Genomic DNA, 72,089 nt, shown 5'->3' with positions numbered 1-72,089 from the left:
GGTTATTATTGAGAAGCATCAATGAGCTTGTTACTACATTAAGTAATTTACATATATTATTTTACATTTTTACAACAACCTTACCAAACAGATATTAGTCAATTACTGGTAAAGAATCCGTCTGCAATACAGGAGACCTGGTTTCGATCTCTGGGTTAGGAAGATCCTCTGGAGAAAGCAAAGGCTACCCACTCCAGTATTCTTGCCTGAATTCAGTAAAAGAATGATTAGAATTAGGTCTGATTGTTTCAAAAGCTTGTGTATTTCTTCTTCTAGAACTGTCCACTCCACCTGGCTGGTTGGTCAAACAGATACTTGACACTATTTTTGGACACACTGAGGTGCCATGACCTTCTCAGCTTGACTACACAGGTGAACAAAACCAGCTCGAATGTCAGCTCTCGGTCCTAGAGTGGGATATTCTCATAGTGATAAAAAGCATGGTGACTCTTGAAATATTATTTTGGGAAAGCCACGGCTGCCAGTAGGAGTAGCACAGGGGCTTTAAGAACACCATGCCTGTACACACTTGTCTTTGCAATGAAAGACAGAGGGACGCAATAAAAAGTAAGAAGGTAGCTCACTCCATCTTCTTCCCAGTGCTGGAAAGAGGGTAGGAGAGAATGATTCATTTCTCTCTTGACCATTTTGACCTTGCCTGGACTATAGTTGCAGGATTGTCGACTCCAGAATAGTCTCAGTCTACTACTCAAGCATGCAAAAAGAATATTTTTGTTATTTTTATATAATTCAACCTATGTATTATTTTGACCTCCTCCTAATCAGCGGTAGTCATGGAAACTGGATGGTAGTTATTTTAAGAATTCTGATCTCACGTCCACCCTTCTCTTGGGCTTGTGTCTCAGTTTCTGGGACATAAACTGTACTGACATGACATTGGGGTTGGGCAGCTTTGTGGTTTATCCCTGTGTGTGTGTCAGTCTTTCAGTTTTGTCTGACTCTTGCAACCCCATGGACTGTATCCCACCAGGCTCCCCTGTCCATGGAATTCTCCAAGCAAGAATACGAGAGTGGGTTGCCATTTCCTTCTCCAGGGGATCTTCCTGACCCAGGGATCGAACCCAGGTCACCTGCATTTCAGGTAGATTCTTTACCATCTGAGCCACCAGGGAATATCTCTTCCTCTTTATTTTTTGACCACATCAGCCCATGGTGACATGTTTATCTCTCGTCTTGTCCTCTGTCAGCAGTGACAGCACAGAAAGACCCATGGATTCCTTCAAGGGTACAGGTCTTTCTTTTTTAATTAATTAATCAATTTATTTTTGCTGTACTGGGTCTTCGTTGTTACACATGGGCTTTCTCTAGTTAGGGTGAGCAGTGGCTACTCTCCAGTTGCGGTGCACAGCCTTCTCATTATGGTGGCTTCTTTTGTGAAACACATGCTCTAGACATATGGCCTCTAGAGCTCAGACTCAGTAGTTGTGCTGCACTGACTTAATTGCTCCATGGCAGGTGAAAGATTCCCGGACCAGTGATCAAATCCATGTACCCTGCACTGGCAGGTGGATTCTAAACTACTGAACCAACAGGGAAGTCCTGGGATAACTTCTGCTGCTCTTGAGCATTTGTGACCTTTTCTGCTGTTCACATACCATGCTTCAGGAAACTTCACAAGGCTTGATATATCAGGCAACTACTTCTCCTCTGGAAGCTTGTTATTTCCCCCAGGCCATACCTCATGCAAAGGGTTGACTCATTGGAAAAGACGCTGATGCTGGGAAGGATTGGGGGCAGGAGGAGAAGGGGATGACAGAGGATGAGATGGCTGGATGGCATCACTGACTCGATGGACATGGGTTTGGGTAGACTCTGGGAGTTGGTGATGGACAGGGAGGCCTGAGTGCTGTGATTCATGGGGTCGCAAAGAGTCGGACACGACTGAGCGACTGAACTGAACTGAACTGAACTGAACTGATACCTGGGAAATAGGCACAAAATCTCTCTGCTTTTAAACAAAAATTTTATTAGACAGAGTGTTTTCGGAGGGCTCAGCCTGGAAGAAGAGCTCCCTGGGGAACCCACCAGTGCCTGCATCTTTCTAGTCTACTCCAACTTTTCCCACCAGCCCAAGAAATACTTTCTTTTTTTTTTTTTTGGTTTTAAGGCAGGTATAGTCCTCTTTCCCAAATCTTTATCTTCTCCATTACCCTAAGTACTCAGGTTTTTGAAACTCACAATTCAAGACAAATATTGCTTTTTTTCCTCTGTTCTCTGCCTTCCCATTTATCTCCAAAGGTAATAAATCCAGAATGGATGACCTGACTGCATGGCTAGGAGACAAGGCTAAATGGAAAATGAAAAGACCTTGGGGTGAGGAGGAGATAGATGAATGTTTTCAAAATGATCCTCCCTGTTGCCCTTCCTGTATCTGTTATGGGGCTGCAGAGCTGAGGGTAGAACTTTATTAACTAGCCCTGGATAGCCTCAACAAGAAGAGTGAGGAGAGCAGTGTCTGCTCCAGTTCTGGCAAACCGGGCAACAAGATGGAAGGGGCCTGGAGGAGGGAAAATTCACCCCATGCCTATCTTGCATCAAGCTTGGGACTGGCTGCTGCAATGTTTTATTGTCTCTGATTGTCATGGGGTAGGTAGACCACACCTCCTTTCCTGTATCAAGTATACACACTGAGTGCATGCTTGGTTCTCAGTTGTGCTCCACTCTTTGCAACCCCATGGATGGTAGCCCACTAGGCTCCTCTGTCCATGGGATTTTCCAGGCAAGAATACTGGAGTGGGTTGCAATTTCCTTCTTCAGGGGACTTTCCCAACCCAGGGATCAAGCCTGCATTGCTAGGAGGGTTCTTTACTGCTGAGCCACCTGGGAAGCCCTCCTTTAGTTTACTTGCTTACAATGCTGCTACTAGAAAAGCTGCATTCTGTTTCACATCTTCTTGCTTCTTTTTGCTTCTGTAAATATATTGTATATGCACTAGGATATATAAAATGGGTTTCTCTGGTGGCTTAGCTGGTAAAGAATCCACCTACAAAGCAGGAAAACCCAGTTTGATTCCTGAGTGGGGAAGTTCCCCTGGAGAAGGGATAGGCTACCCCCTCCAGTATTCTTGGGCTTCCCTGGTGGCTCAGAGGGTAAAGAATCTGCCTGCCATGCGGGAAACCTGGGTTCAAAGGCTGGGTTGGGAAGATCGACTGGAGGAGGGCATGGCAACCCACCGCAATATTCTTGCCTGGAGAATCCCATGGACAGACGAGCCTGGGGGCTATAGTCCATAGAGTTGCAAAGAGTCAGATACGAGTGAGCAATTAATCACAGCACAGCATATATAAAATAGGTAACTAACGAGAACATACTGTATAGCACAGGGAACTCTACTCAATACTCTGTAATAACCTATATGGGGAAAGAATATGCATATGTACAACTGATTCACTTTGCTATATGGCAGAAACTGACACAACATTGTAAATAAACTATCAATACAAATTAATTTTTAAAAATCCTTGGGACTTCCCTGGCAGTCCGGTAAATGGTTAAGACTCTGTGCTTCCAGTGCAAGGGGCATGGGTTTGATCCCTGTTGTAGAAGATCCCACATATCACAGTGGTGTGGCTAAGTAAATAAATGCATAAACTGGAAGTTCATAGTTTTTGAAAACTAACCATTTAAAATGCCAAATGCACATTTTCAATCGTTGAGTATTGTGTGCAAAGCACAGTAGGTACTCAGTCCTCAATGGATGTGGGGGAGGACAGAGGAAGGTTACCCTCTGCACACTGCAGGCCAGGCTCACAGTAGGGGAGTGGGGAGGGGCAACAGGGGTGGAGGTCAGACCTGCTCTGTGAATGCAGAGATCAAGGAGGAGAGGGGCCCAGATGAATCTGATGTGTGTAGAGACAGAGCAGATAGGCCACAAGGAGGTTTATGGTCAAAGGATAATGAAAACCACCTAATGGCTTTAAGCCTAGACTCATCTGTTCTGTTGCAGATTTCTAAAACTTCCCTCTAGCTGCCTGCAGAAAATGGTCTGGAACACAGCAAGTGTTCAGAGGAAGATAAGACCAGTCAGGAGGTCAGTATAATCATCCAAGCAGGAGTGAGGGTCTATTAAAGAGCAGGGAGATGATCAGGATATTTAGGAGATGAAATATGCAGGATGGATATTGAGGGATGTGGAGGAGGCTGGTGAGGGAGGAGGAGGAGACCCTTTGTGAATCATTCCTTTATTGTGTTCTTTTCTTTTCTGCAAGTCATGCCCAGGGCTGTGCACAACAAACAAACAAGCACAGGAAGCTAGTAGTTTACTAACGTGTATTGACACTTGTGGCTCAGCTGGTAAAGAATCAGCTCGCAATGTGGGAGACTGGGTTCGATCCTTGGGTTGGAAAGGTCCCCTGGAGAAGGGAAAGGCTACTCACTCCAGTATTCTGGCATGGAGAATACTGTATAGTCCATGTATAGGGACCATATGTGCAGGGACTATACTGTATAGTCCCTGTATAGTCCATGGGGTCACAAAGAGTCATACACGATTGAGCAACTTTCACTTTCTCTTTCACATTGACACTTGAGTTCTAAAAACTTTGCATGTGTTAACTCATTTGATTCTTAAAATGATCCTAGAAAGACCATGCTAGGAAAAGACATGGTACTCATTTCATAAACAAGGAAACTGAGTCACAAGGAAGTGAGGTAATCCAGACAGATCTCACTTGAGATTTCAGACTCTTTCATTGTTATGATGCATGTTGAGATTGAGGTGGTAAAAAACAGGAAAGAATTAATTCCAACCAGAGCAAGAGGCTGAGGGACAATGAGAAAATCCTTCATAGGAAAAGATGCACTCAAGTCCACTCTCATAAGACAAAACGAGAGAGTGAGTGTTTCACGGGCCAGCACCAGGGCATATGAGCTAAAGAAATCACTGTTTTATTTCTCAGAACTATTGGTCTAAGCAACATTTTTGAGCAGAACAACTAGAACGGGTGAAAGGCCAAGTGGTATGAGACAGGTCCCAATTCAACCTACCTCTGATTGCACTGTGTGTCTGTATGAGTCACAGAGTCTTTGGTAAATGAAAGCCTTCTCAAAGATTAATGAGGCTGACTCCAGTCACAGTGAATCAGGAGCTAAACGTCTAATCATCTCCTTCAGCAGAGTTTAATATCGGGGGAAGGATGAGAAGAGGGAAGTTATTTAGGCAAATGTGACATGAGATAGAGACTGTCACATTAGCTCATTCTAAGGAGATACAGGTTTGATTCCTGGATCAGGAAGATGCCCTGGAGAAGGAAATGGCAACTCACTCCAGTATCCTTGCCTGGAGAATTCCATGGACAGAGGTCCCTGGCAGGCTATACAGTTCATGGGGTCACAAGGAGTCAGACACCAATTACTGACTAAATAAAAACAACAACAAGGACTGGAAAAGTCCAAAAGAGGAGGTAACAGTTTGCACATTCATTTCATTAGACCGTCTATTAATTCACTGTTTCTCTTGAAACATAGCAGCCATGAGCTTTGATCTATAGGGACCAATGAATACCAAAGTTCCATTTGGACAGGATTCAATTGTTTGTTAAGTTTCACAAATTTCTCCCTTGACAATGTGAATGGAATTTAGTGATGTGGAAATCATAGTGAACAAAAGAAGATAATTTGAAAGTATTAACACTGAAGATATTCAACACCGTTTCCTCTTCCATTGACTACCCCATCAATCTCTTCCCAATATTGTATTTTTAAGGAAGCCACCTAGTCTTTCCTTCTATTCTTTCAATTGTCTAGTTCTTAATACTCTACTATTGTCATAATTGAAGGATATCAGGAACCTTCTAACTGCCGATAGGAGAACCGCTCTCAGACAAGGCTCATTGAACTTGACTTCTACTTCTATCCTTATGTTAGACTTATTCTAGACTCCTCTTCTGTTCTCCAGCTTGCTGTTTCTTCAAATTCAAGGCATCTCCTCAAGAGATGGTCCCTGACTTTCACCCTAAACAACTGTCAAGCTCTGGTCCCTGTCTGTATAATGGTCCCTGAGCACTTCTGCCTTTGTGATCCTCTTTCCACATAAAAGTATACTTAAAAATTTTATTAAAGACCAACATATATTAATCATTGTCTTTGATCTAAAAGTGTATGCCTTTCTTCTGATTTCAAAATGAATTAAAGCACTAGATGGGCAGTCCCAGGACGTCAGGGAAACTTATTCACTGCTCTGCTCCCAGCATGAAGAATGCTTGGTATATTATAAAGCCTAATTAACTTTTATTGGAGGAATCAGTGAATGAATGACTTTTCTGAGTTCCTTTCCTAGGACTCCTGTGACTACTTGTTTTCAGTCTTTTCTTTTTCTCCTTTTTTTTTTTTGTTTTTGCCCCCCTTCTTCCATCTTCCCTTTAAATATATCCTGGATTTCTTTCCAGAGTTCCAGGCTAACATTGCAGTTACATTGTTCTCTCCACTGTACCCTCCTCTCAATGTTTACACAACAAAATTCACCAGCTTATCTCATTCTCCTTCATACTATCATAATATTATCAATATTATCATCATCATTTTCATTATTACCAGGATTAGCATCTCCATAATGGTAATGTCATTTTTATCTTTTGAGTTTCTCATGCCTGGTAGACACACATAATAAATGGATATTTCCTGCCATATCAGTCAACAAGGATGTCACAATCATCAGCAATTGCAGTCGCCACTGACGGTGAGTCGGTGAGCCCTAAGGGAACTTAGGAAGGAAAGAATACCTTCTCTAGCAGCCATCAGACTTCAGCCATTCCCCAAGGTGAGTTCTGAGGAAACTCAGGATGTGAAAACACAGGATACTGGCCCCAGATAACAGAGGTGCATATCAAAGGAATAATTTTATCGAGCCCAACTCTTGCATCCTCCCATACACAGAAAAGCGCTAAATTCCTTAACTTGGGATATCTGGTTTTCTTAAACTACCTGCCTTTTGTTGCAGGTAGTTTCGACTACTTGCCCTTTGTTGCAAAATTCCATATAACCTGGTTCCTCTCCTCACCTCCTTGAGTAGTTCTCTGAGGGCTACTTGAGATGTTGTCTCTTGGGCTTGAAGTTCTCAGCATGTTGTTCAGTTGCCAAGTCATGTCCAACTCTTCGCGACCCCATGGACTGTGGCACGCCAGGCCTTCCTGTCCCCCACCATCTCCTGGAGTTTGCCCAAGTTCATGTCTATTTCATCAGTGATGTCATTCAACCATCTCATCCTCTGCCACCCTCTTTTCCTCCTGCCTTCAATCTTTCCCAGCATCAAGGTCTTTTCCAATGCCCAGAGAATAAGACATAACTCTCAACTTTTAGGTTATGAATATTTCTTTTTAAGTCTACAGACATCATCTTTAGATTCCCTTTCTGCTTTAGGCAGATCCAATTTGTGCTCAAATTTGGCTGATCCCATCCTTGCCCCTCCAGGCATATTTGTTTCACCTTCAGTTGGCATCTACGCTAGCCTAGACCTTCACTAAGTCTTGCTGGTATAAACACACTAGCCTCCCAACCAGTTTCTGCATCTCTTCTCTATCCCTTCCTCATTCCAGTCACCACATTTCTTCCTAAAACATCCCTTTGGCTAAAGTATGTAATTGATGCCCACTGGTGACAAAGTAAATTCCAAATTCTTTCCTTTGATATTCAGTGTCCTGACCACAACTTAAATGTCTAGCTTTCTGTCCACCACTCACACAGAACCTGAGGTCCGACCATACCTCTCTACTTAATAGTTCCTGGAAATAATACTCTAGTTTTCTGTGTTGACTGAAAAGCTGAAAGTTAAGAGTTATGTTTTTAGCCCAGGAGGCAGCATTTAAAGCAACCCTGAGAAAACTGCTCTGAGGAGGCAAGGGGGGAGCTAAGATATTTAAGAGTTTTGCAATAAAGGACAGGTATTAGGAACAAAAGATTACTGTTAATAAAAGAAAACTAGATATCTCAAGTTAAGGAATTTAGCACTTTTCTATGTATGGGAAGATTTAAGAGTCTGGACTCACTGAAGTCATTCCTTTGATATGCACCTCAACTGTCCGTGGTCAGTATCCGGTGGGTTCTCGTCCTGAGTTGCCCCCAGGGCTCACCGTGGGGAGTGGCTGCAGTCTGATGGCTGCTAGATGGCAGGTATTCTCTGTTTCCTTCCAGAGTTCCCTCCCTGAGTTCCCTTTGGGCTCATCAGTTCTCTAACGTCTGTGGCTGCAATGGCTGATTACAGTGACATCCTTTGTCTACTGATATGGCAGGAAATATTCCATTTCTTAACTATATCTTTTTTTCAAACAACCCTTTCTGCCTAGAAGGCCACCCTTCTCTCCTATTATATGTGCATCTGAATGCACTGCTGGAGCACAGAGCACCGACAGGTAGCAATTTGATCTTGACTCCTTGCCTGCCTCTGGTACTCACAGGGCTATATATGAAGGAAGACATTAGTAGATGTTTATTCGGTTGAACTTAAAATGAACAAAAAGAAAGTGAACATTAAGGACATTCACTTCTACTATGGTATCATATCTTATGTCAAAAGATTACAATTTTAACTTCAGAAGAGTAAAAGCATTAACCAAACAGCAGTAGTCAATTTAGATAAATCTACTTAGGTAAGAATAATTCTAAGCTTTACAACCATAGAGCACAACAAACTCAGGCAAAGCTAATTTCAACCTGGATGAATATTTCCATTTCAGAGTTTTAATCTAATTGAACAGAGTAAATTAGTCAGGAATGTCTGCCTTGTCTCCAGAAATGCCTTGATCACTAAACCAAGCTTTAATGAGACGAGCAACTAATTATATTATCCCTCTAATATAACACAGTGAAAAGGTTAGGGTAGAGGAGGAATAATGTGCATTCTCATAAGAAAACACAGATAATGCAATGATAATTCAACCTTCTAAGGATTCAGAGATGACCTTTATAATAAAAGGTGTTCCTCTTTTTCTTAAACTTGAGTTTTTCTGATTTTATAAAAAAAGAAAAGAAAAGCCCTTATAGTTACCAAGAGGGAAAAATAGGGAGAGGGATAAATTGGAAGATTAAGATAGATATACACACACTATTATATATAAAATAGATAACTAATAAGGAAATACTGTGGGGTTTCCCGGGTGGGGCTAGTGGTAAAGAACCTGCCTGCCAATGGAGGAGACATAAGAGACATGAGTTTGATCCCTGGGTCAGGAAGATCCCCCGGAGGAGGGCATGGCAACCAGCTTTTTCAGTAGAAATTCTATATAGCTCAAGAAAATTAAACTATAAAAATGAAACTAACAATAATGACACATCCCAAAGAAAATCACTGTTTACATTTTGTTATGGACATTTCCAGTCATGGTTTTTCTTTGCCCTTTGTGTGTCTGTGTGTGTGTGTGTGTGTGTGTGTAAGGTCATATATTTTCCTGTGTGTATAATTAAATTTCGATCACAGTGTACATAATATTTTAACTTTATGTTTGAAACTATGCCAAACAGATCTTCCCATGTCTTTAAATGTTCTTCTGTTACATTATTTTTAATAGCTGAGTTATCCATTTCATTATGGTGCTATACTCAGAAAGTTTTTAGTCTTTCACTATTATAAATAAAGCTTTGAAAGGAGCCTTATACTTCATTTCATATGGACTCTATTGCTTTTTATTTCCTTAATGTACATGCTTCCATGTGAAATTGCAAAACCAGAGACATGCAAGATATGAAGATTTTAATAAAAATGGTTAAACTCCTTAAAGGATTTTTTTAAATAAAACTACGTTTAAGTTGACATTCCATAGGTAGGTCTACATTCTCACAATCTCATGAATAATGAATGAGAACATATTTTACAAGTAAGACTGATTTATTTAACATGCTTATTCATCATTTGCTTTTTTCTTTTATGAACTTGTTTCATATCATTTGAACATGTTTCAACTGGGGATATTTTTCTTTTCCTCTTTGATTGTGAAGAGCTTTTCATATTCTTCTTATGAAGAAATAAGAAATACTTCAAATAAAATATAAAGACTAATATAAAACACATTTAACTCTACTATCTAGCTCTATTAAATCTCAAGAATTTGGAATACTTCCTCCATTCTTTCTGGTTTTCAAGCTATAATATGTTACCTATAAAGTTAAGCCCTTGTTTCCCTCTGATCTTTCAACCTGGAAGTATCATATTATGTTTTTGAACCCAAGTGCTCTTGATACTAATACTATACTTGTAGGTATTTTTATACTTAAAAGGATAAGGTTTAGACTGACAGCATATAAATATATAATCATTAATAGAACTGAGTCATTAGTGTCCAATTTAAGATCTTGCATCTATATTTGTAAATGAAATTTGCTGTTGTTCAGTCACTCAGTTGTGTCAGATCTTTTGCGACCCCATGGACTGCATGCAGCACATCCCTGTCCTTCACCATCTCTGGGAGCTTGCTCAAACTCGAGTCCATTGAGTCAGTGATGCCATCCAAACATCTCGTCCTCAGTCTTCCCTTCCTCCTGCCTTTAATCTTTTCCAGCATCAGAGTCTTTTCCAATTGGTTTATACAAATCTTTTCTTATGCTTCATTTGCTGGTCTGGGTACCAAGTTTGTATTAATCTCATTATTAACTTTGCTATGGTTTCCCCACTTTTCTCTAGAAAATATTTTGGTTAAAAAGTAGATTATCTGTTCTTTGAAGATTTGACAAAAATAGACCTATAACACTGTCTTTGTTTTATCTGTAACTGTATCTATCAATCATTCAAAATAGCATTATTTATCTTTCTCTCTCTTTTCCTTGATAATAGACATTCTTCCAGGTTATTTGTGATATTTTCTTTGTCCTGTATGTTACAAATAATTTTTTCTAATTTGTCATTGAAGCATCAATTTTGTTTATGGTATTTTTCATGCAAAAGAAGAATTTTAAAATTTTAAAATCTTTGTATTTGTTTATTTTTACATGTTTATATAATCTCTAGTATTTTTTTTTAAATAAATTTATTTATTTTAGTTGGGGGCTAATTACTTTACAATATTGTAATAGTTTTTGCCATACATTGACATGAATCAGCTATGGGTTTACATGTGTTCCCCTTCCTGGACCCCCCACCCACCTCCCTCCCCATCCCATCCCTCTGGGTCATCCCATTGCCCCGGCCCTGAGCCCTTGTATTATGTATTTATTTTTTATTCAAGCATTTCATATATAGAGAGATTTTTAAAATTTAGTTTATATTGGAAACTATGAATCTCCAATAACTTCCCAGTGTTCCAACATCAATTATTGCATCTTCACTCCATGAATTTGAAAAGCTGGTTTATTATTTCCTAAATCCTATTTATGTTTGACTCTGTATCTCTTTAAATTCATAGACCTGTCCTACAGCATTATTAGTTTATATTTCATAATATGCTTTTATATGAATGAGAATAAAATGATCTCTTATTTCCTTCTTTTTTAAAAAAAATCGTGTGGTCTTTTTTTCTTTTCCAGACTCATCTCGTAATCATTTTTATATCCCAACCAAAATTTTAGGACTTCCTGTAATTTGTATCAAATATATTGACTAAAAGTAGATTCAGAGTAACATTTTACAGAATTAATTTTTCACACTCAGGAAAGTAATGTCTCTTTCATTCATTCAAATTTTCTCTTTCATGCTTCTTAGTAAGGTTTTGTTGGTTTTTTCATAAATATCATTCAAGTTTTCTGTTAAATTTATCCATATATATTTATTTGATATTTTTCCCACTGTTGGAGATGTAATTGCTTCTTTTGTTCACTTGTTTTCATTCATATTCATACATCATATATGTATTTTCTTTAAGGAAAATTTTAAACAAATTGTAAGTAGTTATTGACATATATTCTCAACTGATTAAATAAAACTTGAAATTGATCTTTTATTAAAAAAAATTATTTATTTATTTTGCTGAGTCAGATCTTAGTTGAGGCATATGAGCTATTAGTTGTAGCATGTGGAATCTAGTTCCCCAACCAGGGATCAAACATGGGCCCCCTGCATTGGGAGCTTGGGGTCTTAGCCACTGGACCACCAGAGAAGTCCTTGAAAATGCTCTTATGTCATGCATTGTGAAAATTCAGCCATGGTAGCTTTTCATTTTTAGGTGATTTTGTGACTTTACTAAGGACCCGACCCAGCTGGGTCTTGGGGTGCCATGCAGCTGGGTCTTGGGGTGCCTGGTGATCTTGGCCCTTGATGGGGGGAGGGTCTCATCCTTTCACAGGCATCAGTTCAAAGTTCACTTCGTATTCAGTTCTGCTGTGTGCCCAGTGCTATGCCAAATGATTCCACATGCCTGATCTCATCCTCAAAATAGTTCTTTGAGACTGGAAACATTTACATCCCTCTTAAGAGAGCAATCTCCCATCCAGGAGGGGAGGGTCAGACCAATCTTCTCATCACATGAAATCATTTGGTAACTTCATCCATTGCTTCAAATAACTGACGGAAAGGGTACCTTGAATTCTTTCACGGGGTTCAGCCTAGATTTATGCGGCAAATTCCTACCTTGAGAAATTTGGGAATTAGAGAATTTAAAGTTAGCATGTGTGCTCATAGAAATATGCAACACAAATATTGCCGCTGAATAATGTCAATAAAAATAAAAATTGTAGCTCCAGCCCATTATGAAGAGGTCTTTTAGTCATTTCTGAGCAGCTGGCATTCTACTCCCAATTATGCTATTTGCTTATTGAATAAATAAGCATTAAAGTCTGTTTGTCTTCAATAATAACTAGTCTTATGTTCATAAATGGCAAATTATACTTGTGTATTCTCTTTTTTCTCCAACACTAACTGCCGAGTAAATGTGATTTGAATCCATATTTTTAAGAGCACTGTTCATGTGTATCCTATTTTAATGAGAATCACTAGGACCTGAAATTTAAAGGTTTGAAGAGCTAGCATTCTTTTAGAAAGAGAAATGTGAAAATGACAGATCTATGAACATGGAAGAAATTGAGTTAGGGAGGGTTATTGAAGTTTTCATCAACTCCATATCTAAAAATATTATTAATGAAATTTTGGAACTTAAAAAAATAGAGCACATAGAAGAGTAAGGTCAGCCTGCATAATTTATTTTCAGGGAAATAGGTAGCAACAGCTCTCTAGCTTTGAAAAAGAAAGTCTTACCTACTAAACTGTTTGCTTTTTTTAATAAGATTTATGTATTTATTTATGGACTGTGCGGGGTCTGCACTGCTGCACGCGGGCTTTCTCTGGTTGAAGCGAGTAGGGGCTCCTCTTGGTTGTGGTGCACGAGCTTCACCTTGCAGTGGCTTCTCTGGTTGCAGATCACAGGCTCTAGGTGCATGGGCTTTGGTAGTTGTGGCTCCTGGACTTAGTTGCTCAGGAATGTGGGATCTTTCCAGACCAGGGATCAAACTGGTGTTCCCTACATTGCAAGGCAGATTCTAAACCACTGGACCACCAGGGAATTTCACGGCTCAACTGTTAATCCCTGTAATTTCTGTCACTATGGAGAAGGAAATTGGCATCATTGATCACCACCTTTCAACCTATCTTTCCTCACTAAACCTCCAGGATCTGAGATGCACATACCTTCTCTTGGTGGGGGAGAAGGAGAGGGAAGGACAACCAGCCAGTCTAAAATAGAGGCTGGAGCAGTACATATACCACTGCTGCTGCTGCTGCTGCTGCTAAGTCACTTCAGTCGTGTCCGACTCTGTGCGATATACCACAGATAATCTCTACTCTTTGTCCAGGAGTCGTGCCCTTTCACAGACCTTATAGAACCACACAGGGTCTTTGTTCAAACCCTGCTATACTGGACACTATTCAGAGAAGCCAAAGCCCTGAGGGGCTAACCCTGAGACTGAAGCCAGGGGAGGGCTGAATTCACATCAGGAGCCTAGGGGCCACCCCACGGGAGACCAAAGCTGAGCCATGGGCACCCACAAGCTCACCCAAGGCTAGAGTGGGCCACCCGTAGTGGGTCATTCCCATGCTGGCCTTCCACAGCCAAGAACCACTCTGAAGATGCCTTTTTGGAGGGAGCCAGGGAGAAGGGGGACTTCCCCGATTGCTCAGTGGGTTAAGAATCCACCTGTAATGCAGGAGACACAGGAGACATGGGTTTGATCCCTGGGTCAGGAAGATCCCCTGGAGGAGGAAATGGCAACCCACCCCAGTATTCTTGCCTGGAGAATCCCATGGACAGAAGAGCCTGGTGGGCTATAGTCCATGGGGTTGCAAAGAGTCAGATACAACTGAGCGACTAAACAACATGACAACATACAAATGGCTAGTGCTAGAGAATATATAAACACTTAACAAATGAACAGATACAAACAGATATAACTTTAAAAATGTTTCATATTGAAAAAATCATGTGGGTATTTTTTTTCCTTTGTGTGTTTTATTTTTCTTTGCCTTTTTGTTCTTTTCTAGTGTTCAGTCTTGAAAGCGAAAAGTGAAAGTGTTAGTCCCTCACTCGTGTCCGACTCTTCCCAACCCCATGGGCTGTAGCCCTCCAGACTCCTCTGTTCATGGGATTTTCCAGGCAAGAATACTGCAGTGGGTTGCCACTTCCTTCTCCTGGGGATCTTCCCAACCCAGGGATCGAGCCAGTGTCTCTTATGTCTCCTGCAGTGGCAGGCAGGCTAGTGTTCAGCCTTAAAAGACTTCAACCAACTTCTTAGTGTTGGAAGCATCTTAAGACTCTACAGTTTTGCCTTCCTCATTCTTTACAGAGTAGTAAAAAGATCCCAAATATTGGCAATACAGTGGATAGAAATGTTTAGTTTCTATTGTAAAACAGAGACGAGTTGGAAAATTGTGAAAATTCTGGTGGGAAGTTTGCCCTGTTTCTTGGATCTCATAAACAAACACTGATGAACAGTGGTGTGTGTTGTACGGTGCTAGGAGACTTAGAAGGTTTGGAGGTTTTCCTTTGTGTCTTTTTTCCTTGAGAAATACACAATATTAGCCAAAGGGAAGGCAGACTAGAACAGATGAGGGTTAGATAGAAAAACAAAGGTTCTCAATGCACCTGATGTAGGGAAGAGGTGGTTGATGGAGTGAAAGGAGGGATCCTGCTGGTTTGGCACAAAACCTAAATAAAAATGCAGCCTGGTTTCTCTCAAGTATGGCAGAAACCTGTTTCTGAAACTCCTCTAAATCAGCATTGGAGATAACTCTAGTTCACATGGCTGTACCTTTTTACTTTCTGTGAAATAAGGGCTTATGAAACAATCTAAAAATGTAAGTAAGGGAAATGCTTACAGCTTGAAACTATCTTAGAGCAATTTAGAAAACCACTTTATATGTAAATTTTGCTCCTGAACACTAAACATCCTCATAAATTATCTGTTTATTAAAATATTTACTTATACAGAAGTTCCCTCACCTATCCACCAGCATCTTCATCGATTTCAAAGAAACTGAAAAAAAGTTCTTAATATTCTAAAATCATTTTTCCCCCTTATCACAATGATGGTTGCCACACTTCACTCTGCAAAGAATTTGCAGATGAGGTCGTAGAGAGAGAATGGGTATCAGATGAGTAAGTGAAAAAGCACACATCTCACCAGAGGAACACCCTTGTGTGTTCAGGTCAGAGACACACCAACCAAAGTAACATGTGTGAGAGTCTTTTAAAGAAACTAATGCAACCCAGAGGTAAGCTATTTTACTTGAAAATCATCCTCATCTATCCTGTCAGTTATTTTGAACTTATACTAGATAATAGTAGAGCTTCCCAAGTTGTCAGTCTCTTGGCAATTCATTAAATGTCACCACCAGAAGGGACTGTGGGGATTATTGGTCTAAGTGGCCACCAATCCATTGGGAGTGAGTTGAATGGTGCCCCCGTGCAAGCCTCCATCCATGCCCTAGTCTCCAGAAACTGAATATTTACTGGATGAGGCAGAAGACCAACTATTATTTTAAAGAGTCCAAAGTGTGTGATTAAGGATTTTGAGAGGGGTTTATCCTGGATCATCAGTGCGGTCACTAAATCCAATGACGTAGTTCTTACCAGACGGAGGTAGATGGGACTTCCCTGGTTGTCCAGTGGTTAAGAATCTGCTTTCCAATGCAGTGGATGTGGGTTAGATCCCTGGTCGAGGAACTAAGATCCCACATGCTTCAGGGCAAAAAGCCCAAGAGCCACAAGGAAGAACCAGCACATCCAATTTTTCTTTTTAACTTTAAATAAATAAATAAAAAAGTGAGATGGAAAAAGTATTCACAGACACAGAGGAGGAGGTGTGACCACAAGGCAGAGACTGGACAAGTGCAGACACAAGCCACGGAGAGCCAGGGGCCAGCAGAAGCTGGAAGAGGCAAAGACCAGCTTCTTGTCTGGAGCATCCAGAGGGAGCCTGGCCCTGATGGCTTCATTTGGACTTCTGGTCTCCAGACCCAGGGGAGAATGAGTTGATGCTGTTTGAAGTGACACAGCTTGTGGTCCTCTGTCCAACTCTTTGTGTCCAACCTTCCAGCCTAAAGAAGGAGGCGCAGCAAGAACTCATGTTATCCTTCAGAATTTCACCATGTCTGTGACATGAGGTGACAGCTAAAGGACAGAACTCTGAACCTGCACGCGTGCGTGTTTGATGGAATTTCAAATCATCACGCTTTGGCCACACTGCCCCCATGAAAACACAGATGAATAAGATTTTTGTCAGTTTTCACAGAGACAAGATAGAAGCATGTCCAAGACTTCATGCCTTCGAAGCCTAAGCTCACAGAGCCAGATACAAATCAATCCTGTTACCATCTAGGACAGCTATTCTAGATCCCAGCTGCAATGAGCTCAGTGGTTTCCAAAGAGATCCTTCCAGGGGCCCTTGTTTTTCTTTGCAAAGGGATTCTTCCAGACAGCTTTCTGCATGTGGGCACAGCATTCATCCAACTCAGTGTTCTTCCCTCAAAAGCTTCTTGTCTTCGCCCTGCCCCCTCTATATTCTGCTAGAAGCCATGGTCAGCCCAATACCTGGGCTGGAATGAAGTTAACCAGCGCAGCATGCTTGCTTCATCGCCTTCATCCATCCTTTTAAGGCTGGTAGGACCAGATGAAAAGAAATGAGCTATTCCCCTTAATAATAGAATTTACTCAAAACAGGATGCTTCACATGAACTTTTAAGGTAGAAGGTTATACCTGTGGAATGTTAACCAGCAGAAGAAGTTTATTACATTCTGTGATTTTCAATTCTAACTTAACAGGTTTTGAAATTCAACCCCACACACAAAACAAGGCTTTTCTGGTTGAGCACAGACAGCGGTGCTCTGCTTCCCTCGTGTGGCCATATTTGGTATTGCATTCTAAAGAAACCATATTTACAACCAAAACAAAAGGAGAAAGCAAACGCTAAATGGCTTAAAAAAAAAAAAAAATTACCGGTATCCTGATTTTCTTTTATGAACCAAAAGGCTAGAGTCAAAAAGCCAACATCTATTTTATAATATCCGTAGGTAATTTTAAACTTAAAAATTTTAGATATTAGTCTAGATCATTAAAATTTTTCTTCTAAATCTCAAAAGGCCATGAGTAGCCTTGCACAACTGTAGAAATAAAGGTTGCTTTTTAGCTCATGCAACACTGAAGTGGGAGGTAACAAGTCCATATATCTCTCCAGATATAATTAACATAATAAAATCTATATGAATAAACTGAAGATCCTATCAACAAAATGATGGATGCCTGCAGAAAACTGAAAAGTCATTTAGAAATGATTTTTACAAAATAATGGTCTACATCCTTAGAATTCTTTATTATAATGAGCAAGTCAAAAAGCATTTTTAAAACCCTGCTGATGAATTTTATTTAACATCCTTGACTTCTGCATCAGCAGTTTCTAACACAAAGTTGTTCCACATCTAGGACCAAAAATTCCTGGGAGGTGCCCCTTATCCTGTGTTGTTTAGAAATGAGTAACTTGGGACTTCCCTGGCAGTCCAGTGGTTAGAACTCTGTGCTTTCACTGCCGAGGGCACAGTTTCAATCCCCGGTCAGAGAACTAAGATCCGGCAAGCCATGCATTGAGACCAAAAAGAAAAAAAAAAAACAAAAACTAAGAGAAAAGAAAGTGTGTCCCTGGGAAGTCTTTGTCTGGAGGCCCTGAGGCTGAGGGCAGGTGCAGGGTCCCATGGGTGCTCTAACCTGAGACACAGGCTCTGTGGCCCCAGAACAGCACTTACTGCCGGGGGTCCAGGGAGACCCACACAGAGATACACTCTCGTCTGGAGCCTTGCTCCTCCCAGTGTGCTTCCTGCACCTGGAGAGCCCCGGCAGCTTCTTGGAAAAGCCTCGTCTCAGCCCCACCGCAGACCCTGTAACCCAGGGCTGCATTTTAACAAGATCCTGGGGGATTGATGCTCTCTGAGACCCATGGAACCAGAACAACGGAAATAATCAAGATCTACCACCTGGCAGAGAAGTGCGGTGGTCAGAGAAGTTGTCGTTCAGTCGCTCAGTCGTGTCAGACTCTGGGCGACCTCATGGACTGTACCCCACCAGGCTCCTCTGTCCATGGGCTTTCCCAGGCAAGAATACTGGAGCGGGTTGCCATTTCCTTCTCCAGGGTATCTTCCCACCCCAGGGATCAAACCCAGGTCTCCTGCATTGGCAGGCGGGTTCTTGATCACTAGCGTGCTCTAAGAGATTACTTGCATAAAAGATGCTGCCTTCAAAGTTGCTGAAAATAGGTCTGAGCTTAGTTTTCAAAGCCATTCACGAACCACCTCTCAGATCCAGCTCCTGCCAGGCGTGGCCTAGGACACAGAATTCCACAGGGCAGTGCTTGTCTTTACTGGGGAGCTGGGGGAAACTCCAGGAACGTTTGAGAGTCAAAGATCCCCCCAGGTCAGTGTGTGCTAGGACCTCCAATCAAGGGATCTGCAGAGCTTGACTTCATAGCGAGGAACACTCACTACCATTTTTCTAATATTCAATTTAAATTAACTGACTTTCATCTAAATACGCTTGTATGACTTACAAAAATACAGCCAAGTACATTCATTTAGTAAATTAGATATCTCAGAGTGTTTAAACACAAATTGGGAACTTAAACTTCTCAAAAGTCAAGCATGTCAGATGTCTGTGAAAGTGAAATTTGCTCAGTCGTGTCCAACTCTTTGAGACTCCATGGACTATACAGTCCATGGAATTGTCCAGGCCAGAATACTGGAGTGGGTAGCCTTTCCCTTCTCCAGGGGATCTTCCCAACCCAGAGATCAAACCCAGGTCTCCCGCATTGCAGGCAGATTCTTTACCAGCTGAGCCACAAGGAAAGCCCATCAGATGCCCTTAAATAATTGTAATTCCTTAAAAAGCAAACAAAACACTCATAAAGTATTACAAACCCTTTTTGAAAAATGCTTTGGTTGCACAGAAAATGCTACTATCATGGATTTAAAAGTTCTGATTCACAGTCCCTATTTCATTTTTATCTTTTTATTCTATTCTTTCTAGGTGTATTATTATTAATACTATTACATTTGTTTGGCTGCACCAGTTTTCCTTGTGGTGTGCGGGATTTTTTGTTGCGGCGTGCAGGATTTAGTTCCCTGACCAGGGATTGAACCGGGGCCCTCTGCACTGGAGCACAGAGTCTTAGCCACTGGACCACCAGATAAGCCCCATTAAGTATATTATTGAGTTGCATTGTCTCCCATACAAAATTTCTCTCTCCTAACTTCCTACATCGCTTAATAAACCTTGTTTGGAAATAAAGTCTTTGCAAACATAATTATTCATGAGGAGGTCATAGTGAAGAGTGGATTCTAACCCAGTACGACTGCTGTCCTTGTAAAAGGAAGAAATATAGATGCAGACAAGGAGAACACCACTTGGAGATGAAGGCAGAGAATGGTGATGTGCTACATACCAGCCAAGGAAAGGCCACATTTGCCAGAAAACACCAGAAACCAGGATAAACTCCCCTTCACAACCCTCAGGAGAAACAACCCTGATGACTCATTGGTTTTGGAATTCTGCTCCAGAACTGGGAGACGGTTCACTTTTATAACTGAGGACACACAGGCTGTGGGTCTTTGTTAGGGCAGCTCAAGCCAACCTGTGTTGGTGTAACTTCACTCACTTGAGCCAGAGGAGTCCAGCCAGGAGTCCTGAGGAGTCCAGAGAAGTTAGGGCACAGACAGTCTGGCCAGGGCTGAAGGTACAGATGGACCTATGATTGATAACCGAGGCTGTGAAACTGAGCAAGATACTCTTTTTCTTTAGGTTTTGCTTTGCTTTGCTTTTTGGCCACAATGAACAGCTTGGGGGATCTTAGTTCCCCAAACAGGATCAAACCCATGCACTGGGCAGTGAAAGCGCAGAGTCCTAACCACTGGGCCTCGGGGAATTCCCTGTTGATTGGAATTTATTAATAGTAGCTGTGGTTTTCTCTGCCCAACCCTCTTCCTTCTTTTCTTCAAAGACACTGTCTTGCCCACTGGACAGGAGGGCTTGGGAAAGTCAAGGACATCTGACAGAATCAAATCAACCGAAGTTCTTTCCAGGAATTTCTGCACAGTGGGTGTGGTTGTTCCATGCATTTGGGAGAATGTGGGTCTGGGCTTGTTTTGTGGGGAAAGAAGGTCTATCAAAGGAGAGAAGGAAACAGCATACCAGCAGAGGAGGAGAGAGGAGAAAGAGAGATGACCACATCATTTCAACAGCTAGTCTTCTCAGCCTCAATCTTCTTTTTCTGACCCTTAAGCCAATGAACCATTTTCTGTTTAGGTTAATTTGAGTTCATTTCTGTCCCTGGAAAGCAAGGGGCTTCCCAGGTGGCTCAGAATCCACTTGCAATTCAAGAAAGGCCAGTTGGATCCCTGGGTCGGGAAGACTCCCCGGAGGAGGGCATGGGAACCCACTCCAGTATTCTTGCCTGGAGAATCCCACGGACAGAAGAGCCTGGTGGGCTACAGTTCATGGGGTCACAAAGAGTTGGACACGACTGAAGCCACTTAGCACGCACCCACGCACGCAGAAAGCAAGAGAGACCTGTCCGATAAATGTAGCGTGGAGCATGAGTCTTTGGATCAGACAAACACAAACAGGCTCAGAAAGGAGAGTGTGCCTCCTTAAGGGCTGTGTGACTGTTCTAAGATTCTTCCTTAGTGTTGTTGCATTTCACCCTCATGACAACTCTTTGGTTGGCACCTTGCCCGAGACCACTCAGCGAATGAGAAGCAGAGGGGTGTTCAAAAGCAGGCACTGCTGTGCCCAAGTTCCTAGGGACAAACTCGCATATTCATTACTCTCATCTCCGGAGATTCCTAAGTCCTATCTCTGACATGGCTCAACAAGAAACTACTCTTGAGTTGTTGCATTTACCGCAGGCCACTGGTTTAGCAGATTCCCTGCTGGTCAGTCTCCAGGGGTCCGGGGCTGAGGGTGAGCTGTCAAGACTGGAAATTCAGCCCTTGCTGTGTCCTTGTGTTGTCCGACAGACCATCTCATTTTAAATGTTTCCTTTTGTTGATGTATTTAATCCTCTGAGGTTTCCAAGACTGTTTGGCTTGCGGTCCAGAACAACTGTGTGACACATTGAAGAAGGTTTTTATCACTTCCCCAGAGAATGAAAAGCATCTTGGAGAAAGATCGTTTTTCCTCCAGCCCCATGGCACACCACTGCTTACCTACCAAGAGCTGCTTTGGGAAAATTACACCCACTATTGAAAATATTTTCCATGACAATTGTTCTCTTTGAGAATTTAGGTCTGGTCCTCGGCCAGTTGGAGATTTGATGTAACCGAAGATCTTAATCCTGATAGAGAACTGAATTCACTGCAAACAGAAAGAAAAACTTTTGCAAGTGTACTGTTTGCATTCCTGCTGTGAAATAAGACATGACCCAGGACTTATCTGGAAGAACTCCCATCAGAGCTGTGGAAATTGCGTTTCATGATCGGAAATCTGGTTTGGGAAAGAAACCTCTCTGCTCTGTGTCCAGTTGGATGGGGTCCTTTGTTTCCTGATGTTCTTATGTTAATCCCCAAGGCATGGTTGACAGGCAAACAGCACTGACTGGGGGAAGGTCCCAGAGTTCTACAGAGTAGATGGAGACCGTGTGAGGAACTGGGCTCCACCAGTGAACTCTCTATGAGTCATGATATCTCTCCATTTGCTACAAGCTTCAGACTGTTTGAGCAAGACAAATTCAAATGTTGGCAAGTGGCAAAAAACAAACAACAAAAAAATCCAGTGTCATATCTGAAATGTCATGCGGTCACAGGATCACCCCTCTTGAAGGAAAGCTTGAATCCATGTTGAAGCACTTTGCAAATTTCAAAATGATATTCTTGATAAGAGCCACCGAAAGACTTGAAATGGAGGGAGAAACCGTCTGCCGTTATTAAGCAGCTGAGACATTTAAGGAATGGTTCTGTGCTTTTAGAATACTCCGATTTTAGAAATTTTTTTATTTTTATTTTTTAAAATAATGATCTGGAGACATCCCTGGTGGTCCAGTGGTTAAGACTTCACCTTCCAATGCAGACAGAGGCTGTGGGTTGGATCCCCGGTCAGGGAGCTAGGATCCCACATGCTTCGTGGCCTAAAAATCAAAACAGAAAACAGAAACAATATTGTAACAAATTCAATAAAAATTTTTAAAAGGGTCTACATCCAAGAAAGTCTTTAAACAAATTAAAATAATGGTCTACATTCCAATTTTTAAATTAGGATATGCCGTGCCATGCACAGTTGCTTCAGTTGTGTCTGACTCTTTGTGAACCCATGGACTGCAGCCCACCAGGCTCCTCTGTCCATGGGATTCTCCAGACAAGAATACTGGAGTGGGTTGCCATGCCCTCCTCTGGGGGATCTTCCCAACCTAAGGATCGAACCCGCTTCTCCTGCATTGCAGGTGGGTTTGTTTATTGTCTATTTATAAGAAACAAATAAAAGCATCTTGAAAAATCCAGTTATGAATTTATTTAATATCCTTGACTTCTGCATCAGTAATTTCCAAGATCCTAAGTCTCCAAAATGCAAAAATATACTAGAGTGTCATGCCCATAACCAATAAATTCTTGGAGGCACCCCTTCTTACCTGTTGCACAGGAATAAATATTCTTTTAGTTGGAGAGATACTTTTGTGGCTTCTTTTGTGGATCATCTCAACCTGTAGACAGACTAGAGACCCGGCTTTGTGTTGGTTTCCTAGAGCAGTGGTGCACTGCCAGAAGTCCTCTGAATATTTTCTCCCTGACACCTGACTTCCCTCTCAGATGTATACACCTTAGTTCAGAATCCCTGCATGCCTGTAAGGCACATATGTCTCCACCCCAGTCTTCAAATCCCTTTGTTGACATGCTACAGAACAGGGGAGTCAGGGGTAATCCTATTTCATTATTTGAATTGAACATTTGGGGCCAAAACTTGTCCAGAACTTTTGGTGTGTAAGAAAGGATGGGGAATCGCAAGGCTGAGACAGGTCACAGGCCAGCTTTCCACACTTGAGCATTGGACCAGGACCCAGAGCTGGAAACCAGCCCCCAACTGGACCCATGGAGCCACCCCTGCTGATGGCCACAGTGGAGATCTCATAAAACTAGCCTCAGATTAAATCCCACAGGTTCAATTCATTTTTTATTTTGGTGGCAGCAACAGTAGCATTAAGAATAGCCTTACAAACTCTCAACCTCTCAGGGGAGAAAGCTATGCAGTTAGAACCTTCATAAATACTTGTGGTCACTTGGTACTGATATATTAATTCAGAATACTAATGTTTGTAAATACGGACACATGTATATATTTTCACATGATGATAGGGGAAGCTGGCATTACAGAATTTTAACATAAAATCAAATTAAAACCCAAATATGCATCAATTGATGAATGGGTAAATAAAATGTGGCATATCCATTTGTTGTTGTTATTGTTGAGTCACTAAGTTGTGCCCAGCTCTTTGGGACCCCATGGGCTGCAGTATGCCAGGCCTCCCTGTCCCTCACTATCTCCAGGAGCTTGCCCAAGTTCATGTGCATTGAGTCGGTGATGTCATCCAACCATCTCATTCTCTGCCACCCTCTTCTCCTTTTGCCTTCAATCTTTCCCAGCATCAGGGTCTTTTCCAATGAGTTGGCTTTTCGCATCAGGTGGCCAAAGTATTGGAGCTTCAGCTTCAGCATCTGTCCTTCTAATGAGTATTCAGGGTTGATTTCCTTTAGGATTGACTGGTTGGAACTCCTTGCTGTCCAAGGGACTCTCTAGAGTCTCCTCCAACACCACAGTTTGAAGGTACCAATTCTTCAGCACTCAGGCTTCTTTATGGTTCAATTCTCACATCCATACACGACTACTGGAAAAACTATGGCTTTGAGTATACAGACCTTTGTCAGCAAAGTGATGTCTTTTCTTTTTAATATGTTGTTTAGCTTTGTCATAGCTTTCCTTCCAAGAAGCAAGTGTCTTTTAATTTCATGTCTGCAGTCACCATCCACAGTGATTTTGGAGCCCAAGAAAATAAAATCTGTCACTGCTTCCACTTTCCCCCCTTCTATTTGCCATGAAGTGGTGGGTCCAGATGCCATGATCTTAGTTTTAGTGTTTTAATAGTTATTTGAGAGATGGGATAATCACCTACAATTAGAATCCCTCCAAACAGCACTTATGGTTGTTGTATATGATTAACACACGTTACCTAAAGCTTGTGGAGTCTTTTTTCGTAGGGTAGGAAGTGGTCCTTTGAGAATTATTGTTATTTTCATAAAGTCCCAAACTGAATCACTTCTAGTTATTGTTGCATATCAATATTTAGATCATGCACCTCATGTAAGCACTTAAGAACAGATACAGTGTGCTTCCCAGGTGGCACTAGTGGTAAAGAACCCACCTGCCAATGTGGGAGATGTAGGAGACATGGGTTCGATCCCTGGGCCAGGAAGATTCCCCTGGAGGAGGAAATGGCAACCCGCTCCAGTGTTCTTGCCTGGGAAATCCCATGGACAGAGGAGCCTGGCGGGCTACAGTCCATGGGGTCACAAAAAGTCAGATGTGACTGAGTGACTGAGCATACTTCAGTTATTTGCTGTCTTAAATATCTTTTTTTATGTCCAGTGCATTTCAGCCTTTATTAATTTCTTTCTCCATTGGAGTCATAGACGTTTTCCCCAAGAAGTAGACCTTCAAAGTTCTTGACTTACTGAGAAATTTTTTTCCCCAGGACTTCAGGACTTAACTGCTGGAGTTATTAAACATTGTCTCTGAGTGAACAGAAGATGAAAAACAGTGTTCTTTCTGGGAAAAAATAAATTCATTCTTTTCTGGCTGAAAACACTTTTTATTTCCTTCATAAGTGACGGAGATCAAGCACAAATTTGATTGTTACTCTGCTTATACCCATATAAATAGCTTTTAAGTTCAATATACCACTCAAATTCACGCAAATTATAAAGAGAGGGGAGGTTCTTCTAGAAAGAAAAGACTAGAGTATAAAATTTCTTACACTTCATTGATGAAATAAATTATGTGCATCATAGTAGTCCTGACATTTTGATTAGGCTACATAATCTCAAAAGTACATATTAATTCTCAAAACAGTGATCATCATTTTTAATTCATTATAACTCTCTTGATCATTTATAGTGTTAAGGGAAACATAATGAAGAGACTGCTCTATCTGTAGATCATGCTTTGTTGTCTCATAATTTTCTGATGTTTTGTAACAACCAAATGATAAAATATTGATATCCAACAAGGTAACTATAAATAATTTAAATTGTATGTCTTCCAGAAATTGTGTGCCCTCTTACACTAACTTAAAACTGTTTTAAAAGTTCTTTCATTGCTCAAGATATTCCTTTTCTTGAAATCAAAAGGTACTAAAACATGCAAAGAATCAGGAAAATAATACTTATAATTAGAAGAAAAAATAAACCAATGGAAAAGACCCAGCAATGACAGTGCTGATGGAATTATCAGATAAAACTTTAAAACAGACATTATGTTCGAAAATAAAACATGAATAAAATGAGGAGATGGAAACTATAAAAAAATAACCAACAGGAAGCTTTAGAGCTAAAAATCACACAGAATAAAAAATTCTCTGGGTAGACTTAACAATGGATTAGATACTGCAGGAGTAATAACTCGTGCAAGGGCAATAACTGCAAAGGCAACAGAAATGAAATGGGAGAAGGACTTCCCTGGTGGTCCAGGGGCTAAAACTCCACGCCCTCAATGCAAGGGGCCTGGATTCGACCCCTGGTCAGAGGATAGATCCCACATGCCCCAACTAAAGAACTTACGTGTAACAACTAAGACCCAGTGCAACCAAATTAACTAATTTTTTAAAAAAGAGAGAAATGAAGTGGGAGACATGACAATAAAAACTGTGATGAACAGAATCTGTGTGGCCCTGGGCAATAGTAAACAATCTAATGTAACAGTTGTTTAGTTGCTAAGTCATGTTTTGTGACTCTGTGGACTGTAGCCCTCCAGGCTCCTCTGTCCATGAGATTTCCCAGGCAAGAAAAGTAATTGCAATCTCAAGAAGGAGATTGTAGCCCTTCTTGGAGGGCTGAATATGATTTGAAGACATAATGAGCATAAATTTTTCAAAAGCATCCCATCACACATCTAAGAATTAGGTCATTACACCTTAAACAGGATAAAGAGAAAGGCCACACCGAGTCACATCACCATCAAACGAATGCAATTCCATGATGGAGAAAGCATGTCTTTTTTTTTTTTTTTTCATGGTAAAAGCAGATTGCATATAGATTTGAACATGCTGAATCTCAGTGAAAGATAGGCATTTTGAAATATCAGTCTAGAATCTAGGAAAGATTCAAACTGGGGGCTCGTCAGTCTGTATGCAGTGGAGAAAGATGTAGAACCCAACCTCCACCTCTCTATGATCCACTGAGATTCTCCGCCTCCACCTCCATTTTTCCGTTTAAAAACTGCCATGGCTGAGCAGAATCTTCAGGGTTGGTCTCAGAACATGAGACTCCCTTCTCCCCAGCTTGCTCATTTTTCTGATTAAAGCGGCTTTCCCTTTTACTGACACTTGCCTCTTGAATGACTGACTTTTGAGTGGTGAGCATCTGAACCTCAGTGCAGTAACAGGCATAGCAACAGAAATACCAGAAATGATCTGTAACACTCTATGAAATGAAAATGTGCTGTGAAGATCACTAGCAACCATGAAAAGTGCCTAGTATTTTTTGGATAGATGTCTTCAATTTGAAGTGAATACCAGGGATTTAAATTTCATCTCTACAGTGATTTAACAAAAAAAAAAAAATGAGGGGGGAGGAGTGGTGCTAGATAAACAAAGCACACTGTTCACTCACTGCCCTTTCCTAAGCCAACCACTTACAATAATAAATGCAATTATTAAGGCATATTGACAGAATATCTAATATGAACTCAATCCTGCAAATGTCTCAGTGTAAAATCACATGTCTCAGAATTCTAAAAAGTGTCTAGAAGTCATTTGCTCCTTTCAGTAGTCAAACAGGTATTTTCTTCCTCTTATATGTAACTGTAGCCTAGTGAGACCAGCTGGGTGTGGAAGGAATGGTAGAGAATTCCTAAACAGGCACTACTCAGAAATTCCCAGCTGGGATGGGGCTCACCCATTGGAGAGCAAGCCCAGACAGCTCCCCGATCCTGCAGTTTCTGCACTCTGCTTTGTCAGATCGGAAATGCCAACCTGCAGATCTTACTATTTTTTCAAATCCTTGGGAAACTTAAGCAAAATTTCTGAAAAATCATACTTTTCAGAGAAAAGTCATGCTTTTCAGGAAAAAAAAAAAACATTTTGAAAGTGTGGATTTTTTTTAAAAAGTGTAGCTACAGAAATTAAAATAAGGTAACAAAAAGCAGCTAGAGAGTCAAGCAGTTTGCCAGTGATGGAATGAAGGGGCCGGCCCTCCTCAAGCCTGATTTATTCATCTTTCAAAGAAACCAGATTAAAAACTAAAACATCTCAAAGTGCGTGGATTACATCATTTAATCATTGACAAGACTTGAGGAAAACAAGCATCCTGGTTACCTTTTCTCATCAGATTTTTCCTATTATTACTCTTCTACCGTTTTGTTCTTTTCTTCTTTAGCTCTATCCTCCCTTCATCTTACTTAAAAAAAAGCTAACATTCAATTGAGAGTTTTGCTAGAGGTATGTTTGTCATGTATACCCACTTTCAAATAGATGATTTTTTGGTAAATGGTGACACAGAAGAGAGTCCCATAAAATTAAGCACTCAGACAGAAAGCAGGAGAGTTGCTACCAGGAGTGGGAGATGGTGTGTGACTGTCCAGTGGGTAGGGAAGGTTTCCATTTGGGATGAACAGGTTCTTCAAATGGATAGTGATGATAGTTGTGTTGGTCGCTCAGTCATGGCTGACTCTGCGATCCCATGGACTGTAGCCCACCAGGCTCCTCTGTCCCTGGAATTCACCAGGCAAGAATACTGGAGTGGGTTGCCATTCCTTTCTCCAGGGGATCTTCCTGACCCAGGGATTGAACCTGGATCTCCTGCATCACAGGCAGATTCTTTACCATCTGAGCCACTAGGGATTGTAAATGTAAACACTACTCATTGTACACTTTGAAATGGTTGAAGTGGTAAATCCATTAAACGTATTTTACCACAGTAAAAATTTTTTAAAAGACGAAAAAAAAAATAGTACAAGCAGCACACCATCTTTCAGACATGACCAATTTATTCAGAAAATTCAAATTTCAGTTTGGCAAAGTATATCCAGGGGCAGAGTTTGGGATAATCATTTCATTCAGAGGCAGCTACAATTTCTAGAGCTAACTGGCCATGGGGTAGTATTGGAAGGCAAGAAAACAAAACTCTAAAAAATAACTTAGGGTGTGTGGGTGATAAACACAAATATCTGCAGAAGAAACCAACCAAACAGGCAGCTTACACAACTGAGGCATGAGAAACACTGATGCTTAGTAGAAACCCTTTATTCCATTTAGTTTGACACACATGAAGCACCTAATTTTTTCCAGATACTGGGCTAGCTGCCGGGGTCGAGGTGGAAATACAAAAATCACCGAGATGTAATCCTAGTTTTTAAAAAGTTAACAACAACCCATGTAAAAATGAGGGCAACAAGGGAGGTGCCAGAAAACTGCTCAAAAAAACTGGGAGGAGGAGGGCTTACCTCTACTTCTCAGTAGAGGCTGAAGCCGGGACCCTTCAGGTGATGCGGGTGAGGCAGGGGTTGCATGCCGAGTAAAGAGAACTCTGGTATTGAAGCATGTCTTGGCAACAGGAATAGTCTCGCTCCTCCACAGCCTTCCACGTGTGAGAGGGAAAGGGGTATTCAAAGGTAGGCGTTTTATTTTAAACCCTCTCATCATTAGCCCCCTTTAAGAGATTGATAAGGAAGTGAAAAATTATTTCAAAAAAAACATATCCATTTTGGAAGAGGCAGGACATAGACAAGACAAACCATTTCATTGTTTTAATGTAAACTCAACTGCTTATCCAGTAACTTAAGTAAAACCATTGAAAGGGGGGAAAAATCCCTCTGGCAGCACCACAGTTCATTATGGCAGAATGCTCTCTCTCCTGTTAAGACTATGAAGCTAGCTTTGGCTACTGCCAACAGTGGATGCAAGAGTACAAGGGACACTGAAGTCCATGTTTTACACATAAATTAACGTCAATAAACAATTCCACTGTAACTGAAAACAGATGAAGATGGCTTGGAAGAGATAATTTGGGAAGAAGTCTCTGAAGGCTAACTGATCTAAAAATGACTTGGGATGCTGTATTTCCTACTTAATACAAGAGGAGCAACTGAGTAACAGTCAACTATGTGTATAACATACATCCCCAAAAGAATTCTAACACAACATATTACTAACCGACATCACAGTTTCTGCTTTTGCAATTTACACAAATTACCTGAATGTTAATACTTTAGGGAACCCTTATAAACACAGTTATGCAAGTTATGATATTATGCATTACCCTTAACTTATGAAAGTTTGATTTATATTATCTCAAAGGAAAACCAGTATGTATAAATCTCATTTTCCCACATAATTCATTACTCATTTTCAAAAATAATTTTTAAAAAAGTGGCTTCCCTGTAAGCCTTTATCAATGGTAAATTAGAATGCAAACACCTGCCTGGCTTTGATAAAATTAAAAACAAACAAACAAACAAGAAAACAAGTTTTATGACCAGCACCTCATAAAACCTAAAACCTCCTTTTGAAGCATAAAGTTTCAATTCTTCTTGCCTTCTTAGTAAATGTTAATCCAAACCCTCCCCAATCTAGGAACTGTTCTGGTTGGTTACATCACAAACATACAGTATTTTTTAACACTAAGAAATTTCTGATGTGGTACGATAAATAAACAGCTAGCTTTTAAAACCAAAGTGACTCGGAGTTCTAGAACAAATATAATAGCACACTAAAATGGTTTAAAAGTAAAATTAAAAGTTAAAATCTATCATGGCCTTACTAATTCAAATTAAAAACCAAAGGATTATGTATCATTTCAGACTTATATACATCAACATGCCAGTTCTTATAAAAAAGTACTTCAGTTGTAAATGCTAGATTATGCAAAAATAATTTTATATTAATTTTATTTAACTTTAATGATTTCCCCCAACTCTAATATTAAAAACATGAGAACTTAAGTTTTAATGGCAAAAGTTACTGTTTTCCCCATCCTAAAAAAAATTTTGTTTTCCCTTATTAACATACAATGCCCTATTGTTAAGGCACAACTTTTTTTTAGAATAAAAATGAAACCATCAATTTATTTTACACAACAGTTACAAGGCAGGCGTTTTTAGGCATACGCCAAAAACAAGTAAGTCTTAAATTAAACCAAAATGAAAAATCGTTGCTTCTATTCACAACCAATCGACACACAGCCAAGGTGAGCGAGTGGTTGCGGCTCGATTCTAAACAGTTCCCATTTTAAATCTGCTTAAGATTGTCTCCAGAAAGCCATTTTCAAGCTGTTATCAAGGAGAGGCAATTTGGGTACTTTCTTTTCTGAGGAATAGGGAGGGGGTGGCAGGCCAGCTTTCTTTACTTACGATGGGCAATGGGAGACAGTCGTCACCTGCAAAGCCTGAGTCAAATCCAATTTCTGAATTAAACACCCCGAGACAGGGCAAGGGCTTGCCTGGCGTCCCCCTTCCCCGGGGCCTTTCCTCCTCCCACTCTTTCCTCAGCCACGCCCCTGACTCAATTTGCACAATATTCAAAGGAAGCATCCAGCAAACAGGAAGAATCTGGACAACTGCTACTTAAAGCACACAAACCACATGAAGCTTGTTACTTCATTATATGGCCATAAACAACTCAATATTTAGAATCAAAGAAAAACACTAAAATTGGGGAAAGGGGACAACTGAATAACAAAGATAAACAGGACCCATGTTGTAGGTCCTTATAATCCCAACTGGAGTAGGGATACAATTATGAAAACTAATAGAGATACCAAGCTTTCTCCAGCAGGCAACAAGCTTGTATTTTCTGCACTTTCATTCTTCGAAGGATAGGTCAGAAAGGCTTAAGACAGAAGCCTTGGGTTATTCTTGAAAGTTACTCTGTGCTTTTAAAGGTGACTTTCCTTTACTTTTTGAGGATTCTTTGAAAAGTAATAGTCAACTTGGGCTCCGTCAGTATTAATCTCCCCCACTGGAATTCTAGTCTCAGTTCTGCCCTAAGATTTCAGCAGCCAATCACAGAGACACAGGTCTATGAGAGAATTCCAGGGTTAAGTGTTGGGGAAGGGTATATTGGTCAACACAGAGAAGCAGAAATAAGATAACATATATTAACAAGTTAGGGAGACATGAACAAGGTAGACAGAAAGAGGGGCAGAGGAAGGGGACAGCTGATGGATCCTAAGGTTATTGGTGCTACTTTTACTAACTTATCCAGAAAACACAATTTTAATGGAAAACTGTCCTCTAAATTAGGGCAAAGACGAGGGAAAGGGAGACCAGGTGATGGGTAGGTGAGAGTCACTAAGAGTAAACATTTTAGAAATACTCATATTTATGGGAGATATTATCTGTTTCACACAAGAAGGTGTTTCTCACTGGTGTGTCCTGGCACAATGTCCTACATAAATAAAATAAATACTGTTCTTTGAACTTATATTAGTTCTGTAATGTATACTGACTTTTAGAAACAAAATGTTTTAAAATGAACTTCTTATAAAAGCACTTAAAACCATTAGTACTATGCTATACTCAACAAATCACAAAAATAATGCATTTGTCAGCCAGTATCCTAATTTTTGCATATGACACAAGCTCTCCACAAAGTCATTAGCTACGTGTGGTTTAATAACATTAAAAACTAAAGCCAAAACACCATGCCTGCTAATATGAACTACTCCCATTTCCTAACATGCTAGTCTCTTTCCCCCAAGTTTGACACATCACAATTAGAACAAACACTTAGACCACAGGACTCTGGAAACAGCATATGCCTCTACCATCTCTCCTGAGGAAAAAGATTTCCTCATCTCAATGCAAAGTAAAAAGATGAAGCCTCTAACACTTGGCTCAGAATTCCTAAAAGTCCTGGTTAAACACCAGGTATTTCAACTACTAAAACTCGGAATGAATTCTGATGAATAAAACCCTAGCTATTGAGGCCCACTATCCTGCAGGACTGGTGGCTGGTTGCTGGCGACTGGGTAAAGGTAATGTGTGTATCACGCTAGGGCCAATTACCCAACGAGGAGTAAGGACCTCAGATGGTGTGATCTGCAGGCCTAAAGTTATAAGCACATTCCACCAGGTGAGGACACCTGCCCTTCCTTTGGTCAACTTTATCTCCAAGACAAGAAAATAAAGTTGGTCAAGGGTTAAAAACTGATCTAGGGTTAAAGAGAGAGAGAGAAGAGAAGAAAAAAGGAAACCATGAAACCCTAAGAAATCCCTCTCCTTATCAGTGTGTTATGGAACAAAATCATGGCAAGGTCATGTGAAATGATGGTACTGTTGAAGTTTCTGACTATCACGCTGAGAGAAATCAGACATCCCAATGAGAGCTCACAAAACAAAGCTCAAATTACAGAGACACTGCAAATACGTCACAACCTTTTCCAACCAGATTGTGCACACCTGAATAGGAAAAAAATTCATCAAAAAGTAAGTTCAATCTTCATTTTTTTTAACCCGAAGGGAAAATACAAAGTATCTCAGGTTACTACTTTGAGAGCTTGGTTAGATTAGATCCATTTATTAATGGCAAAAGCCACCTTAACTCACTCTTGATAATGAGGGAATCTCTACAGACATGGCAAATTTTTTAAAAAGTACTAAAACAAGGCTTTTAAAAATAATGAAGGCTAGTTCAATTCATGTAACTTCAAATAACTTTCAGTTAATAACAGAGTAACATTATATTTTTATAATGCCTTACAGCATATTTTACCGCTAATGAGAAAAAGTACCAAAATTCTAACGTTAAACTCTGAAACCTTAATCCAAAACTTACAAGTTAAAGATTAAATGTGGGTCAGGAGGGAAAGGACAGAACCATGCACCGTCCACAGGGCAAGTGAAACTGATCAGCAAGATGGCAGAAATGTTGAACCCATAGGTACAAACACACGTTTCTTTATAAAAACAAACCAAATGGAACAGAATACACACACACACAGAAATTACAATGCAACCGTCATATATCCATATTCTCTACTAGCTGGTGAACCTGTTATTAAAATTTCAAAGAAAAAAAACAATTTAAGCTTTTTCTAATTTTAATCCATAAGAAATATTCGGTAACAGAGAATTTGTTGCATATTAATGAATTTGCAGCTTCTTGTGCTTTCTATCTGAATTAGGGGTAAAAACCCCCAATTATTTTATTTTCAATGAGATATAACTGTATAATAGTATTAAACACCTACACAAAACAATCCTTTCTTCAGCCCAATTCTATATGAAAGTATTAACAAACTGAAGATTCATGATATTGTGTGAAAATGGTGACTCATAACAATGTAGACTCAGCTATAGATTTTAATTCACAAATATATATATATGCGCCTTGTGTATGACAACTGTATGAAAATAGTCTCAAAAATAAAGACAATACTTGAGACACGAAGCAACCCATTCTCCCTGATCCTGCATCCTATTACAGGGAAAAGAAGTCTCAGATGCTTCATAAATACTTTAAAAAGTTCAGGATGGCCTAAACCATGCATAGTCTCCACTGCTGCTTTGAAGCCTCAGCACGTCAGGCCAACCGTTCAGCTCTGGAGGGGCTGTGACCTGTCGTCAGCCTGGCTTACTTATGTCCTGTCTTCTCCAGATCCGGGAGCTTTCTGACCAGAGCCTGGTGGTTCATCCTGATGCTGGCCAGGAGACCCCCTTCAATGCCATCAGAACCAGTGTAGCTAATTTCTTCACCACTCAGGGTGGTCATGTGCCCTCCGAGGGCTTTCAAGATAGCGTTGCCAGCACAGATATCCCACTTTTTGATGTACGTCACATGAATATATAGATCAGCTTTTTCTTGATTCTTATCAGGCACATCCAAGAGTGCTAAAACTTTATAACCTGCAAGATAAACAAAGGATTTAGGTTACTATCTGGAAGAGAAGAAGAAAGGAGCGTACTGTCTTGAGGATGTTGTTGACACCAGCACAGGGTATGCAGGAGCTCTCTACATTATCTCTGCAACTGCTAAGTCTAAATTTATTTTTAAAAGTAGTTTTTTAAAGTCACAGTACAGATGTTAAACCAAAATGAGCAAAAAAATACTGCCAAGTAGTTTATTAAGCTATTCTCAAGTATAAATAAACATATGCCTATAATTTTTTAAATTTAAATCTACTTTGTGGTTGTCTTCTGAGAGGTGATACCTTCAATATGAACTGTTTCCTATGGACTATACACTGAAATTAAACACCCCCAGGACTCCCTTGAGTGTCTAGGAAGAATGGATTGGAAAGGAGAAAGCACAAGATAAAGTTACTACCCTAAGTCTTTTGTGTAATGAGGCAGAATTTTAAAAATAAAGAAACTATTTTATCCCATTCCTGTTGGGAATTTTGGATATCACCTTTCCTGACCAACCTGACAGCCTATAAAAAAAACAATGAAATCATGTGAAGAAAGACATGTATAGGTCAGTAGTAAACTAAAACTGTTAGGCTTAAAAGTTAAAAGCATTGCTTTTCTACTACTGTGCTGAAAAAGGTTTTCAAACACAAATGTTTCCTACTATCCTTCACAATTTATTTGAATTAAAGCACTTCTGTCACAGCAAACAACATTCAAAACAGAGTGGGCAAATAATCCACGAGCTAAATCCAGGCATAGCCTGTTTATACACAGCCCTCAAGCTATGGGTGTTTTCTGTATTTTTAAAGAATGGCTAAAAAAAAAAAATCTAGTAACAGTAGCCATTAGCCATTCTAATAACATTTAACGATGGTTCCTGCCAGCCCCTGCTAAATACAGGGTTGTGATGGCTTGATCCTTCTTTCTCTCCTTGCGATGGTTACAGCCACACTAACAGCATGATCACTTCAAAGTCAGATCACATACAACAACCACTGATGTCAGGAAGACACTTCCAAATATTCCAGGATCAGAAACCACTGCTGTGACACTGTTTCCGTTGTGAGGCTGTCTGTACCCAGGAGGCAGGTGTGCCTGAAATCTTGCTCTCGAGATAACCAAGTTGGAGAGGCCAGGCCTGTCCTAAAAGCCCCAGTGTCCACTCCCACTTCTTCCCAAGGACTGGATACCAATGAGCCTCCTGACATGGGCATGGCCACGCAGGGCACAGGGGAACATACCAGCACCGCCTGCTGGGATGATCGTAGTCTGGTTTCCGAAAGTCTGAAGAGCAACCTGTTTGACCATTCCTGAATGCGATCGAGATACGACAATCCTTGGGGTCTTCTCATTGTAAGAAGTGCGGGCTTTCACATTTGACCCACCGTCTACCATCGCCCAGGCTGGAAAGCAAAAGTAATAGCCAGTAATGGCACCAAGGCTTTTTAAAACCAACATACCAGGAGTGAATGGAAAAAACTTCTTCCCAAGAATTCTTTTATTTCCAAACAGGGAGCTTTGGTTTTCAGAGTACAAGGGTCATATGTTTATTTTTTACAACAGGCACACATTAAGACAAAACTACAAGGGGCTATGCAATCCTGCACAGCCAGAAGAGAGACTAGCAGGTCCTTGTTGGAACAGCCTGGCTCCAGAGCTTCCTGCAGGGCCGCTGCGGGGCCTTCACCCGACCACACTGCAACTCAACTTCCCCACCTCCTGCCCTCCCTCCCACAAATCTGACCCCAAGAGCTTTCTCCAGTAAACATCCTGCAGATAATAATCACAAGAAAATAATAATCAGAGGAACCCAAAGGGCAGGATCTTCTGTGATAAAGTGACCTGATCTCAATGAGTCAATGTCATGGGGAAAAGGGGGACTGGAGGCTGATCTAGATTCTAGTCTAAAAGAACTTAACACAGTGACCTAACAATCAAAAGAAATGCTTGTCATTTGACTGGACTGTGGTCTCAGTTAACAGGTTGTAAAATCCTCTTCTTGAACAACTGGGGGAAATGTGACTATTGGATAAAATTGTTAATTCTGTTATAAACAATACTGTTCTTGTTTAGAAATACGTTCTTTTCAGAGATGGATGCTGAAGTACATGGGGTAAAAGGTCATGATCTTTGTGATTATCTCTAAAATACATAGGCAAATAAATGAATGAATAAATAAAAGCAAATACATAAAAATATCAACTGTTAAATCTAAAGTACATGAAAAGTCATTATCACTTTTTGAAATAATAAAAGTGAAATAAGAAGAGACAACAAAAAAATCCTCTAAATTCTTTTTAGAAATGATCAAAAAACACACAATTATATCAAGAAGTGAATTTGCAATGCTGTATCTCTAGAGGTCAGTATTGTGTAAGAGAATAAAGAGTGCATCTCAGTAGATAATACCAGAATAATTTTAGATAAAAATTACTAATTTAATATTAAAAATACATATTTCAGATCACATAAACTCAATGCATTCAATTATAACATTTATATGGACAAAATATTTCAAACACCTTAAAACACAGTTAGATATTTAAATAAATATATGTCAATGATGACGATAAGGTAGTAGTGATAAGCTAAAACAACATCTAACAGAATGTGTTCTTCAACACTCCATCTATAAGACATGCCAACAGAAAGTCTGGTAGGAAATAAGTGGTTGGTACTTTGCTCCACAGACTTCAGACACTACAACTTCTACTAGGCTACAGATTTCCACTGAGTGGATGGACTGCGTCCATGTTTATACATCACATCAGTAAAATGTGTACTATTCAAGCATCTCTTGCTTCTAAGAATGTCACTCAGTGACATTAATTCTAATTAAGTCTGGTAAGATTTTGATCAGCTCTGTTCTAACTGCTGCCAGCAATAATAATACCTAGCTCCCACTATAGTCAAGTATAGCTGCTGCTGCTGCTGCTAAGTCGCTTCAGTTGTGTCCACAATACTTGGCAGTTTGTACTCTGCAACATCAATATGTAGTCTGGATCTGGACATCACTCCCCAAAGAGGGCACAAGCCAAACAAACCTTCGATCCAGGAAAGGAAAGTCAACTCATACCTAATTAAGGACGTATTGATTCTTTTGCAATGTTTGCTGACTAGTAAAAGCACCTTATGCTTCTAAGCCTATGGTTGGGGGTTTAGGGGGTAGATTATACATTTTGATGGAATAAAGGTTTTTTAAAAATGGACATTTTATTATCCCCATTCTCCCTCCTAACATGAACAGATATGGAAACCAGGGCCTATCTGCCGCTCTGGTATCAACTTGCTATGCATTTTCTTTATTGCAGTTCTAATTCTCTTTGGGCTAAGCCCACTTCACAGCAGATCCCAGAATGCACATGACCTCACATGGAAGAGCCCAGGACCATATCCCCAGCAACAGTGTGATGGAAGAGAGAGGACCGCAGCTGCTGGGTGTCCACACCCAACTGCATTCCCTACCCACTAAGGATCAGTCATCTTCATTTAACAGTTTCCATCCTCTAAACAAGTTCAGAAAGCTATGCTGTGTCACACATTACTAGTACCAACACTAATATCTTCACTGTATCCAGTGAAGGGTGAGGTGGGGCTGACTCTAATAATTGCTGAACCACAGCTGAAATTTCCATAGGACCGTAAATAATACAGGAAATGATTTAATAACATTAATTCTTAGAAGCTTTAGCATATTTCTTACCTGTATATTCAGAAAATGGCTTATGTATTACTCCTAGCACAGGTTTACCATTTACAGCCACACACACCATAGTAGTAACATACTTCCGAAGATCCTCTACAAGAAGAAAAAAAAACAACTATCCAATAACAACAAATATTAAAATAATGTTATGACTGAATATGAAAATTGAGTCTCAAGCGCTTAGAAAAGACCCTGATCAAGGGATGTACTCACTAAATACTGTCACCATTATATCAGCAAATCAATTTTGGTCTAGAAAAAACCGTTTATAAAGGAACCTCTCAATAGTCCCTGTTTCTTTTATCTATTTCTACAAACTTTTGTTTTAGAATTTGTTACTACTAGATACACACATCTAGTGCCTTCTCCCTGTTCTCCAAATAGTTATCCACTGAGTGTCTATTTCGGAGAAGGCAATGGCACCCCACTCCAGTACTCTTGCCTGGGAAACCCCATGGACGGAGGACCCTGGTAGGCTACAGCCCATGGGGTCGCGAAGAGTCAGACACGACTGAGCGACTTCACTTTCACTTTTCCCTTTCATGCACTGGAGAAGGAAATGGCAATGCACTCCAGTATTCTTGCCTGGAGAATCCCAGGGACGGGGGAGCCTGGTGGGCTGCCGTCTATGGGGTCGCACAGAGTCGGACACGACTAAAGCGACTTAGCAGCAGCAGCAGAGTGTCTATTTTGGATCAATTTCCGTGCTTAAGCACAAGAATACAAAGGAGGAAAAGAAGAAGCCCCCGCACTCAGAGAATGTACCATTTAGTTGGACAAATACATAAGCCATCAACTTTCACATATCAAGAGAATAAAGAAAAGGCAGAAATTAGATAACCTCTGGGTAAGATATAAGGCCTGGAAGAAAATCCACAGAAATGAAACAGGAGCTAGAACTGGGTGAGAAGGACAGAAACAGAAGGTGGGGCAAATAACTGATTTTGCTACTTACTTTCCCTGGGTGCCTAGGATTTACTATTTTTAATTCTAAGACTAGGTGAGTATGCAATAAAATCTAAATTCCCCAAATCACAAGTCAATAGTATATTCTGTTTATATAAATAAATACCTTAATAATGCACACCTCAATATACAAATCAATATACAAATAAACACTTCAATAAACAGGTGTCCAATAGGAACCATCATTTTGTTGTTGTGACTGCTGGAAACTTCCCTTCACTAAAGAATAAGTGACACAGTGAGCCACCGTCACCGAGAGGAGGATCCCATGATACAGTGGCCAAAAAAGACTGACAATAACTAACTGATCCACTTCAGAAGTTTCAGACCACAGTGCTTTAATCCAGCTCTCTGTCTTAAATCTAACTGGACAAGTTGTGTCCATCTGGAAAAAATATCAACCACCAGGAATATACCACCTGCCCTTGTTCTGGTTCTCTGATACATAAAGGCAATATCAAGTCTGAGATCAATTTTAATTGAAAAGTCACCCGTGTATTCCTGCGTGGCATCCAGTGGGTCAATCCAGACAGTGACGCTCTCTGCCGGCACCTCCTGGGGAGTGGCTATTTCCTTTAGGATGTCCTCAGGAATCTTCCGATCCCACAAGATCACCTCCTGGTCAGCTGCATCCACATGTTCCTCCGTATTGATCTGCATCAATGGTTGAGAATAGTTGACAGTTTAAAGGTTTTAAAGAAAAAAAATCACTACCTGGTAAAAGTACCAGAGGAAAAAAAACAATTTAAGACAAAATCCCCCAAATTGAAAGCAGATAAATTAATATTTTTATTTCAAGGAAATTATTTGCCAAATGAAAATATATAAGAAATTCCAGATACGTTGTCTTCCGGCGCTTTGCAATCGAATATTCAAACTTAGCTTGTTGTGTAAGTAGGACAGACAATCTAGAGAAACATAAAAAGAAACTAAGCATCAAAGAAACAAGCTATTTAAAGCTTAATGATATTTAGAGAAAGAAACACATTTAAAAAGAAATACATTAAAAATGGTCTGACAACATTATGGAAAACTGAACACAGGAGTTAGAGAAAAGTGATTTAAAAATATGCCTTCAAAACAATGATAAAGACGTCAATTCTCCCATCTGCAAACTGTAGATTTAAAGTAACTTCAACCGAAATTCCTAACGTTTTGTTTTTTTTTTTTAATCTCTTCTTAGAAATGGAACAAGCCATCTTTTTTTATTTTGTGGTAAAAACACTTAACATCTACTCTCAAAGCAATTTCATGTATGTAATACAGTAATGTAAACCACAGTCACCTTGCTGTACATTAGATCCTCAGAACTTACTCATCTTAGTTATAAATGAAAGTTCATACACTTGACCAACATCTCAACTTTCACCACATCCCCTAGAATACGGTAACCACCATTCTACTGTTTCTATGAGTTTGACTTTTTTTTTAAAAAAAGATTCCACATATAAGTGATACCATACAGTGTTTTTCTTTGTCTGGTGTATTTCTCTTAGCATAATGCCTTCCAAGTCCGTCTATGTTGTCCCAAACGGCAGGATGTCCTTCTGTTTAAAGCCTGAATAGCATTCCATTTTACATGTATCACATTTTAAAAAACTAATTTATGCATAGATGGACACTTACCTTGGTCTAGCTAAAGGTTTGTCAATTTTACCTTTTGAAAAAAACCAGAGGCCTGTATTGCTGGGAGTGCTCACGAGCCACTTGCGGGGATTTAGGGGTGGAGGGGGTTGCAGGTAAGGAGTCAGTGGCTACGGCAAGCTTCCTGACGGCATTTATGAAGAGGTTACTAGCAGCCCTCTGATGAGTTCTGAGTCCTGACTTAGGTCCCACGGCTCCTCCCAACCCTCAGACATGCAGACCACCTCAGTAATCCAGGTGAGGTGAGAAACAAGGAGGCCTCCTGAACAGTTTGCCAGGTGTACATGCACATACTCTTGTGGGTGGAATCACAGTCTGAGGGGTCTCTCCTGGCACTGAGCTGTACTACCTTGACAGAGGGGCAACGCAAGAAAAGTCAAAATATTCCTCTTACTCTCTCCAATGCATTTTTGGATTTTTTTTTTGACCCAGCAATGTGTTGAAACATCTCTGCTGTACTCCCGGACTTCCACAAAGGAACTCTTGTCCATGGGAGACTGCCAAAATCAATGTTCTATGAGGGAATGACAGCAAAGAATTCCTCTTCTGCCACCTTGCAGGTGTTACCAGAAAGCATTTTGGCTACACAGCCCACATCTTAATGACAACGATAGGCCACCTTGGATGATGCAAAAACCACAGAAAACAACAGATGTGACTCTGGGAAAAGAGAAGCAGTTCCTGGGTCTTAATCACTACTTTTGTTGTTGTTCAGTTGCTCAGTCATGTCTGACTCTTTTTGACTCCATGGACTGCAGCACCCCAGGCTTCCCTGTCCTTCACCATCTCCTGGAACTTGCTCAAACTCATGTTCATTGAGTCAGTGATGCCATCCAACCATTTCATCCTCTGTCGGCCACTTCTCCCCCTGCCTTCAATCTTTCCCAGCATCTTGATCACTACAGTTTTACAAAAATGGTAGCGCCAAGTCTGAGTGGCAATAACTGTGCCTTATGATTAACATCTCTGCCTAGAGTTCATCAGCATCTTCATATTCTTTCAACTGACTATGTGCTAAAAAGTTACAGAAATGTGCTTGACAAAATCTTCACTGAGAGTCAGGTTAGGGAGAAACAAGCACAGTAAGTGAGTAAGAACATAACAGCATAATTACCTGACCCGATTTTGCACAAGAGCTCTTTGTTACCTGCTACTACCATGCCACACCAACGAATTTAACAAGCCACTCCCACCATTACTGTAACTGGCCTTACCAACTCAAATCCTTTCCATGCCCTACCAGCTAGTTAAGTCCTAGAAATTCTACCTCCCAATTCTAAATAACTGTCATTGTGCTTCTCTAGTGGCTCATATGGTAAAGCATCTGCCCGCAATGCAGGAGACCTAGGTTCGATCCCTGGGTTGGGAAGATCCCCTGGAGAAGGAAATGGCAACCCACTCCAGTATTCTTGCCAGGAAAATCCCACAGACAAAGGACCCTGGTAGTCTATAGTCCATGGGGTCCCAAAGAGTTGGACATGACTAAGCAACTTCACTTTCTTTCTACAGTAAGAAAATTCTAGTTTGAACCCTCTATCTCTCACTTGGATTTCAAAAATAGCCTCGATTGCTCTTGCCTCCAACTGTGCATTCACTGATGTACTCATTCATTCAATAATGATTTAATGACTACATACCCTAAACTGCTTTGGGCAATGGGATATAATAATGAACAAAACAGACCAATTATTGCCTTTAAGAGGTTTTCCTTCTCAACCAGGCAACCGTCATCTTCCTAAATCAGATGGTGTCGCTCCCTCCTAAAAACCTTCCAATGACACTCACAATGACCTCTGCATAATGGCTGCCAAGGGCTGATGACCTGAGTGTGAGGACTGCAGGGGAAGCACTGACTGAAACCACCCACTCTGGCCAGACACCAGTGTAACCATTTGTTTGAGTTATTTTACAACAGTAGGTCCCATGAGGAATAGGAAGCTAACAAGCCACCACCAATTGAAGAATCTGGGAAAGGTTAAAAGGAAATGCCACATGTCTTACCAACCTCCCAGGATCTTAGGGTCTTGATTTCTTATTCTTCAATTCCCTGGTGAGGGCTGAGACACAGGCAGTAGTGATGAGAGTACAAAGTGGATGGATTCTTGCTGGAATCCATCTTGGTTGAGCAATGCCTGCACCACCAGGAAGGACCCTAAGCCAGAATGATTGGACAGAGACAATCCAGAAAGTAATCTCATCACCATAAAACCCAAGACTGTGAGCCATGCAGCAGACCAGTCCTCCTTAGTTTCTTTACCTTCTTGCTCTCTGCCTGGGCACCATTCCCAATAAAGTCTCTTGCTTTGTCAGAAAAAAAAAAAAAAAACACCTTCCAAAGGTTTCTCATTACATAGAGATAAAATCCAGACTCTTTAAAGTACATTCAGGATGATCTGGCTCCAGTACCCTTTCTCTATTTGCACCTTATTTACTCCATCCCAGACTCACTTGTCTTCAGGGAATTGTACTTGTACTCTCCTGTTCATACACCTTTCCTCAAATCTCTGCATGGTGGCCTGCCTGGTTGTCACTGTTCAGTTCTGGGCCCACATGAAAGTGCCTCAGAGTGGCCTTCCCTGACAAACATGGCCAAAGCAGGACCCCACCCAACGCCAGCACTCTTCCCACGTGATCTTATTTATTCTTCTTCAAAGCCCTTGTTAGTATCTGAAATCAACATGCTTGCACATTTGTCATCTACCTTACTAGAACGTAAGTTCTGTAAGTTCAAGGACAGCTTCCTTCATTACTACAGCTCTGTTCTCACTGCCCAAACCAGGTCCTGGCACAGCAGATGCTAAATCAATACTTCATGATTGACAGCACTAGTTTTCATCAATGTAGTTTCATTTCTTCCCTGTAACACTTTCTACTCAATCTATTCTCATCACCCATTACTGGCTGGGTCTCAGTCTTCACCAAGGAATTGGAGAATAAGAAATCAAGACCCTAAAATACAATAAATGCCATTCGTATGAAGGTTCAGTTACTCTGGGGCCAAAGAAACTTTGGGTCAATGCCTTAAGAAGGTAATATTTACCGTATTTCTCTATAAATCATTACATCCTAATAAGTGTTTAGACACAATGCTTCACACTGTTCTTTCAGTAGGCATTCAACAACTATTTCCTAAATGGATACACAGGGTTCTCCAGCTGTCTTTTTTCTCCTTTCACCCAACAGAAGCCTTTTACTGTTAACTGCTGCTGCTGCTGCTGCTACGTTGCTTCAGTCGTGTCCGACTCTGTGCGACCCTATAGACGGCAGCCCACCAGGCTCCGCCGTCCCTGGGATTCTCCAGGCAAGAATACTGGAGTGGGTTGCCATTTCCTTCTCCAGTGCATGAAAGGGAAAAGTGAAAGTGAAGTTGCTCAGTCGTGTCCGACTCTTAGCGACCCCATGGACTGTAGCGTACCAGGCTCCTCCGTCCATGGGATTTTCCAGGCAAGAGTACTGGAGTGGGGTGCCATTGCCTTCTCCTGACTGTCAACTACTACCTCTCAAATATATTCCTACAAATAATTAAACATGCTCCTGTGTCTCACACCTTAAAAACAAACATGAAACAAAAAATCCATAAAACCTGCTCTTGGCTAGAATGTAACACTCTAGCCAACTTCCTTAGAGCCCAACTTCCTGTCTTTACTTAGTGTTTCTATTCTCTATTTCCTTACTTTCCATGTTCTTCTGCTTCCTTCCCATCACACCATCAAGAGAACTCGCACAGAATTTACCTATGACCTGCATACAGAACCATTATTAGGAGTATGTGGTCTATCATCACACTGCCTGAGTTCATTCCAGCTCCTCATTTTACTCGGTAGGTGACTTACCTAGGCTAGTCCCTTCATCTTCTGAGCTGCAGTTACCTTACTGCTAAAAGTGGATGATAAACATATCTCCCTATTAGGTTCTTTGGGTGAATCAATGAAATACTCAGGGTAGTGCTTAACCCAGAGTAAGCACTTAATAAAAGCAGGCTGCTATTACTCTCACTAAATGACTGTTTTGTTTTTTGTGATCCTCGGTCCCCAGGCCCTGATCTTCCCTTTCACACTTCTCAAGTGTGTACTCCTTTTCCAGCAATTACTCCTGTCAAGAGAGAACAGTCTAGCTCTCATCTCTGAGGTCAAGGATAGTACAGACCCAAGACTCCTACCAGCTAGGAGTATCGTGCTTTATCATCAAATAAATCACTGCCAAAAAGTTTTGACAAGTCAAGGAGAGGACCTCAAAAAGAGAGGTCCCTGTACTTTAAACCAAAACTATAAATCTAAATATGCTCCGTGGCTGCAAATCCATTCCAAAAAAACTATCTTCAGCCTTCATTTTCATCATTATCCAAAAGGATACGAGAGACAGTGCCACATAAATGGCTGCAGTTACTCTTGTTTCTACACTGAAATCAGAATTGCCAATGAGTTTAGGAAAAGGAGAAAGGCTGCCCTGAGGACTCTCCCAAGATCCCAAACGAGAAAGGCTGAAGACAAAAGGGAATCAAGAGGTCCTAGATCAAATTTTGAGTTTTCTTAGACCATGCACTGCTTTACAGTGGGGCTTCTCAACCTGAACACCAATTGAAAATGAGGCCAGATCATTCCTTATGAAGGGGGAATGTCCTGTGCATTCACGAGACTTTACCCTCTACCTACTAGATGACAACAGAGTGCTGCCTCCAGTTGCAACAACCCCAAATCTCCAGACATTGCTACATGTCCCCTTGGGGCAAAACTGTCCCCAGTTCAGATAAGTGAACCACCTGTAGTATCTTATTACTAAGGAGTGAACAGTAGACAGGAGGGATCAAGCCTCTGACTCCATTTGTACAGGGCATCAGGATAAAAAGAGGATCTGTGGCTTCTCAATGCTAATTTTCCATAAGGACCTAAACTAAGTGGTATTCAACTTAAGATCTTCACTGAAAAATTTCAGGTGAGGCTTCAAAAATAACTTGACATTTAAGACTGTACCTCTGGGTGCTCGAGGAAGAGAAAGAAGAAAGGCAAGAATCTAGGACTGAGTCACTACCTAGACAGCTACATCTGGCCTCTAGTCTAACAACATACTGACAAAAGGAGATAGCTCATCATGATACCATCCTACTCTGATTTCGTCTAAATGAACATAACTTCCTCTATTCCAATCACCATCCAACTAGGACCTGCAAACATTCAGTCACAAGAAAACAAAGCTATTTTACATAAAGGGAGACTTCAACATCTGTAAAAAGCTTAGTTTTTGTGTTTAACAAAATGCAGCTCATCACTCTTGGCAGCAATTCCTGTAGCATTTGTTAATAAGAGAGAAAACAAATGCAGAATCCTGTGGAAGTTACCCACAGGATAAAAGTTTTGGTAGAGGTGGGATGGGATGGAATTCGCGTTTGAACACACATGACATGTGGCTATACATTTTCAATGTTTAAGAATATTTTTGTACTGACCTTTTTTTAAAAAAAGTCAACTCTACTGTTATATTTCACTATTATTGCTTTTCAAACTTTTACAATTTTACATTTTCCTGAGGAGATCATACTTTAGGTTCTAAACAGCCTCCTAAAGGTAGTTCTAAAGGTACTTCATATAAACTGTGAAGCGGAGTGTCATGAGTCTCAGGGCTCCCATTTGGAAGGTGGGCAAAATAAATTTTACTTCTTAAAGTTGCTGTGAGGACCAAGTCAAGTCTTATGTAGCAAGGACTATACTAGCTAAAATAGTAATCAATAAATGATTACTATTACTATTGTTGTAACTGTTTACTTCAACTTTTCTGAAACTCCTGTTTTCCCCCACAAACTCTTAGGGAACAGTATGTGCTTCAGAGAAATGAAAAAGAAATCTTACAAGCACATCTTATATCTAGATGCAAACACAAGGTAAGAATCATTTGTGACGGCAAAGCACCAAAGGACAAAAGAAAAACATGAAACATTCTGTTTTGTTGGAGAACTATCATGTCAATTACATCTGGTACCCAGCAGCTCATGATAGGAAAGCCAAAGTTCCTTCCTGCTGCAAAAAGAAAGTTTAAAAAGGAAAGAAAAAAAATAAAAGAGGAAGAAAGAAAAAGGAATAACAGGAAAGCCTGGAGAGAGGGTAACACAAGATAATTCTGCAAAGACAATACTCTCTTACAAGAACAACAGTAAAAGGTCAGATACCTTCCCCAAAAGCCGCGGTTTACATTTCATTGTTTATCTAATTAATGAAATTCCACTGCACGCAATTTTTCTTCCCCATAGCCAAAACTCACTGTTAGGTGAGTTAACACATACACTTAGGCAGTACCACCACACTATGTGAGCTCTTCCTCTGGACTGTAATACATTTCTAAAAGTTTTATGCATTCAGCAGCAGCTGCACTGAAATGATGAAGTTTAAAGGTATTAACAACAAATCCGAAATGTCTGGATTTCCCTAAGAAAATGTCAATTTCTTCCCCCAGAAACGTTCTTCAATTCTCATTCTTTGGAGTAAATATGGGCTAGAAGGGTGAAGTCAAGTTGCTGGGAATCATACTCCCAAACACTTCCTTGAAAGGCCCCTCAAATATATGAGATCAAGATGATCCTGCTGAGTCCACAGCTAAGGTAAACCGTGGTCACCCTAGTCACAAATGCCCTGCATACTAACAGTTCTGCAGCAAGACAGACGTCTACAGTTCTGGTCTTCAGCTGGCTCCTGGTAGGTCCACCAGGAAACATGTATCGACCCTTCCAGCAACCAAACGCAAGAAAGATAGAGGGCCTCGGTGATTCTAGCCCTACCCTTTCACTTTACAGAAGAGCCTGTAGCAAGGAGTGAAGTTAACTTTCTCAGCCTTCGAATACCAGGGATACCAGACCCTAGAGCTCCAGATCCCCGGTACCCAGCGGGCGCTCACACCAGGGGAGGAGCCAGAAGGGCCGAGTCGACGACCCGCGACCTCCCCCAGCTCTTTCACCAACTCTTCAGTGTGACCTTGAGCACCTCAACTTGTGCGTCTCCATCCCCAGATCCGCCCAATCGGAGCCAGAGCCCGACCGCCAGGGGTTGTCGGAGAGAAGTCCAGGCGCCCGGGCCCGCGCCCACCCGGCCCGGCCCAGCCCGCCCGGCGCCCACCTGCACGCTGGGGAAGGCGGTCTTGAGCAGGTAGAACATCTTGCGGTTGGACAGCACGTCCCCGCTGGTCATCTTGTCGTCCGCCCCCTCGCGCGTCTTCCCCTTGGACTTCTCGTGGAGGACGTTGCTCTCGCGTACGCGCCGCACCTCCTCGCCGCCGCGCACGGCCGCCAGCACCGACACGGCCAGCATCTCGCGCAGGTCTACCGTGCCCCCGTCGGCCGAGGCCGCGGGCCCCGCCGCCCCGCCGCCCGGCTCGCCGCCCAGGCCGAAGAGGCTGAAGCGGCCGGCCAGGAAGCCCGAGTAGAGGTGGTAGAGCACGCCGAGCCCCAGCAAGCAGAACACGGCCACCCCCAGCGGGGACAGGCGGATGCCCATTGGGGCCATGGCGGGAGGCCGGGCGCTCGGGGCGGTGGCCCTCACAGGCCTCCCAGCGCTCCCGAGCCGGGCGCCGCGCGGTCTATACCGGCGCCAGCTCCCCGGCGCCCGCGCGCCCCATTGCTCCCTCCCGGGAAAGACCGAGCCGCGCTGAGAAGCCCCCCGCCGCCGTTCCGCGCGCCCGACTCCCCCGGGGCAGCGCGCTCGCCTCTGCTGAGCCGGCCGGCGGGTCTCGCTTCCACGTTAGCCAACGGCCGCGGGGTGAAAGGGGAGCGTGGGTGTGTATCCGGGTTACGCGGAGGGGTGGGGCGAGTCGGGCTCCTCCCTCGGGGGGCGGGGCGGCCGGCCGGGTGACTGGGAGGCGCTGGACGGCTCACCCTGCGTTGCTCTGGTCGGTCGGCGGTGTTTGGGTTTTCAAATCACTGCGGGATGTGGCGGAATTACTTGCCAAGCGCAGAAGGATGCCGAGTGCCTTGTGGAAATTCAAATTAAATCTCTCTTTGAACGACACTGTATGGCCGAAATAGAGTCCTAGGGACATTCTAAACTTCCCATCACTCTGATTATTGAGGAAAGACACAACGGGGCGTTTTTAAATCGATGCCTTTTTCGTCGACTCTTGTACAGACAGAGCCTGTAGCTTTAAATCGCCTCTCGGCGCTTTTCCTGGCATAGCAGGGGATTGGGCGGGGATGAGAGGAAGTTTATTTGACTTTATTCTGTTGGCACCCCTGTCTGAACGCATATGCATTTATATCTGTCTGTATGTATAGATTTTCCTCTGTACCTTCACCTGCCAGAATGAGCCATCCTCTATGCAGGTGAGGAACTTTGGTTCTGGGCTTTCACTGTGTGAGAATACACTCCGGGCTTCCCTCATTGCCAAGTCCACTTTACCCATGCCTTCCTCTCAAAGGCTGAGGGGGGAGGGCAATTGCCTGCGAGACTCCACATGATGTAAACATTGTCCCAGGATGGTCAGTCTACAATATGTAATCTTTGAATCAATGTAAGCCCTTCATATGTACTTACAGAAGATTTTAAAAGGAGTGACTGCCTCCTACTCTGCTAGGGATTTTAGTTATAATAACGAGTGCTCACTAAATTTAAATATTATAGTAAGCAGTAATGTATATCTTCCATCTTAACAGTGAACATTAACGTGAGCAGTATTATTATAAATGTTAGAATATTTATTTAAAATCAACTTAAAATGTAGCCAGTTTTGCTGTTCATAGCCAAAAGTCATTGGGTTTAAATGAGCTGGAATATTAACGACCTTAAAAACTGCAGGTATACAGAATGAATTATGAACATCAGTTGCTGAGCAAGTCATTAGAGACAGGCTGACTTTTACAGTTCCTTAGAGTTTAGGGCACTTATAGAATTTGCATGTGGGTATACAGATACCATAAAGGAAGACGATAGATTGGTTTTCCTTGCTTAAAAATAATCACAGCACAAAATCACGTATAAACACAAATCAGTGTAGTAACAGCCTCTAGAGCACTGACAGCACCAAATCTCAAGGAACTGGCACTGTCCTGGTCAGCTTTGGAGAGCAGCTTCACAGTTAAACAGAGCTGCTTTCTAAAGAAATCTGAAAGTGAAGGTCACAGGGTAATTATGGTTACCAAATCCAGGGATAAATATAAAGACTAGGCTTGAAGTGAAGGCTTAACTGACTTCAACAGAACCACCCCAAACAGCACCATGAGATCAGCAAAAGATAAGAGTTGGCTGTAGTTGTGAAATATTAAAAGCATTGTGGAAAAGTCTGGCTGAGGTTTGTAAAAATAATCAGCAGTATATTCCAAGGTTTTGGAAAGCAATATTGGGCTCTGCTCACTGGTATTATACAAAGCCTCAGTGAGACACAGAGTTACTAAAAGCTCTGAGGCATTTATATTGCAGGAAAGGTGTTTAAGATTTAAGAGAGAAGATGCCAAGGCGCATGCACAGAATGAGGCTATGTTTAAAGATCATAGTTCCAAGTGTTCTAGTATTCAGGTGACAATTGATAGCAGCTAATAGATATTGATAAACGGTAGCATGTAATCGTTAAGAGAAACTTTATCACAAGAAGAACAATTTAACTAGTTGTATATGGGACAGTGATGTTGTCTTGGAATCTTCATAGGAATTTGATTAAAAGAAACTTGAATTTTCAGTAACAAGATGCTAGAAACTTTGTTGTTGTTTTAGTCACTCAGTTGTGTCGACTCTTTGAGACCCCATGGACTGTAGCCTGCCGGGCTTCTCTGTCCATGGGATTAACCAGGCGAGAATACTGGAGTGGGTTGCCATGCCCTCCTCCAGGGGATCTTACTGGCCCAGGGATTGAATCCATATCTCCTGTGTCTCCTGCTTTGGCAGGCAGGTTCTTTACCACTGGGCCACCAGGGAAGCCCGATAGAAGCTTCTACAAAGCGTATAATCTTCACATATGAAAATTATATGAAAGCAAATGTAAAATGATAGGTTTGTGAATTGAGGTGAACTGATTTTTCAAAAATAATCTTCTACAGGGGTTAAAAATGATGAGGACTGCCTAATGTTTCTTCCGTATAAGTGTTGATAGCAACGAGAATTGAAACAGCAGAAACTTCTTTGACCACCTTCCATGTAACTGGCTTGCTTGACCCTGCTCTCTACTCTCCATGTGCCCAAACCTAGTAAGGGTATGTGTTCTTGGGGTTACCTGCTCCCTTTGACGCCCTCTAGTAAAACTTTATATACATCATGTGTTTTATTTCAACTCCATTTTGCCATTGCGGTTATTATTATAAATACATGTAAGTTAAATATCATGTAAAACAATCAAATGTGAGTATAAAGCTGAAAGCATTAAATGTCCTAAGTAAGATGAGTCACCCCAAACAGAAATTGCCATCAAATTAAGTGTTGGAGCAAAAACTGATTGTGAAGAAAAAGAATTGTGTAAGTTCAAACAGGTGCTGAAGTCAGATTGCTCAACTTTAAAGAAACCAAGCTGGTCATTCTGTGGATGGTGCTTTACCCATAGAGTTAACACTGCACCAAGTTAATAGCAAAAAAAAGTCCTGCCTTATACTATAAGACCAATGATTATATATTTACATCTTCTAAGTGCCTAAGTGAAAGAGGAGAGTGAAAAAGTTGGCTTAAAGCTCAATGTTCAGAAAACTAAGATCATGGCATCTGGTCCCATCACTTCATGGGAAATAGATGGGGAAACAGTGGAAACAGTGTCAGACTTTATTTTGGGGGGCTCCAAAATCACTGCTGATGGTGGTTGCAGCCATGAAATTAAAAGACGCTTACTCCTTGGAACGAACGTTATGGCCAACCTACATAGCGTATTTAAAAGCAGAGACATTACTTTGCCAACAAAAGTCCATCTAGTCAAGGCTATGGTTTTTCCAGTGGTCATGTATGGATGTGAGAGTTGGACGGTGAAGAAAGCTGAGCACCGCAGAATTGATGCTTTTGAACTGTGGTGTTGGAGAAGACTCTTGAGAGTCCCTTGGACTGCAAGGAGATCCGATCAATCCATCCTAAAGGAGATCAATCCTGGGTGTTCATGAGAAGGACTGATGTTGAAGCTGAAACTCCAATACTTTGGCCACCTCATGAGAAGAGTTGACTCATTGGAAAAGACCCTAATGCTGGATAGGATTGGGGGCAGGAGGAGAAGGGGACAGCAGAGGATGAGATGGTTGGATGGCATCACTGACTCGATGGACATGGGTTTGGATAGACTCCGGGAGTTGGTGATGGACAGAGAGGCCTGGTGTGCTGCAATTCATGGGGTCGCAAAAAGTCGGACACAACTGAGCGACTGAACTGAAGTGCCAAAGGGACTTCCCTGGTAGCTCAGAGGTAAAGAATCTGCCTGCCAGGGCAGGAGACATGGGTTCGATCCCTGGGAAGACTCCCTGGAGAAGGAAATGGCAGCCCACTCCAGTATTCTTGCCTGGGAAATCCCATGGACAGAGGAGCCTGGCAGGCTACAGTCTATGGTTGCAAAAGAGTCAGACACGACTTAGCGACTAAACAGCAATGACAAAGTGCCTAAGATGTCCAGTCTGTTCTATAATTCCCTGCTTTGAGTTTTCTTAATTGACTGACCAACTCTGATGACATCAGACACGGACCTCTCCTGAACACCTGGGTGGTTTTGCTCCCTTCCTACAAGAACCACCTCTCCTTCTGTTCTGCATCATGTGTGAAATGTCAGACCCACTTACAGAACATTATTAAGATCTTAAGTGATTATGAAGATATTTTGGTTTGTCTGAATGACTCCTGACCCCAAAATTTACCTTGGAGAAACAACGTGTTTGTGATAAATCTCTTCCAGTTAGTTTCCTTGTATTTTCCTCTCTCTTTTTTTTGTATTAAAGTAAATTTTAGAGGGACAGTTAAATTAACTAGAGGTTCAGGGTAATTGAATCCTAGGTAAAATTAGTTTTTTCTACTTTACTGAGAAAGCAAAACAATAAGCTGATGGCATTTCTTCATGTTTAAGTATTAAACTTCCAAGAAAAGTATTATTTGTATATGCCTCCCTTAAATTATTTAATATGATAAAAACAATAATTCTGTTTATTAATGCATCCAGTTACATGATGTTTGCTTCTGCCACTGAAGTTCTCTCCTTGGTAAATCATACTATTCTTGGGTCAGTGTCTTTCGTATGTTAAGACTATATATGGCCTGTGTCTAATACATAATCTATGTCCATTCTTAAAATTTATTTTCCCCAGGATTTAGAGATACTCAACTCAGTGAGTAAGTTTTCCACTTAATATAAAGTAATATGTTAGCATTGTAGCCCTTACTGTGGCCCTGATCTTAGCAATAATAATAGTTAAGACTCATTTAAAATAGAGTCAGTGCTGTAGGTATGTACAATAGAAAACTGGATATAGTCTCTACCCTTTGAAATTATAATCACGATAATCTATATGATCAACATAAAGCCAGGTACGCATCTTACATACCTTTGTATCTGTTGACTTAACTCAGATCTTCTGCATGGATGAACTTAGTAAATATTTATGAAACTAGATTTTTAACAAAATTTTGTCCTTGTGTAAAGTGTTTCTTTAAATATGAATCTAACAAATACATTAAAGACCCAACATTCATTTCGTCTGTTCAGAACATTTGTTTCACAAGAATAAAAGTAAGCTGAAATAAATATTAACTTTGGAGCTGTTGAGATGTCAAATATTTGTTCATTTGTGTGCATGTTCTTTATTAAATCCAATGCTTGGCAAAGTATCAATTCAGCTCATAATGTAAAATTTCCCAAATTATATTTTATTCTGTAAGTAGTCTGAACTCATATTACACATTTTGTCCATTATCCACCCAAAACCTAAGGTAAAATTATTTTATTAAAACTCCATTTAGTTAAAAATATACTGTGTAGTATCTGAAATGTTTTAGTTTGCAAAAAACAACATTTCAATGTGTTCATTAATCATAATTAGAATATATTGTCTATCAAGTTGTGTTTATAACTTTTTACAGAAGAACCCCAACATACTACATATTGCTGTTGCACAGACTGTGTATAATTCAAGCCAAGTTATGTCACCCAGAATGAAAGAATTCGATAATTTAATATCTTAGCCAATGTGTCCTAAACTTTTTGTCAATGAAAAACATAAAATTTTTTTGCGCATTATAGGTATAACAAAGAGAGCCTTACTAAACACTGCTTACCCTATGACCTGAAATATTCCTCCATTTTTTTTGTTTGCACTGGGTCTTCATTGCTGTGTGAGCTTTCCCTAGTTGTGGCAAGCAGGGGTTACTCTCTAGTTGTGGTGTGTGGGCTTCTCATTGCAGTGGCTTCTCTTGTTGTGGAGCACAGGCTGTAGAGTCCAGGCTTCAGTAGTTGTGGCACATGGGCTTAATTGCCCCGCAGCATGTGGAATCTTCCTGGACCAGGGATTGAACCCATGTCCTCTGCATTGGCAGGCAGATTTCCATCCGCTATACCACCGGGGAAGTCCCTTCCATGGTTTTAAGCCCTCTAAATAGATTTCATGATTCTGTTCCCTGGTCACTGTTGGGAGACAGTTCTCTGTAAGTCTCAGTGTTTTCTGTTTGTCTTTCCTTGGAGGTATTGATTCCCTTTTCAAGGATGTTATCTTTATAAGAATTATTGTACAGCAGAGAGCCTGAAAAGACTGAGATGGAATCTCTCTCCAGAGAGAAGGACAAGTTTGTTTCCTGTGGAAGTGTTGGTCACTCAGTCAGGTCTGAGTCTTTATGAGCCTATGGGCAGTAGCCCTCCAGCCTCCTCTGTCCATGGAATTCTCCAGGCAAGAATACTGAAGTGGGTTGCCATTCCCTTCTCCAGAGGATCTTCCTGATCCAGGGATAGAACCCAGGTCTCCTGTATTGCAGGCAGATTCTTTACCATCTTAGCCACCAGGGAAGCCCTTTTTTCCTGTACATTATAGTAAAAATAACTGCAGGCAGGCTTACTGCCAATTTTAAGAGATTCAGGGTCCCTAAGTTCAAAGTTCATCTCCTGTAATACAAACCACCACGGGCACAGGAGTCTTGACGTTGTAAGTGTCACCCTGTGGGAACTGGGACTTGAGAAATGAGTGGGAATGCTGACGCTCTGAATGCCGCCACTGCTTTGTCCCTGAGCCAGGAATCTCATGTCTTCTGCCAGCTTCCGTGAAACTAGTAGGCTAGCTTATTAGCTGCCAATAGAGTGAAAGCCCAGACCTTTCCCCACTTCTGACAGTCATTATCTTCATATTATCCATTGTCATAAAGCAAATTTTCACAACTTGATTTCTTCACCTTAGTTCTGAAGCAAACAGAAAACACATTTTTCTGCAGCACAAACTTATAAATAATACTGGATTCTGTTACAAAATGTCTTCCAGAAGCTTTTTTTTTTTAGCAGAGCTATGTCTCTTGCTCACCTGTCATCACTCTTGAGCTTCATTCACCCAGGCTGTCCTCAAAGCTTTCATAATTAGAAAAGACAAGACACACCCAGACTGCTCTAGGTAATAGGGTTTGTACGAGAATATCTGCAGTCAAGAAGACGCTCAGCAACTGAGAGTCGTTCTGTCTCTCAGTGCTTCTAAAACTGGATCAGCAGATCAAGTACTCCAAGGATGACTCATAATCATGTAGTCATGTAGAATACAAAGGGAGCTCCAGTGACCCACTTTTTCTTGCTTGCATCATGTTGACACCAGCATAAAGAGGTCCCTCATACTAGCAGCATTTTTCATGCCAAGTTACTTCTCATGCAAAGTTCTGGAATGCACCTACGGGGGTGTACTGGCACTAGTCAAGTCATTTCAGCCAGGGATAGCAACATTACTTTCATTTGACATCCCCATACTTGGCAGAAACCATAGCTACTTGAAAAAGAACTGCCTAATTTTGCTTCCCTTTGCAGAGAGCCACGGACCACTCATCCTCGTCCAGCTATTACAGTCCGTCAAGTAACATTTTGTAACATCCTTATACCTCGTTATTTAACATCTGCCAGATGGACATCCAACCAGAGAATTCAAGGAGTTAAAATGCTAGAAAGATAATTTAGCTCCATCTTTTGGTTTTATGGCTTCCATGGTGTTTTAGATGGTAAAGACTCTGCCTGCAGTGCAGGAGACCCAGGTTTGACCCCTGGGTTAGATCCCTGGGTCTAGAAGATCCCCTGGAGAAGGAAAATGCAACCCACTGTAGTATTCTTGCTTGGAGAATCCCATGAACAGAGGGCTGCAGTCTGTGGGGTTGCAAAGAGTCTAACGTGACTGAGTCACTAGACTAACACTTTCCACTTTCTTTGGTTTTACAGGTGAATAAACAGTTCTTCAACAGTTCTTCCAAAGCCAAGCCAGATTGGGAGCCTTGGCCTCCTACTTCCTCTTCTTCAGCATGATTGACACTGAATGCCTGGATGTGGGTAACATTACTGTCCTTGGAAAGGCTGCAGGAGGGTCTGCCCCTCAAACGCAGAACCCAGGTTTTAGCTTCCTCCCCAATGCCTGTCCCACGACTTGGCAGGATTTCCCTTTGCCCCACCCCCATGTCTTTTAGAATGTAATTAAATCACTTTAGATTTGCATATAATCTGATTCAGATGGCACTTAAATTTTTTTCTCATTTCTTGAGTGCTTCTGAATGATACCACTTAATTTTAAATATTTTCTGATTTCTACAATGAGTCACTCATTACCATGAACAACCCTGAAAAACAAATTCTCAGGTTGTATACTCTGCGTGTTCTTCAAGCTTGATGTCAGCTATCACAGTGCCCAGGAGATACCTTTGGACTTCATGCTCGGTGAGCCTGCTTTCTTAGCAAATGGGGCATCTCGGTCATGGCATGTATTTCATCACATCATCACTCCCTGGACTTCCTCCCTACTGGACTGTGAGCTCCTTGTAGGCAAGACCATTCTGGGTTGGTGTCCTGGAACCCAGCACTGCACTTGAGCATGCTCAACAAATGATTTATTATTCATTCTGTTCACCCCCTCCCACATTTACACAGTCATTGCTTGCCCTCAGATTCCTCACCAGGCCTCATTCTTTTTTTAAGAAAATTAATAATTAAAATATATTTATTTATTTGGCTGTGCTGGGTCTTCGTTGTGGCCTCTGGGATCTTTAGTTGTGGCATGTGGGACCTTAGTTCCTCGACCAGGGATCGAACCCAGGCCCCTTGTATTGAGAATGGAGTGTTAATCCCTGGACTGCCAAGAAGTTTCCCTTCTTCTTTACTTCTTATCTCTTCCTCTTCCCATAGGTTAATAGAGTTAACGATAGCCATCTTTCTGGTACAACACTTTATCCAAATCTAGCCAAAATGTAATAGGAAGTGAGGAAGGGAGTAGAGTTTACTGCATTTAGTTTCAAGTGTGCATCTCTTTCTCTTTAAGTTCAGACTTCTCTCTTTTAGCCTCGAAAGAGATGGCAGTTATAGCTTTGGAAACAAAAAGCAAACTTATGTTTAATATACATGGAGCAAGTGGTGGCTCCAAATAAGTGAGTGAAAGGTAGACAGATTTTTCAGGATTCCTGATTCTCTAGTATCAGTTCAGTTCAGTCACTCAGTCCTGTCCAACTCTTTGCAACCCCATGGGCTGCAGCACGCCAGGCTTCCCTGTCCATCACCAACTCCCACAGTTTACTCAAACTCATATCCACTGAGTCAGTGATGCCATTCAACCATCTCATCCTCTGTTGTCCTCTTCTCCCACCTTCAATCTTTTTCAGCATCAGGGTCTTTTCAAATGAGTCAGTTCTTTGCATCAGGTGGCCAAAGTATTAGAGTTTCAGCCTCAGCATCAGTCTTTCCAATGAATATTCAGGACTGATTTCCTTTGGGATGGACTGGTTGGATCTCCTTGCAGTCCAAGGGGCTCTCAAGAGTCTTCTCCAACACCACAGTTCAAAAGCATCAATTCTTCGGCCCTCAGCTTTCTTTATAGTCCAACTCTCACATCCATACATGACTACTACAAAAACCATAGCTTTGACTAGACGGACCTTTGTTGGCAAAGTAGTGTCTCTGCTTCTTAGTATGCTGTCTAGGTTGGTCATAGCTTTTCTTCCAAGGAGCAAGTGTCTTTTAATTTCATGGCTACAGTCACCATCTGCAGTGATTTTGGAGCCCAAAATAATAAAGTCTGTCACTGTTTCCACTGTTTCCCCATCTATTTTTCATGAAGTGATGGGATCAGATGACATGATCATAGTTTTCTGAATGTTGAGTTTTAAGCCACCTTTTTCATTTTCCTCTTTTACTTTCATCAAGAGGCTCTTTAGTTCTTCTTGGCTTTCTGCCATAAGGGTGGTGTCTTCTTCATATCTGAGGTTTTTGATATTTCTCCCAGCAATCTTGATTCCAGCTTGTGCTTCCTCCAGCCCAGTGTTTCTTATGATGTACTCTGCATAGAAGTTAAATAAGCAGGGTGACAATATACAGCTTCAAGGTACTCCTTTCCTGATTTGGAACCAGTCTGTTGTTCCAGAGTACTGATCAGGAAATTACCAGCAAAATACAACGATTGTAGATAATGAAAAAGAAGCCCTAGGGGATGTTTAAGTGGCCAAGCTCTTGGAATGCTCACAGGCAGGGGCAGGGCTAACAGCAGGAAGCTGACAGCAAGAGGCCCGAAGGGAACACCTGAGGTGATGGAAGAGTTCTCTAATTGTGGGAGTGGTTACCTGGGTCTGTGTTGTTCAGTCGCTCAGTCATGTCCAACTCTTTTATTACCCCAGGGACTGTAGCCCGCCAGGCTCCTCTGTCTGTGGGATTTCCCATGCAAGAATACTGGAGTGGGCTGCCATTTCCTTCTCCAGAGGGTCTTCCCAACCCAGAGATTGAACCTGCGTCTCCTGCTTTATCAGGCAGGTTCTTTACCACTGAGCCACCTGGGAAGCCTGTTGTTGACTAAATGTGTTTTAAATTAAATCCATTTGTCATATTTATTGGGATGATTATGTGAATGAAAAATAGTGCCTGACATATTGGTAAACAAAGGATGTTGTAGCCATCAAGGCATCACATTATGGCAGCCCAATGGTGAGCCCTGCGGGGTCTCAGGATGGAGGTAGGATCCCCGCCTCCCCCATCCATTACTCTGCCCCTCAGCCACTCCAGATGGTGCCCCCTGAGGAGATTCAGGATGAGAAAGCACAGGATGCTGGCCCCAGATAGCTGAGGTGCATCTCAAAGAATGATTTCAGTGAGCCCAGACTCTTGTGTCTTCCCATACACAGTGTGAAAGTGTTAGTTGCTCAGTCATGTCCAACTCTTGCAACCCTGCAATGGACTGTAGCCCACCAGGCTCCTCTGTCCATGGGATTCTCCAGGCAAGAATACTGGAGTGGGTAGCCATTCCCTTCTCCAGGGGATCTTCCCAGTTGAAACCGGGTCTCCTGCATTGCAGGCAGATTCTTTACCATCTGAGCCAATAGAAAAGCGCTTAATTCCTTAGCCTGAGATGTCTGGTTTTCTTTAATTAACAGTAATCTTTAGATGTTCCAACTACCTGGTCTTTGTTGCAAAAACTCCTGTATTTTATTTCTTGGCTTCCTCCACCCACCTTCCCAACACATACCACCTTGACTCTTGTTAGGAGTCTCCGAGTTATCTGAGATGCTGGATCTGGGCCTTGAAGTCCTCAGACTTTCTGGAGAATAAAACATGACTCTGAACTCTTAGGTTGTGTTTTTTTCTTTTTCAGTCAACAGTTCTTGAAGGCTTCTATCCTCATCTTCCTTTCTGACTTCCTCAAGACCTGGCCAGATCAGCAGTGATTGATGATTCCCAGTGTCTGGAGAGAAAGAGTGGGTAGTGCCCAACTGCACTGACCACACACAACAGAAGGTGGGTTATAAGTTTTCTCCCTGTCTCGGAGTTTTGTCTGAGATTCCCAGGCTGAGAACAACGGGAATGACGAGCCAGAGGGTCTCAAGAAAGACACCAGTCAGAGCATCCCCCCAGACCTACTGTCAGGGTCCCTGGGGGATCAGACTGATCCACCCTTTCACCTGGACCAGGAGCACGATCAGAGGAGAAGATGGTGAGGATTCCTTTACAGCTTCCTGCTGGACACTGTCTTTACCACCACCTTCTCTGCCTCAGACAGAATGATAAGGGTTTGGATGGAATTATTTGGAGAAAAAGGCCTTTGAGCCCTAGGATGCGGATCCCAAGGAGGAGAAAAGTCTAAAAATGAGAGATGAGACTTCCCAGGTGGTCTAATGATTGGGGGGTTTGGGTTCCCATGCCTGGTCAGGGAGATAATGAAGACTTAAAAAATGGTCCACATAAAAAAAAATCTTAAAAATAATATAAGTAAAAAATAAAAAGATAGGAGGTTGGTGATGAGACCAGAACTGAGCGAGGGGCCTGCATGGACTGGCCAGGGCTCGAGTCAGGCAGGCAAAGGCTGGCTTTCTGCCATAGACCATGTGGTTGTCCAGAAAGGGGTCAGGCCAGCACTCTCTTGAGATGAGATTGCCCACAGTGACCGTGACAGAGGGCCTTTGGGAGGTGAAGCTTCCCCATTAGGGGCTGGAGAGCATGTCACCCTCAGCAAGGAATGCACTGACTGAAGATCCTCAGCTAGCGGGGTAGGGGGGATGAGAAACTTCAGAAAACCCACATAAATGCCCCAGGAGAGACCAAGGCACTCAGTCTCTCGGCTTCTATCCCCCAGAGATGCAACACACACACACACACACACACACACACACACACACATACATGACAGCATCAAACACACATATTTCTCTAGGCTGCTACATCACACACACGCACACACACACACGCGCACGCTTCTCTAGGCCACTGCTCTTCCTCCCAAGAATGCAGGCCACCTGAGTCCCTGCTAGGGGAGCTGGCCTGATGTGGGGGAGGGACAGAGAGGTTAACAGCATGCAAGAGGAACTTCCTTAAAGTAGCGCTGACCTATATACACTACCATGTGTGAAATAGATAGTGGGAAGCTGCTGTTCAGCACAGGGAGCTCAGCTTAGTGCTCTGTGATGACCTAGAGGGGTGGGATGGGACGGGGAATGGAGGCTCAAGAGAGCGGGGATATATGTATATAATTATGACTGATCCATGTTGTTGTATGGCAGTGACCACCACGACATCATAAACCAATTATCCTCCAACTAAAAAATTTTTTAAATGAAAAATAAAATAAAATTTCCTGTCACTGTTAGAAAAAAAAAAAGAAGCACTTTCTTGAATGCACATTTTCTAGTTTGTCCACATACTGAGGAACTCTGGCTGGCATGCATTTCAAACATATTTTAAAACGTTTAAATCTATAGGTTTACATGTGCACCATGTTTTATTTACACTGATAGAGACTATATGGAGAACAGGAAGAAAGGTAAAACAGAGAGGGACAGGGGTAGAAGAGAGGGAGACTGGAGTGGGGAGGCAGGCGTGAATTACAGCTCATGCTTGTGGTCTCAGCTAATGGCTCAGCCTCACTGTATATTATAGTGAGGGCTTCCCAGGTGGCTCAGTGGTAAAGAATCCACCTGCAATGCAGGAGACATGGATTCGAAACCTGGGCCACGAAGATCCTGTGGAGAAGGAAATAGCAACCCACTCCAGCATTGTTGCCTGGAGAAAATCCCACGGACAAGGAAGCCTGGCAGACTACTGTCTGTGTGGTTGCCAAGGGTAGGACACAGCTGAAGCGACTTGGTACTCAGCCCCAGCATATTATAGTGATGCTTCTCAGTGGGCCTGTTTCACATGATGGTAACAAGACAGGCAGAATCCAATGGTAATCTTTACCAAAGTCAGTTATTTGTGGACCCAGTTTTGCAATTTTTAAATGCAACTGCTTTGATGTATCCAAGTATTTCAGCTCGACCCTGGAAGGCGTTTCAAGAGGCACCCCAAGTTCACCCACAACACCAGGACTCCCTAGAAGAAATGTGGTTCCCGTGGCTGGAAAAGGAAGCAAGTCAGCCTAACAGGTCCAGGGCATTGAGAAAAGTCCAAATATTTTGATTTTTTTTAAAAATAATGCAGAAAGTTCAGGACCTTTTTATTTTTCTTCTGGGTGGTCCACTACTGAGTATGAGATTAATAAACACAAAAGAGGATAATCTTGACTCAAATGAAGCACTTGGTTAGCATATAAACCTCCCACGTGGAGAAAGATTTTGTCTTCTTCATGCCTAGGAGACATGCCTTTCCAATATTTCTCTCCTCCTTATTTTAGTTGTTAGGTATTCATGCATTTCTCATAAATAAACTGCTGAATTTTTCAGGTAGCTTTGTTGTTGCTGTTCAGTCGCCAACTCCTTGCAACCCCAGGGAAGCAGCACGCCAGGCTTCCCTGTCCTTCACAGGTGGCTTTACCTATTTATCAGATGTATTTATTCTCAATGTAGGACATAATTTTGATGCCATGTTCTCTCTGGTAAATTGGCTTCTAGTAACATCAGTACATGGGAGGCTCTGTATGGGAAGGACATTGCTCAGAGATCAGGATGAACCCAGAGATTTATTTCTTTCAGGGTCACTGATGCAGAAAGGGAAGCTGATTTAAGTCCAGACAATGTGCTTTAAACAAAACACACCTTCAGAGAGCTTGCACCTTCAGTTTAGGAGACGAGAGTGGCTTGGATCCAGGTGACTACCTGGTGGCAACATAGAAGGGGTTACACAGTGAACAGGAGTGTCAACTGCATGACCTTGAAAGACCCTGTGATTTACAACTGGGCCCAATATATTCAGTCCATTGGTTTTCTTACAGACACCAAAAGATGACTTTCCAATTTAAGAGACATTATATGTACATATACATATATACATATACATATATATATATATATTAATGGTGATGGGGTACTTCACAATATCCCCAGATTGGTTGTTAGAAATGCCCTTATTCTTTTTGAAAATGATTTATTTACATATTTTTTATTTTGGAGACACTGTGCTGGTCTTTGACATCGCAGGGGCTTTCTCTAGTTTCCGTGCAGACTTCTCACTGTGGTGGCTTCACCTGTTGCAAAGCATGGGCTCTAGGTGCCTGGGCTTCAGAAGGTGCTTTATGTGGGTTCCACAATTGCAACTCCCAGAGTCTAGAGCACAGGCTCAGTAGTTGTGGCCATTGCACTTAGTTGCCCAACAGCATGTTGGATCTTCCCGGACCAGACCAGGGATTGAACCCGTGACCCTTGCATTGGTAGGCATATTCTTATCCCCGGGTCACCAGGGAAGCCCGAAATACTCTTACTCTTGAAGCTGAAATCTTTTGTCTTAAATTTGAGCAAACTAAAAGCTCTTTAAATACAGATGAGAAAAGATTCTCAAAGTAGGCAGGTAATAGTTAATGTTATCATTTCAGTTCAGTTCAGTTCAGTCGCTCAGTCGTGTCCGACTCTTTGCAACCCCATGAATTGCAGCACGCCAGGCCTCTCTGTCCATCACCAACTCCCAGAGTCCACCCAAACCCATGTCCATCGAGTTGGTGATGCCAACCAACTATCTCATCCTCTGTCGTCCCCTTCTCCTCCTGCCCCCAATCCTATCCAGCATTAGGGTCTTTTCCAATGAGTCAACTCTTGGCATGAGGTGGCCAAAGTATTGGAGTTTCAGCTTCAACATCAGTCCTTCCAATGAACACCCAGGATTGATCTCCTTTAGGATGGATTGATTGGATCTCCTTGCAGTCCAAGGGACTCTCAAGAGTCTTCTCCAACACCACAGTTCAAAAGCATCAATTCTGCAGCGCTCAGCTTTCTTCACCATCCAACTCTCACATCCATACATGACCACTGGAAAAACCATAGCCTTGACTAGACCGACTTTTGTTGGCAAAGTAATGTCTCTGCTTTTAAATATGCTATCTAGATTGGTTATAACCTTCCTTCCAAGGAGTAAGCGTCTTTTAATTTGATGGCTGCAATCACCATCAGCAGTGATTGTGGAGCCCAAAAAAATAAAGTCTGACACTGTTTCCACTGTTTCCCCATCTATTTCCCATGAAGTGATGGGACCAGATGCCATGATCTTAGTTTTCTGAACATTGAGCTTTAAGCCAAATTTTCACTCTCCTCTTTCACTTTCACCAAGAGGCTCTTTAGTTCTTCTTCACTTTCTGCCATAAGGGTGGTGTCATCTGCATATCTGAGGTTATTGATATTTCTCCTGGCAATCTTGATTCCAGCTTGTGTTTCTTCCAGCCCAGCATTTCTCATGATGTACTCTGCATATAAGTTAAATAAGCAGGGTGACAATATACAGCCTTGACGTACTCCTTTTCCTATTTGGAACCAGTCTGTTGTTCCATGTCCAGTTCTAACTGTTGCTTCCTGACCTGCATACAGGTTTCTCAAGAGACAGGTCAGATGGTCTGGTATTCCCATCTCTTTCAGAATTTTCCATAGTTTATTGTGATCCACACAGCCAAAGGCTTTGGCATAGTCAATAAAGCAGAAATAGATGTTTTTCTGGAACTCTCTCGCTTTTTCAATGATTCAGCGGATATTGGCAATTTGATCTCTGGTTCCTCTGCCTTTTCTAAAATCAGCTTGAACATCTGGAAGTTCATGGTTCACGTATTGCTGAAGCCTGGCTTGGAGAATTTTGGGCATTACTTTACTAGCATGTGAGATGAGTGCAATTGTGCAGTAGTTTGAGCATTCTTTGGCATTGCCTTTCTTTGGGATTGGAACGAAAACTGACCTTTTCCAGTCCTGGGGCCACTGCTGAGTTTTCAAAATTTGCTGGTATATCAAGTGCAGCACTTTCACAGCATCATCTTTCAGGATTTGAAATAGCTCAACTGGAATTCCATCACCTCCACTAGCTTTGTTCATAGTGATGCTTTCTAAGGCCCACTTGACTTCACATTCCAGGATGTCTGGCTCTAGGTAAGTGATCACACCATCATGATTATCTGGGTCATGAAGATCTTTTTTGTACAGTTCTTCTGTGTATTCTTGCCACCTCTTCTTAATATCTTCTGCTTCTGTTAAGTCCATACCATTTCTGTCCTTTATTGAGCCTCTCTTTGCATGAAATGTTCCTTTGGTATCTCTAATTTTCTTGAAGAGATCTCTAGTCTTTCCCAATCTGTTGTTTTCCTCTATTTCTTTGCGTTGATCGCTGAGGAAGGCTTTCTTATCTCTCCTTGCTATTCCTTGGAACTCTGCATTCAGATGGGAATAGCTTTCCTTTTCTCCTTTGCTTTTCACTTCTCTTCTCTTCCCAGCTATCTGTAAGGCCTCCTCAGACAGCCATTTTGCTTTTTTGCGTTTCTTTTCCGTGGGGATGGTCTTGATCCCTGTCTCCTGTACAATGTCACGAACCTCTGTCCATAGTTCATCAGGCACTCTGTCTGTCAGATCTAGTTCCTTAAATCTGTTTGTCACTTCTACTGTATACTCATAAGGGATTTGACCTAGGTCATACCTGAATGGACTAGTAGTTTTCCCTACTTTCTTCAATTTAAGTCTGAATTTGACAATAAGCAGTTCATGTTCTGAGCCACAATCAGCTCCTGGTCTTGTTTTTGCTGACAGTATAGAGCTTCTCCATCTTTGGCTGCAAAGAATATAATCAATCTGATTTCGGTGTTGACCATCTGGTGATGTCCACGTGTAGAGTCTTCTCTTGTGTTGTTGGAAGAGGGTGTTTGCTATTACCAGTGCGTTCTCTTGGCAGAACTCTATGAGCCTTTGCCCTGCTTCATTCTGTACTCTAAGGTCAAATTTGCCTGTTATGCCAGGTGTTTCTTGACTTCCTACTTTTGCACTCCAGTCCCCTATAATGAAAAGGACATCTTTTTTGGGTGTTAGTTCTAGAAGGTCTTGTAGGTCTTCATAGAACCGTTCAACTTCAGCTTCTTCAGCATTACTGGTCGGGGCATAGACTTGGATTACTGTGATATTGAATGGTTTGCCTTGGAAACAAACAGAGATCATTCTATCGTTTTTGAGATTGCATCCAAGTGCTGCTTTTCGGACTCTTTTGTTGACCATGATGGCTACTCCATTTCTTCTAAGGGATTCTTGCCCACAGTAGTAGATATAATGGTCATCTGAGTAAATGGTATAATTTACTTGACGTAATATTAATGTATTATCATGCCAGTTGGGTGTTGCTTAAGGGTCATCACCTTGGAGTCAATACTTCTCTTGAAAGTAGACCAAAATAATTTTCACTGAAAGTTCATGAACCACTTTATGAACCACATACACACTTCTGAAATCATAAAGACATGGTTAAATGTGAATTGATTAATGAGCTCTACAAATCTTCTCCCAGAATTCTGAAGTACTGCTCATAAAAAGCTTAGTGTTATGCTGGGAGCGTGAGGCACTGTGGAGAGTTGATTCTTGCGTTTCTCATGGAGTATAGAGCTTTTGATGTATTATGCTAGTAAGGCTGGTGCTGTGGTTCAAATGGGTTTTTAATCAAATCTAACAGGGAAAACAAGAATGTTGGATGGAAGAAACAATCACTGAATAATGAGATTTGTGGTGGAAAAATCATAAACCCCACTTAATGCTTGAATTGGGTGGAAAACATTAACAAGTACATTTATAATCAGCTTCAATGACTGTAAAACCTCTCTGCATAGAATAAAAGAGATTAGCAAAGCCATTAAAATTTATCATTTATAATAATACACATAAAATGGATGTAACTGAGCTTACATAACAACTATCAAAAGGTCATAATTCTAGCTATTGGTATATGAACAGTTCATCTTCCTTTCCTCTGTATCTTGAATTAATCTGGTATTGTACAGGGGGTGTTAGGTACCCAAGTCTAATATTGCTAAAATTTGACTTTCTTATGGAAGAATATTTCTTCTATCTTTTCTATATAGAAGTGTCACAGCAGAGACACTTCATGCTTATCACACACTCAGGTCCAGCCCTCCATATCTCCTTTGCAGTTGCAATGGTACCATGTGTTGATTCTGGCAAATGGGGAGTAGAAGGAAGTGAGCTATGCTACCTTCCTGGCCTTTATTATTATTATTTTTTAATATTTATGTATCTATTTGGCCGCGCCTGATCTTAGTGGCGGCACTCAGGATTTTGGATCTTCGTTGCTGCATGCAGGCTCTTAATTGAGGAATATGAGGTCTAGTTCTCTGACCAGGGATCACACCCAGACCCCCTACATTGGGAGTGCAGAGTCTTATCTGTTGGACCACCAGTGAAGTCCATCCTCCTGGCCTTTAAAGTGTCAGAAAGCCCTGTGCCTCCTCTAGCTGCCACGTGGGTTGGCTTGGCCACGGTTGAGGAGATAGAGCTCCAGGTACAATCAGCCTGGATCTTCGTGTCACTGTTTAGAAGTGGTTTCCCTACACTAGGGCTTCCCTGGTGGCTCAGATGGTAAAGAATCTGAATACAATGCACAAAACCTGGGTTCAATCCCTGGATTGGGAAGATTCCCTGGAAGAGAGCATGGCAACCCACTCTAGGATTTTTGCCTGGAGAATCCCGATGGACAGAGGACCCTGGCGGGCTCCATGGGGTCACAAAGAGTTAGACACGACTGAGTGACTAAGCACAGTGCACAGAGCACTACAGAGCTAAGGGGCTCCCAGTGAACTGCAAGTGATCAAAACTTTCTGTGCTAATCTCCTGAGATTTCTGTAGATATGCTATTATAAAGTCTTGGGGAAGTATCCCTTGACTGGTAATGTGAACAAGAGTCCCCAGAATTCCTAATTATTTTATTGGTCAGGATTTTAGAAAATTTTTTCCACAACTGAGGATTCTGCATTAACCATCTCCTATTTTTCACTATAGAGCTTCCCTGGTGGCTCAGCAGCTTTTATGTAAATCTCATCGTTGTCAACAAGCCAATCCCATCCAGATAACTTTTCACCATCCTCAATGGGGATATCTCCCACCTCCCCCACCTTGGGAGGGCCCACAACCAAGATAAGTTGTGTTTGCCTCATGCTGGGCACCAGGTAGAGAGTGTTAGCGAAAGAAAGCAATGCAATGTCATCTGGCAAGGGAACTCTACTGCAGAAATACATAAGTGTATGCTCAGTCCCTCTAGCAAGCCATGCAGAGGATGCAGATACCCAGACACAACTGTATGCACCCTGGGCCATGGGAACCTGGCAACAGGACCTAGGAAAGCCCTAGTGTAGTCCCATAAAAATATCAGCATTCCTTATCAAAACCTACCATGATGCTCAACACACTTTAGCTGAATACCTTCATTAAGGGAGTACTATTTAACCCAGAGCCATCTAAATTGGCTGTGACTGAAGCCATGAAATTAAAAAATGCTTGCTCCTTTAAAGAAAACTATGACAAACCTATGAAAATGTTAGTCACTCAGTCATGTTTGACTCTTTGTGATCCCATGGACTGTAGCCCACCAGGCTCCTCTGTCACGGAGTTCTCCATACAAGAGTACTGGAGTGGGTTGCTGTTCCTTTCTCCAGGGGATCTTACTGACTCAGGGATGGAACATGGGTCTCCCACATTGCAGGCAGATTCTTTACCCTCTGAGCCACCAGGGAAGCCCATGACAAACCTAAACAGTGTATTAAAAAGCAGAGACATTACTTTGCCGACAGAGGTCCTTATAATCAAAGTTTGGTTTTTCCAGTAGTCATGTATGGATGTGAGGGTTGGACCATAAAGAAGGCTGAGCATCAAAGAATTGATGCTTTTGAACTGTGGTGCTGGAGAAAACTCTGGAGAGTCACTTGGATTACAAGAAAACCAGACCAGTCAATCCTAAAGGAAATCAACTCTGAATATTCATTGGAAGGACTGATCCTAAAGCTGAAGCACCAATACTTTGGCTACCTGATGCGAAGAGTCAACTCATTGGAAAAGACCCTGATGCTGGGAAAGATTGAGGGCAGGAGGAGAAGGGAAAGGCAGAGACTGAGATGGTTAGATAGCATCACTGACTCAGTGGACATGAATTTGAGCAAACTTCAGGAGAGAGTGAAGGACAGAGAAGCCTGGTGTGCTGCAATCCATATCCTCCAATAAAAAAGAAAAAAAGAAATACCAAATATAAAAAAATAAAAATAAAAAAGAATCAGGCACAACTGAACAACAGCAAATGTTTGCCAGAGGGCAGAGGCCATGGAAGGTGAGGTGTTTTAAAAAGAAAGCACTTATGTTGTTTGTAAAGCACAATAGGATATGAGGCCAGGATGGTAAAGGCCCCCAAAATCTGTGGTTCAGAGTTGAAGGAACCAGAGAAATAAACTCAGACTAGTAGATATTCTCATCAAGTATTCTGAGACCTGTCAAGGGTAAGAGAAAGTAGATTCAGCTCCAGGGAATAGAACTTGGTCTAAATGCTGTGAGGGCCAAGGAAGTCATTTTCATCTCAGTCTAAGAAAAAGTCTCACATTGATATAGGTTGTCTCAGGGAATGACATTTTCCTCACCGTGGGAAGAATTTAAACAGGGGCAGAAAGACTTAACCACACAAGTGGTTGAACTGGATAAATACTAAGATTCCCTGGGAGTGGAAGCAAGTTAAGTGCAAAATAAGTGTTTATGTTGACTCAAGTTAATACCTGTGATATTTCTGTTCACATGATTAATACGTTTCCCTTCTGTGTCTTGATAAACGGGAGAGGCTCTTTCTGTTTGAATCTGCTTAATCTGCTGACAGATGGCTTTGTTGACAATGACACTATTTGTCTCTGACACTGTTTCTACACATTCTAACCATGCAGGCACAGTGTTTGCTGTGACATCAAAATGAAAGAGTCTCTGGTCCATCCCTTCTGTGGCAATAACAATCCATCATAGGTGAAAAAGAAGGTAGAGTGGCAAAGAATTGAACTTTCAAATTGTGGTGTTGCAAAAGACTCTTTAGAGTCCCTTGGACAGCGAGAAGATCAAACCAGTCAATCCTAAAGGAAATCAATACTGAACACTCATTGGAAGGACTGATGCTGAAGCTGAAGCTCCAGTATTTTGGTTACCTAATTCAAAGAGCCAGCTCATTGAAAAAGACCCTGATGCTGGGAAAGATTGAAGGCAGAAGAAGAGGGTAACAGAGGATGAGATGGCTGGATGGCATTATTGGTGACAATGGACACGAACTTGGGCAAACTGCAAGAGATGGTGAGGGACAGGGAAGCCTGGCATGCCACAGTCTATGGGGTCACGAAGAATAGGTCACAACTGGGTGACTGAACAACAACAATCATAGGCAATCATAGACATAGAAAATACAAAGCAGTTTCTGAGTGCCAGGCACTGTGCTAAGCACTTTGCATGTGGTGCTGTTTAATTTGCACTATAATCTTTGTAGTCAGGACTGTATGACCCCATTTTACAGATAAGAGCACTGAGGCAGAGCCTCATGGGGTTTACTGAAAGCCACACAACTTAAATACCAAAGCGGAATTTGGATCCTGGGCAGTCTGAGTTTAAGCCAGTGCTTTTATCAGAGACACATTTAAAAAGGCAGAATCAAATGTAGAGGAAAAAAATCCAACAAGCGGTTAAGAACACATGAAATGTGGCCATTTCCCCAAGGTGGAAGGAGAAAAGATTCACGTACTTTTCTTTGAAGATCAAAATAACCCCAGCACTATTTGTTCATTTCAGTAAATTGTGATGCTAATGCAGGTTATTTTAAGAGACAAAGTATTTCACAACAAAGACGATGAATGGAAATATTTTAAAAAAAACCAAAACTGTGTTTTGCTGAGTTCTTTGAACTCAACTGCTCAGGAAACAAACAAGTTTGAAAAATTGAAGATTTCAGTTTACAGATGATGGTTAAAATCTCATACACTGCATGCCTGTGGAAAATGTTTTTCATGTTGAAGGTTTTCAGTCATCTGATAGGATCATGCTACAGTTATGTAATATTTTAGTGTCCTTCAAAGCTGGGCATGTTGCGGCTCTGTTTCCAGACAGAAGACTCAAGGGTCCACGCTGACAGATCTCATGGGTGGCATCCTTATCCCTCCAGGCTCAGCAATAGGATTGTTAATTCTTGGATGGACCTTCTTGTCACAAGTAGATGGTGCAGGTCTGTTATTAATAAAAGTGGATTTAAAAACAAAACTGATAATGCTACTTTTCCACTGTGAAAAAGTCATTAAAGAAAGCTGGCTTGAAAACGGACACAATTTTCCATGAACTTAATATTTTCAAAACCGTTAAAAAAATATTAGGTCCAGCTGGTTTCTACTTGGGGCCAGAGAGTAAATAGTTTAGGCTTTGTAGAGTCCTGGACAGTCTTGTTGTAACACTTTAACTCTGTCACTATAGTGTGAGAGCAGCTGGGCAAGACAAAAACAAATGAGGAGGTTGTATGGTGACAAAACTTTGTGTTGTTGTTTAGTTACTAAGTTGTGTCTGACTCTTTGTGACCCCATGGACTGTAGCCTGCCAGGCTCCTCTGTTCCTGGGATTTCCCAGGCAAGAATACTGGAGTGGGTTGCCATTTCCTTCTCCAGGGAATTTTCCCAACCCAGGGATCAAACCCATATCTCTTGTACTGGCAGGCCGATTCTTTACCACTGAGCTAGCTGGGAAGCCCAACAAAACTTTATTTACAAACAATGTAATTGCTATTGTTGTTATTCAGCTACTAAGTCGTGTCTGACTCTTTGCGACCCCATAGACCAGCACACCGGGCTTCCCTATCCTTCACCATCTCCCAGGGCTTGCTCAAACTCATGTCCATTGAGTTGGTGTTGCCATCCAACCATCTCTTCTTCTGTCGTTCCCTTCTCCTCTAGTGTCACAAAATAGCATACTTTCCTTTGATTTTTTTCAGTCATTTAAACATGTAAGACTCATCCTCAAAAGCAGGCAGAGGGCTGGCTGTGATCCATGGGCTGGGGTTTTCTGATCCTCAGTTAGTCTGACTTCAGCTTGGCTGTATCTCGAAGAAGGAGCCCAGCCCTTGAGAGCCGGTAGGTGAGGCTGGTGAGACGGCTCCTGGCACAGCTGCTTCTCTTTCCCCTGTATTCCTTCTTCCCTCTTGCACTTCCCAAAGAGTACTGGCTTGCAGCAGGAGAGTTTAATATACATAGCATGTGCCAATTGTTTGATGATTATTAATAACTACCAGTGAAGGGGGCATTGGTGAAAGTGTTTGATACCTGGGTCAGGCAGATCCCCTGGAGAAGGAAATGCAACCCACTCCAGTATTCTTGCCTGGGAAATCCAATGGACAGAGGAGCCTGGCAGGTTACTGTCCATGCAAAGAGTTAGACAAAACTAAAGTGACCTAGTACATGTGCAATGAGAAAAGTCCATTTCTTTCTGCT

The 72,089-nt window shown here is 41.7% G+C and overlaps 1 protein-coding gene and 2 long non-coding RNA genes across 3 annotated transcripts; 2 read left to right on the top strand and 1 right to left on the bottom strand.

Annotated features, from left to right (window-relative positions):
- Positions 1-28,635: 28,635 nt before the first annotated feature.
- BPNT2 (3'(2'), 5'-bisphosphate nucleotidase 2) lies at positions 28,636-48,567 on the bottom strand. Its single transcript, XM_081504377.1, has 5 exons — positions 47,932-48,567; positions 39,679-39,841; positions 38,219-38,314; positions 35,757-35,918; positions 28,636-34,509 (listed from the first exon to the last, which is right to left on the bottom strand). The coding sequence occupies exons 1-5, from the start codon at positions 48,316-48,318 to the stop codon at positions 34,238-34,240; spliced, it is 1,080 nt and encodes a 359-aa protein (XP_081360503.1). The 5' UTR covers positions 48,319-48,567; the 3' UTR covers positions 28,636-34,237.
- Positions 40,340-45,510, top strand: LOC145511336 (uncharacterized). Its single transcript, XR_014057810.1, has 3 exons — positions 40,340-41,059; positions 41,110-42,221; positions 44,181-45,510. It is a non-coding gene; the product is annotated as an uncharacterized LOC145511336 (long non-coding RNA).
- A 70-nt stretch (positions 48,568-48,637) lies between the features above and the next one.
- LOC145511335 (uncharacterized) lies at positions 48,638-70,277 on the top strand. The gene is made up of 5 exons (XR_014057809.1): positions 48,638-48,700; positions 49,083-49,130; positions 50,838-50,990; positions 59,541-59,683; positions 69,528-70,277. It is a non-coding gene; the product is annotated as an uncharacterized LOC145511335 (long non-coding RNA).
- The last annotated feature ends 1,812 nt before the right edge of the window (positions 70,278-72,089 follow it).

The sequence above is a fragment of the Giraffa tippelskirchi genome, chromosome 6 (genome assembly GCF_054371585.1).
Source record: "Giraffa tippelskirchi isolate mGirTip1 chromosome 6, T2T-mGirTip1v1.2.pri, whole genome shotgun sequence".
Classification (NCBI taxonomy): domain Eukaryota; kingdom Metazoa; phylum Chordata; class Mammalia; order Artiodactyla; family Giraffidae; genus Giraffa; species Giraffa tippelskirchi.
This window is presented reverse-complemented; position numbering and strand designations above follow the sequence as displayed.

Coding starts and splice junctions, on each gene's coding strand:
- BPNT2 (XM_081504377.1), bottom strand. CDS start 48,318: ATGGCCCCAATGGGCATCCGCCTGTCCCCGCTGGGGGTGGCCGTGTTC. Junction 39,842..47,931: donor CCGCCTTCCCCAGCGTGCAG/GTGGGCGCCGGG, acceptor CCATTGATGCAG/ATCAATACGGAGGAACATGT. Junction 35,919..38,218: donor GCCATTTTCTGAATATACAG/GTAAGAAATATG, acceptor TTTGCTTTCCAG/CCTGGGCGATGGTAGACGGT.